This window comes from Sminthopsis crassicaudata, chromosome 6 (assembly GCF_048593235.1).
Source record: "Sminthopsis crassicaudata isolate SCR6 chromosome 6, ASM4859323v1, whole genome shotgun sequence".
Classification (NCBI taxonomy): Eukaryota; Metazoa; Chordata; class Mammalia; order Dasyuromorphia; family Dasyuridae; genus Sminthopsis; species Sminthopsis crassicaudata.
This window is the reverse complement of record NC_133622.1, coordinates 246,214,053-246,286,141: the sequence shown is the minus strand read 5'-3', so window position 1 is coordinate 246,286,141 and position 72,089 is coordinate 246,214,053. Positions and strand designations below refer to the sequence as shown.

Below are 72,089 nucleotides of genomic sequence, written 5' to 3'. Positions count from 1 at the left end.
TAATATTATCACTATCATTGTTATGTAATAGGCAACATGGCAATAGCTAGAGAAGTGACATCATAGGAAGAAAGACCTATTAAAAATTCATATAATATATCAAATATAGATTATAAGCAAATAATGACTTCCAATCTAAATGACAAAAGACAATCAAATATTCTGGGTCCATATATTGCCTTGGACTTTTGGGTTTTGGTGTGTATGTGTATCTTATAATCAAAATTTACATACTCTAAAAATAGAGGAAAAACTATATAATCCAAGTTGTTAAGGTAAGATAGGAAAAAAACTACTTAGCAGGATATCTGAGTGTGTTTGTGTGTGTATGTGTGTATGTAGAGATTAGCGTTAAGTAGAGGAATGAATATATCACAATTGATTAATTAAATTAATGAAGTCAGATAGAGAAATAGATCTGAGGTAGCAAGACTGTACTGGAAATAAAAGTCTTTATATCAAATGCAGAGCTTTGACAACCTAGAGAATGAAAATACATATGTGCATGGAATAAACAGTATCAAGATGCTTAAAGTCTCACCGAAAAATAAAGTTTTAGTAAATACACAGTGTCTAGCAATGCAAAGTATTCAATATAAGGCTTACCTAGCATCTATGATCTATCTATATATATTTATACATATTCATATTTTGCATTGATTTATGTTGGTTTCTTGCAAAAGGGATTCAATCTAGGGATTATAATGGAGTATGTGGGTGTATGTGCATAGGGCAGCTTCTATTAAGTAAATCAAATCAAGAAGGCTCGGCTGGTACAGTGAATATATATTTTCATTTTATGGATTAAATGTGGTTGTTGTATAATGGTCATATTATGGACTTTTAAAATGGTCTGATTGCTTCTAAAATGGTGAGTCAGAATTGATTGAAGTTCAGAGAAGGCTTTTCTATGTAATGAAGTACTTCTTTGTTCTCCTTCTAGAATTTGGTAACCTCTACTCATATTGTTATAGGATGAATTACAGGAGCCCAGAAGACATGAGCAATTGTACCATCATCCTGGAATTCTTCCTTATGGAGTTTTCCAGCATCCGAGAGCTGCAGGTGTTGCACGCCATTCTTTTCTTGCTGATATACATTGCAACCCTGATGGGGAATCTCCTCACTATCACTGCCATTGTCACTGAGCCACAACTTCACTCTCCAATGTATTTTTTTCTGAGCAACCTTTCCCTGTTGGATCTTGGCTGCATCTCAGTCACTCTTCCCAAATTCATTGTGAATTCTCTGACAGGTAATCAAGCCATTTCTCTCCTGGGTTGTTGTGCTCAAGTTTTTTTCTCTATCTTCTTTGGGGCAACAGAAATTGCTTTGCTTGTGGTGATGTCCTATGACCGTTTTGTGGCCATTTGCCACCCCTTGCACTATGGGGTCATCATGACACCATTCCGTTGTCTTTGGGCAGCAACTGGTTCATGGGTCACTGGGTTCATCTATTCAGCTGCACACACAGGGAACATGTTCCGTCTGCCTTTCTCAGGATCCAATGTGATCCATCAGTTTTTTTGTGACATTCCTCATGTTTTGAAGGTCTCATCTTCTGAGGTTCGTAATACTGAGTATGTACTCCTTGCCTCCGGTTGCACTTTACTTTTAATATGTTTCGGCTTTTTAGTTATATCCTATATTTATATCTTCTCCACTGTATTTAAAATGCCCTCTGAGGAAGGGCGATACAAAGCTTTGTCTACCTGTTCACCTCAACTGATTATCTTCCTGTTATTCCTTCTTGCTGGTATGGTCTCAGTCTTCAGTCCTTTGTCAGACACTTCTCCAGTCCAGAATCTTCTGATTTCAATGATTTATGCAATATTGCCTCCATTTATGAATCCTATTATTTATAGTCTGAGGAACATGAAAATCAAGGTTGCTCTGAGTAGGATAATCAAAACTTCCTTTTTTCCAAAAAAAGAAATGTCCATCTTTACAACAATTAAAAAGTAAGGGGATGTATGAAGGATATTGCATGTCCAAGATAAGAAAACATCACATTAAAATGAAATGAATAGTTTAATGTTTTTTTTCTACAAATTAAAGATAAAGCACCAAAATATTCAACTTGGATAATTGTTTTATTTCAACAAAGGAATCATTCATTTTGAAAATTAATTATATATATCTTAAGGGACCCCATAAGTCTTTGTCTAGTTAATAAATTATTTTGCCATTGACTGAAACAAAGGATTGAAATCAGTAAACAAAAGAAGATTGATTTTTCCCATGGGCAAAAAATTTCATTGCTTAATTCTGAATTATAATAGAAAGATTCTCTTCCAAGAAGAAAATTGACTTCTTGACTAGATGTTTTTATAGCAACTCTTCTATGTGCCAGAAATGGCAATCACCACCCTTAGCTATTTAAAATGTACTTCTATTTCAAAATTGAGTTTAATTGTCACCAACTTCACCCTTCCATGATCCTCCATTGAAAATATTCTTTATTAGTCCATTTACTAACACTTTATTTCTATTTCAGGTTTGTGCTTCTCAATAAAGGATTGTTCAAAGAATCCCTAAAGAATTTATTTCCCCTAGATTTGTTGCTACCATTAAAGTACCAGAGGGAGCAATTAACAGAAGCAATGATTTCTTCAAATCTTACACAAAATACAAAGTTGTTTTTTTAACTATTTTGATCTAGATAAAGGTGAGTCCTTCAGATAAGCTTGATGGGATTAGAAAGCACTTATCTATTATCCTTTGGTGGCCTTATAAAAAGTGAAATAAAATTCTCTTTAAAAATCACTGGATTGGAACACAAAGTTTTCAAATGTGAATGCTGAAAACCACCTTTGTGTTTGGAAAAATAAAATATTATTGAAAAAATTCCTTGTAGCCAGTAGACAACCTTGAGTAATGTCAATGAACTCTAGCATTTTTAAAAGGATCTAATAATGAAAGAAAAACCTCATTCTTCAGGGAGAATATGGTTTTAGATGCTGAGGAGAAAAAACTGTGGTAAGGTGGATTTCTCAATTTTCCATTGTTTCTAATTAACTGGTATTCTATGGTGGAACAACTTGCCAAGAGTGAAATATGTGACAAGAACCAGTTCAGTGAGTGCTGGCAGAGGAAAAATTCTGTCATTAGAATCCTGTGAGTGAGGAAGAAATCAGTCTTACCTATTGGGAGATGAATTAAGAATAGGATCAGGCTCAGGAAGCATTGAGGACAGAACTTCCCAGAAGATATTTTGCATCCAAGAGGAACAGCAGGAGTTTATCCTTAGAAAGTAAGAGTCAAAAGAATATGCTGTGCCTGAGATGTGTATCACCAAGACCAAATGTGTTACCCAGTGCTCAGTAAGCACTTTTGTTTTGAGCTAAGTATGTCTGCTATTTGACTAATCAAAGTAAGTCCACCAAAATGTGTTGTTGATGTATAATTTGAAAATTTTGGTCACATGGAACATCTTAATCCTTGGGCTGTCACTATTTAGGAGACATCTTCTGAGTCTGGGGAGTAACAAAGAGAAGTGCTATAATCATATATGCAAGATTGTTAAAGGGAGAAGACATTATCTTAATTATTTTTATAATCACATTCTTCATCTTTGTGTAACCTTTTCAGAAATTATTATTACTATTATTATTTATTTTAAATTTGGTTCTTACCATCTTACCAAGACTGGAAGTAATGATTAACACAGAAGTTTTGCTTGACCTGCTTCATATTTTAATTTGGGCCAGTTTGCTTCTTCAAGGAAGGCCAGTATCCCCACTCTCATCCTATTTGTACTGTACCAAATTTAGTTCAGATGGCCAATGGCTTAAAACTTACTGTAGCTCAGAACTCCAAAGCTCAAACTAGCTACCAGCTATCTTATTGTCAAGTCGAAAGTCTTTGCTCCAATATTCCCTTCCCACATGGTCTTTGCCCTCCAATTACAAAGAACACTTCATTTGTAGACGTAGTAATAGTATATAGTAATAGTAGTAGGAGTAGATATAGTAACAGTAGTAGGAGTAGTAGTTTTAGTAGAAGTAGTAGTTGTAGTAATAGTAGTAATAATAGTAGTTGTAATAGTAGTAATAATAATAGAAGTTATGGTAGTTGTAGTAGTAGTAGTATTAATAGTAGTAGTCTTAATCATAGTAATATATTCATAGTGCTGGTGGTGGTAGGACATCTAGGTGATGTAGTGAATAAAGTGCCAGATCAAGAGTCAGAAGGACTCATCATCCTGAGTTAAAATCTGGCCTTGAACAATGACTAACTTGTGACCCTGGGCAAGTCACTTAAGCCAATTTGTCTCAGTTTCCTCATCTGTAAAATAAGAAGGACATAACAAACTAATATCTTTACCAAGAAAACCCTCTAAGGGGTCATGACAAGTTGAATACAACTCAAAAAGCAAAAATAGTAATAGTAGTAGTAGTTATAATAGTAGTAATTGTAATAATAGTAGTTGTAGTTGTAGTAGCAGCAATAGTAATATTAGTAGTAGTTATAATAGTAATAGTAGTTGTACTAGTTGTAGTATTAATGGTAGTAGTGGCAGTAGTAGTGATTGTAGTAATTGTAGTAGTAGTAATTATTTGGTTGTAGTTGTAGTTATAGTAATAGTAGTAGTGGCAGTAGTAGTAGTAGTAGTAGTAGTAGTAGTAGTAGTAGTAGTAGTAGCCATAGTAGTCATTGTTACAGATCAATGGCTTGTGCATCCAAAAGTCGAAGGCCAGACTTGGAGAGAGCGCAGGAAGAATGAGAGGTTCTGCAGTCATTTTAGATTTTGGGGGCTTTCAAATTTTCAAATTTCTCTCTCTTTCTCTTGGTTGACTTGAGCGATCTCACTTCCAATGCTTTATCACTCTGTATTGTCTGGTATGTATAATTTGGGTTGCTGTGAATTTGGATTAATGCAATTCTTTGCTACTTCCAATGTGTTCATCATGGAATGTATGTCCAAAGTTCAGGGAGTCAAGACAGATATAAAACTTGAGGTCCTCTCCTCTTATTATTAAACAGTGATCAGGAATTCAGCTTGAACCTGAAAATTATAGCCCCTAGATTAGTAAGATTTAAGGGAACAGATAGAAATAATTTTATCCTGGTACCTTGTCTCTGTGAGGAAAGCAGCATGGTCAAATTTCTGGCATCACTCTTTTGCTTCACTTCCTGGAAGGACTTAAAGTCTCTCTTGGAGAAAGATAGGGAAGAAGAGATGTCTATTCCATCTGCTTTGAACCATATAATGTCACCCCCCATGCTACATATAGAGGGTGGTCCTTATTACAAACATACACACATTATGTATATATGTGTTTTATATGTGCATGTATGTATGTATGTATTTTCAAATTACCTTCCAGTATTCAGAAAGAGAAAACTTCAGAATTAATAATAGAAACTTTGTAGAGAACACAAGACCAAATTTGCCCATGCTCATGACCCACATCCTGAATTCCCAAAGAAGTAAGGAACAAAGAAGGGCAATTGGAGCAATATTTTTGCTTTTATTTCAATGAATGTATTTTCCCCCTGGAGGTAACGTTTCTCTCCACAGATCAGTCTCTGATCATCTTTCCCATTGTGGGAGACAGCAAGTGAGACATACTTCAGTTCATAACAAAGGTAAAAAGTGGGAAAATATTTTGCCTTTTGGATGTCATCTTCAGTGACCATAGGGCCAAGAGTGAAAAAGATTGTCTTTCTCTTAAGTTCAAGACAAACATGATGACCTCACTTAAGAAGAAAGCAGCTCTGGGGAACCTCTTGCAACAGCTCTGCACCTTGTGTGGTACAAAAATGGTGAGGAGTCATCATTTAATAAAAAGCTGGCGAGATCTCTAGAAGCAAAGCAAAGTTTATTGTACATTCTCATGAGGCCGTCCCACCCTGGAGCAGACAATCGAAGGGAGGAAGTGCTTTCTGGGGCAGGATTAACACTTTTTAATCCCTAACACAAATACCACCTCTCACCACTGACCCTCATCCTCATTGGCTGAGGATCTTACATTCTAAACATGAGATCTATCTGAGAAATTCAACTTGACCAATAAGTACATAGTTGCCCATATTTGACTGAAATAGGGAGGAAATGATGTGGGAGGATAACAGGAAAGGACTCAAGTATGCCCTTGGACCAATCCCCAAAGTCCTTCGGGCCTACTCAAACTCTGAAGTAGATGAAGCTTTACTCGATTTTCACAACTGTCTTGAAAGATCTCAACCTGATTCTGAAAAAATACCTCATAGAAAACAGATTTCCTAATCTATTTCCCTCCCTTGTGTCTTGGAACTTTATTATTCCTAAGGAATTCTAAGAGGACCATAAGGCTCTTTGACTCTGTACAGAACCAGGAAGACCTCTCAAAAGTTTTCCTGCTGTCACCAAGCCAAATATTTACAGAGATTCTGCTTTACCAGAAGCATTACATAAAGTCTTATATCATGTTTGCACAATGGATACTCTAATTTTTGCTCTTATGGAGCTTGGATGTCCTCCTTGTGTATGTTCCTACCACGTTCTCCCATCCTGAGTGACACATACCCATTTTTTCCTCTTCAGTTCAAAATAGTAGAACCATTCCATTGTTAAATACCTTCCCCATTTTTCCTCAATTTAAGCAAGACACCAAGAGATAACACAATCTGTTTATCAATTGTTATTGCTCTTACCACGTAATCAATCATACTTTTTTGGATGACATTATTGCATTTCTTCTTCATAAGTCTTTGTTCATCCCTTGTTCCCTTCCTGTCCACATTGAACCTATGTAAGTTTCCTTATTCTTGTTTTCAAAGACTTGATCTTAAAACTGTTAAATAAATTCAATGAAATGTCACTGCATATGGAAAACTGGTTAGCACCTTCATAATAAAAGCCCTGGATGAACAGAGAAGAGATTTCCATGACTATATCGTATTGCCTGTCACTGTTCCCAACAGTACTTAATAAATGCTCCCTAGTTTGATAGCTGTCCTTCTGGAGCTGAGTTGAAGGTAAACCTAATGACTAGTATAATATAATTACAGATCAAGAGAGTAGTTATTGAAATAAAGTTCAGCAAAATACATGGAAAACACATGTTTTCCATGCAAACACATGTTTTGAACACAGCATGGAATATTAAGTCACTTCTCTTTTTATATTCAATGCTCTTAATTAGATCTGTCCTTATAGATAAAATGAATCAGATGTAGTATCCACTCATAAAACTTGGAAGATGGACTCACATGTTAGCAAATAGTTGAAATGCAATTTAAAAATGAAAGTAAAAAGTTCAAAAAGAGATGACAAACTCATTTATTTAATATTTTAATGTTAATAAACTAGTTTTAATATTTACTATTTCATAATAGTTTAGATCTGATACTGCTAAATCTCCTTATTTTTACACTTTTCAATTATTACTTTTTAAATCCTTGATTTTTTTAATTTTCTAAATGAATTTTGTTATAATTTTTTTTTCCAATTCAGTAAATTTTTTGGTAAATCAATTAGGTTGTCATTGAAAATATAATTTAATTTGAGTAAAATTGAGTAAAATCATTTTTTATTATGTTGGCCCTGCCTACTCATGAATAATTAATATCTCTCCAATTATTTAAATCTCATTTTACTTATGTTAAAAGTATTTTATTTTTATATGTAATTTTGTTTATATAGTTCCTGGGCTTGTTTTGATATGTGTGGTCTAAGGTAATTTATACTATCTAAAATTATTCCAAATGTTTTTTTTTTTGATGATTTCTTTTTGCAGAGTTTTGTTTGTGATATCATTTTACATATTTATATTAAACATCCTATTCCCTTAGCATACTATTACACTAATGATGTGTTCAATGATTTTAGAAAAAAATCATGCTCAAAAAAATGAAGAGAAAATGAGCAGAACCAAGAGAATATTGTATAATAGTAGCAGCAATATTGTGTTTTGTTTGTTTGTTTGTTTGTTTGTTTTTGTTTTTGTTTTGTTTTTTTTGTTGAGGCAATTGGGGTTAAGTGGCTTGCCCAGGGTAACACAGCTAGGAAATGTTAGCAATATTGTTTTAAGAATGACTTTGAACAAATTAATTATTTTGTTTATTAAAAAGACAAATTTTTAAAAATGAGAATTGCCTATAAAGGACATATGAAGAAAAATACAAACTGCATCCAGAGAAAGAAGTGATAAGTAGATATATGTATAAAATAGTTTTGCATATACATATATATATACCTATATACAAATATATGAGTGCATATGTATATGTGTTTATATGTACATATATATATATATACATATGTATATGTTTATATATATATATATATATACACATATATATATATATATATGTATGTGTGAGTCTAATGGTAACCATCTTTAGGTTGGGGAGGAGGGAATAAAAAGAAATTTACATGATAGTTTTTTGTATATTTGAAAGGAATAGCAAATCGTGCATGGTAGATTTGCAGTTTCATATACAATCTTTTTTTATTATACTATGTTATTAGAATGATTGTTTTTATTCCATAAATTAAAAAAAAATTTTACAAAGAAAAAGATCTCCAAATGCCCTGGTCTTTTTTTGATACTTAAACTTTGTCTCCCTCAGGTCACCCTTCTGAAAAATGAGTATAGCAAAAGTATATTATTATTATTATATGTTATCTATATTAATCTTTCTGCTGTTTTAGTCCCCATTAAATAATCCAAATGTAGAATGATATATGAGACATCAAAAAATAACAAAAAGAGAAATGATATCAGAACCAAGAAGACTTACATTCAAGTTCCACTTCTAATATTTGCTAACTGTAGGAAAGTCCCTCATTCTTACAGTGTAAAGATAGATAATATTTATATGACTTTATGATTTTTAAAAATCCTTTACAAACATGATTTCAATTCATTTTCACAATAACTATGACACATCATACTATTATTTTTTACCATTTTATAGATGAAGAAACTGAGGCAAATAATAAAGCCATTAAAATATTGAATTATTGAAGTCTTCATCATCAAATAATTCATCACCTGAAGATGAATCTGACAGGAATAAACCTCTCAGACTTTAGCTAGGGCTATGCCAGAGACAGCAAGTTTAATCTATTGATAGTATTCTGCTCAAAATCCTTATTCTTGGGTAGATCTTAGGGGAGTTTGTGCTTCACCAGCTCCAAGAACTTTTCTATATATAATTATAAGGCATTTTGAAGATACAGTGGAAAGCTTTGAGAGTCAAAGTGACAATTAAGATGCAAGGGAGGATTCAGGCAAGAATATGCAGGGAGGCCTCCCTGGAATATACACTGACCCATTGACAAGGGGCAACTTCCTCCAATGATTTCAAATACACAAAATATTCATTTAAATGACAATACTAGACAGCATTTATATAGTATTTTAAGTTTTACAAAGCACTTTATATATGTTATCTCAGCTGATCCTCACAATAGCTCTGTGAAGTAGGCCTTGTTATTAATCCCATTTACTACAAAGAAAACTGAGGCTGAGGCAAATGCAATGATTTGTACCAACTCCCACAGCAAGGTGGAAGGAAGGATTTGAACTTCGTTCTTCCAGAGTCCAAGTCCAGTGACTGATCTACTGTGTCCCTACAAATCTCAGGTGGTTTAACTGACCTGCTTGGGAAGTTTAAATTAAATGAGAAAAAATAAAATGAAATCAATAAAATTAGAGTAGAATATGCATACTATTAATATGTCAATTCTATGTGAATGTGGCCAGGATTAACAGGACAGCAGAGATCCTTATGGGAGATTATGTTCCTTTTCTAAATATGTCTCTTTAATTAATTAATAATAATATGTTCCTTTTAATCACATTTGTGATCTAGGGGAAAAAAAAAAAAAAAAACAGTTAACCAAATAATTGCCTGGCCCGAAGAGCTGCCACATTATTATTTAATTTACAAAGCATTAACCATCTACTGTGTATCAGCCATTGTGATAAGGGTTTTACAACTATTGTCTCATTTGATCATTTTTTCAATTTAATCTTTATAACAATTCCCATTTTACAATTCAGTAAACTGAGGCAGACCAAGTCAGCTAGTAAATGTCCAAGACCAGATTTGAACTCAGCTCTTTAAGTCTGGTACTCTCCATTGAACCACTTAAATAATTAGGAGGATTTGAATTAGGTTTATTTGCAGAAATTGCCTGAGTTAAATTAGAGAGTTTAGGATGTTGGTCAGCACCATGGAAAGTGGAGCATGGAAAGTGTGTTCCTTGATGACAATCACTGAGTTGGCTGCCTGCCACAAATATAATTACAAAAGGTCTGACCAGTCTGGACAGCTACCTCAAGGAGTAGCTAGAGCCACCATCTAGGGAGTTTCTGAAGAGGTAACACCCCAGGCTGATGATGGGCAACAAATGAAGGTCCTTGGTGATCTTTTCTAGGGCAACTGCAAGGCCCAGAAGTGCTGGTAGGCTTTACACAGAGTACAGCAGTGGGAAGAAGATGAATAAAACTAATGTCTCTCAAATACATCTCTTCTCCACTCATATGGTCACCACCTTAATACAAAACCTGACCACCCATGGCTTGGACCACTGAAAAAACTTTCTGATGGGCTTGAGTCTATGCCTCAAAATTCTACATTCTAATCCATCTTTTCCTTAGTAATCCATTCAATAAACCTTTCTATTCCTCTGTTACCATCAGGATAAAATTTTCTTTGCTAAGTAACATTATTCACAACCTGGATCCTTCTTCCCTTTCTAATTTTATTCTTTTCTATTTCACTTTCTTTTACACTCAATGATTCAAATATACTGATCTACTCACTGTTCATCAAACACAACGCTTCATCTCCTGACATTAGGTCTTTGCAAAGGCTGTACCCCATGATTAGAAAGCACTGCCTCTTCTCTGCCTCTTAATCTAAGTCTAAATTTTTGGACCAAAGGATTTATTTTGAAATTAAAGAGGGATAAATATAAAAGATCACATTTTAGGTTTGAAATCTTCCCAAGTCATCTTCCCAAGAATAAGAAAAATTATGGTTAGATAGATAATATATCCAGGAAAAAATCAGGAGATTTTAATGGACCACAAATTGAATATGAACATAAATTAGCTAAAATGCCACTTTCTGCAAAAGACCCTTCTTAATAACTTCTGCTGCTAGTTTCTTCTCTTTGAGATTTCCTTCCATTTTCATGTGAGTTCCTTGAGAACAGGAGCCATCCTTTTGCTTTTATTTCTATTCCCAATGCTCACATAATTAAATCCTAATAAATATTTTATGATTGTTTGACCTTACCCTCACTAGTCCTCAATACTCTCCAGAATTCACCTTGATGTGATGCTGCCCTCAGGAAGGATGTAGCTACAACTCTGAGGCCCGTGGCCTTGGCAATGAGATAGTTCTCATGATGTATTCCTTCCCTTAGGCTACCTTACCTCAATTTACTATATATGGCCAAGATGCTGAGCCCATAAGGATGCCTATTGTTCAGTGATAACAGGGTTTCTGAGACAAATGAGCAGCAATAATGAAGTACTTAAAGTGGGCACAGACAAAATTGGCTGCCCATCACTTGACCTAGAGACATTTCAGGCCTAAAAACACATGTCTGGAAGGTTCTCCTCACTCCCAGCCCTACCCAGAGAATTATGGGCCCTGCACTTGTGCACAAAGTTAGAACCAAACCATTCTTCAACTGCACCTCTAATCTATAAAATTAGCATATTAGTGATATGAAATACCTGGCTTCTCTAATTATTCCCTAGAAAATATTGGCCTGCTTGTTCCTGGTTCTTTACTGACATCATTTAATTTAATTGACTTGGAGATGGGTCTGAGCCTGCAAGTTCTTTTGAGATAACTCATAACACCCATCTGGAACCCTAACATTTTGGGGTCCCCTTGAATCCCAACAATTTTTTTAAGGTTAAAAAGCTCCAGTTTTTTCAATAAGTTTTCATGTTTTATGCCTGACACCCAAGGCCCTTATTCATGGTCATTCTTACAATGAAAATTAAAGTTTTTCAATAGGACTAATATCTTTATTCTTGCAAGACATACGTTAGCCAAATCCAATGATGCATTAGTTTTTTTTTTCATTGCTATATCACACCATACAACTTGTCCATTAAAATCTCCTGATTTTTTTTTCTGGATATATATTTATTTAACCATAATGTTTCTTGTCCTTGGGAAAATAACTATAAAGCCTAAAATGTGATCTTTTATATTTATCCCTTTTAAATTAGAAAATAAATTCTTTTATCCAAAGATTTAGATGGGTAGAAGAAATACATTACTTTTCTAAGGCTCAAAACATAGAACTTAAAAGTTCATTCTCATTGTTACTATTAGTGGGGATGGGCAGGAAGCCAGCTTCCCTGTCCCTTAGGCTTAGCCAAACACAGGGACCTCAGACCTGTATTGCTAGGAATAGCTAGGAATGAAGTGCTGGGAAAGCCTGCCTTGCCCTGGGGCTCTGCACCTGGGTCTCTAGTAATAAGTAGAACATTTGCTTGCTTGGAAATATGCTTCCAAATATACTTATCTCCTGGGATTTGACTAATTTCACAAGTTGTGAGAAGACCATAATACCCATTGACCCCTCCTGAGAATGAGGCTGGGATTGCAGGGAGGAGGGAGCTCCCAGGATTGTACTCTTGTCAACAAGCAGGCTCCTCTGGTGATTATGGATTGCCAGAAATTGCATCAGACCGGGGCCTGTGCAAGGTAACAAGGTCAGAAAGTGTGATCATCTGTGACAGGGCCTGGCCCCTCAGGCTTCCAAACCAAGTGGCTTTTAAAACTTTCTATCCCCCATCTACTCTTCCTCAGTGCTTTGCCTATAATGAATAATAGTTACTGAGTAAATGAACAGTACTAATATTAATAATAAAAGTTAACATTTACATATTTATTTACATATATGCAACGCATTTCATTTTTAAGACAACCCTTGTGAAATAGATAGCATTATTACTCTGTTGTAAAGATGAAGAAAATGAGAATGAAAAACATTAAATGCCTTACCAGGGCCTCTTAGCTAGCAAATATTTCAGCCAGCCCACAACTTTATAATTCCAAATCCAGAGCTTTACCTATTATTCCCTTCAGTTGTCTAATTAAATATGAACTTAAATTGATATAATATTTTAACATGTCACTTCCTTCACAAAAACTCATGGTTTCAGAGCAGAACACACCAGCAGAGAGATTCATGGGATAAATTAAGTAAGTTAAGGAAGAGTTGAGCTATTCCACAACTGATATTCTTGAAAGTGTTCCCTCAAATTATCTTCCTACCCACAGTTTGGGTATGTGCACGAATATATTGACATATTTAAATTGATGTGGGAAATACAAGTGAGAGGTGGTTCCAGACCAAGGAGTACTTGAAAAAAGGACCACTCATCTTCAGTAATTGATTTGAATAAAGTTTGACCCCCAAGTAGAAGGATGACCCAGATATGATCCCTTCATACAATTATGAGTTGTGTAGATAATTTTACTCATGTAAATGATTTCTTATGTATATATAAATTTTCCACATATAAGTATACATATGTATAGATGCATATACATATGTATGTATATATGCAGCTTATTTATATATATATATAATATATGTGTAGCTTATATATATATATATATGTTTGCTTTCTGTCTCCCCCTTTAGATTGTGATCTCTTTGAGGGCAGGGACTATGGTGAGCCTTTAGTTTTATCCCTATCACTTAACACAGTTCCTGGCACACACTAGGGCTTAATAAATACTTTTTGCCTAAAATAAAAAAGTACAAGAAGATAATATATATACAGAGAGAAACATATTTATATATCCATATATCCATACACATATAAGTATGTATATAAATAGAGATATAGAGCTAAAGTTTCTCCTTACTAATCAGATGCTGAAACTCTAACCTGTAATTTTCCCTTGAAAAACCAAAAAATGTTCAATGATCTCGTGTGTAATGTGGAAATTGCATAAACGATATGGACTTCATCTTGTAATTCAATTCTGGAGTTAGCTCAGTTCCCCTTCTATTCAATTATGGATCTAATTAAATTTGTCTTGTGAGAAAACTTTTTTCAATTACAGAATCATGAGAAAACTTTATCGCATTGTTTGAACCTAGTCCTTTGTGGGAAGCTGGACCATCTCCCTCTGATGCTTAGAGACTCTTAATATAGACCTGGATTATGAAACCCTAGCAGACCTGAAGACTGAGGCTAGGAGTTTTCTCACAATTATACCTCTAAGTCTCGCAAGCAACCTCTAGGTCTTAACTGAAAACTGACCCCCTCCTGGTCAATCAGTAATTGATTCCATGTTCCTTTGATTGAATATAGTTTCATGGGAAGAGTGGGACACATCCTTTTCTGATTCTAAGGAACTCTCAGCCTTTCAGGAAGAAAAATGGGAAATCTGATATTTGGGGGAAACAGAATTGGCATTCTCTACTTGGTATACCCCTAGGTGCTTGAGTACCTGAATGAGAACTATTTACAAGTCATTGGAAAGTAGAGGGAATCCTGGATAATAAATCTAAAGGAAAAGATACAATCAGAAGCCACCCAGAAATAGTTCCTGAGTGGACTGTGTTGTAGTTCATCCTTCATTCTTAAATGACCTTCTATCAGACTTTTGTAATCTTGCCCCCCTCCCCCCCAAGTCAGATAGCATCTCTTTCTTCTCTAACTGGCCGTATTTTGAGCAGAAATTTCACATAAGGGTTTGGAACCTGGAATCGTGAGTTCAAATAGAAATTCTGTTGCTTAATTATGTGATCATGAGTGAAAAAGTCATTTTGAGTCAGAGCCAGCTTTCTATTATGTAAAATAAGATTAATAATAATTACACTTCTGACTCTTGGTATTGGGGAGAGAGAAATATTCTACAAATATGAAGTCAAAGGTTAGTTATTATCTTTATTCTTAATTTTGACCAAGTCAGAGGGGATGTGATGCCATGACATGCAAGTGAATACAATGTAAGGGAGGGGGATCTATGCAAAGTCACCAGCCTCATTTTCTTCTTTAGAACCCTCTGGATTCAGTGGCCAGGTATAGATCAGGATAACTATAGGTAACCCTGGATGTAATGGAAGACCAGTGGGAGAGCTTGGATTTTTTAAGCTAAGGTCTTTACCAGGTTTGTTTGAATGAATCAACTGCCCATTCAGTGATGAAGACTAGGTAAGAAAGGAATGATGTAAAGAATAGACTTTTTACCTAGTTATTCAGAAATGAATCATGTAAATAAGTAAAGGAATCAATCTGTGAGGGGAAGACACTCAGAATTTGTGGCCAAAATAGCAACAATTGTTATTTCCAGTCAGTAGGTATGATCTGAGATTTTTTATTGGTCAATCAAGAAGAGCCAAAGTGTTTTGGGAAGGAAAGGAAGAAAAGAGGTAAGTAGGGAGGGAGGTAAAAGAGAAATGGAGGGAAGGAAGAAAAGGAAGGAAAGGAAGGAAGAAAAGGAAGAAAAGGAAGGAAGGAAAGGAAGGAAGAAAAGGAAGAAAAGGAAGAAAATGAAGGAAGGAAAGGAAGGAAAGGAAGGAAAGGAAGGAAAGGAAGGAAGGAAGGAAGGAAGGAAGGAAGGAAGGAAGGAAGGAAGGAAGGAAGGAAGGAAGGAAGGAAGGAAGGAAGGAAGGAAGGAAGGAAGGAAGGAAGGAAGGAAGGAAAGGGAAGGGAAGGAAGGAAAGGAAAAGAAAGGAAGGAAAGGAAAGGAAGGAAAGGAAGGAAAGAAAAGAAAGGAAGGAAACTAAGTCTTCTATCCATGTGATCAAATATGTAAAAAGGGGAGAAAAAAATCAAATCATTCTAATAATATAAGGGACAGAGAAGAAATTAGAACTATGTAATTCCTAGAGAGTAGGAAACAAAACAGGGAACTGGACAGTATGAGTTCTGGGTTGAACTTTTTGTTCATTCTCTTCAAGCCTCTCGTTTTAAAGTTGAAGGAAATTAGCAAGAGAAATAATTTATTTGAATGCATAAAGATTACTTGTGGTTGAACTAGAGTTCAGAATATACTTACTATTCTGAGCATATTAACAAGTAGGCTGTAGCTAGCCACTAGGTCATGTAACAGATTTCATTGAATGAGTCTCCTAATAGACTCGTTGATTCAAAGTAAAGAAACATGGGAGCCAAGATGGCAGAGAGAAACCAGGGATTTGTCTGAGCTCTTGCCCATTTCTCACAGAAGCAACATTAAATCAAGCCTCTAAATGGATTCTAGAGTGAGAGAAGTGAAATAATTTTTTTAGATTAAGGTAACATAGAAGAACTTCAGGAAATATCGGTCTCACTTGGGAAAAAAGGGAATGCAACCAGGTGCTGGTTGATATTGCTTATCAATAACTAAGGTTCCTTAGTCCTGGTTCAACTGGATGGTGGCAGAGCAGGTAAGCTAAGAGGCCTCTAGCTCTAGTGCAGAAGGCCTCTCGTCAGCCCAGAAACCTTGCACAACAGGTATAAATAGCCTGGGCTACCCCAACACATTCAGCAAGTCAGAGACACTTGAAGCCCTGCTGTGGAAAGCCAGTGACTACATATATGGTTCTCAGCCTAAGTATGCAATAGTGTCATCTGTGCTCTAGGAGGAGAGTGCAGCATTCATAAATGAGAAAAACAAAAACAAAAACAAAACAAACAAGCAAACAAACAAACGCAAGGAAACTTGACTATAAAAAAGCTTCTGTGGTGACATGGAGGATCAAAATACAAACTTAGAAGAGGACAAGCCTTTCAAAATGATGACATGGGAAGTCCAAAAAGGAAATTTGAATTGGTCTCAAACCCAAAAAGTCCTCTTGGAAGAGCTCAAAAGAGATTTTAAAACTCAAATAAGAAAAATAGAAGAAAAATTGGGGAAAGAAATGAGAATTATGCAGGAGAATCATGAAAAAGGGTCAACTGTTTGGAAAAGGAAACTAAAAACTGTAGAAAATAAGTGGAGAAAAAAAAATAACTTCTTAAAAAGTAGAATTAGCCAAATAGAACAGGAAATACAAAACCTAATTGAAGAAAATAATTCCTTAAAAATTGCAACCGCACATAAATGAGGTATAATATATAGTTTAATATCTCTCTGGCACAATTCCAGAGTCTTCTCCTCTCTCATTTTTCTTCTTGAAACTATATGCTACTTTTCAACATTCAGGTGATTCAAAACAATTCCAGTGTCATCTGTTTCCAGAAAGAGAAGTATGGAAACTGAATATAGATCAAAACATAGTACTTTCACCTTTATTATTGTTTCTTTCTTTGTTTGTTTGTTCCTTTGGGTTTTCTCCCTTCGTATCTTATTTTTCTTGCATAGAATGACAAATGTGGAAATACATTTAGAAGAATTGCTATAAGAACTGCACATGTTTAACCTGTGTAGGAAAGCAAGAGACGAAAGGGAGGGAAGAGAGGGAGAGGAGAAAAATTTGGAACACAAGCTTTTGCAAAGGTGAATTGAAAACTATCATTGCATGTATTTGGAAAAATAAAGTACTATTAAAAAATTAAATTAAGTTTTAAAAAGAAGAAAAAAGATCGTTGTGAGGATCAAATGGGATGATATTAGTACTTAGCACAGTGCCTGGCCTATAGTAGGTGTTATAAAAAATTCTATTGATGATGATAATGATGATGATGATGATGATGATAATGATAATGGGGTTGATGATGTACAAGGTGAGTTTGATTTAGGAAGTGGATATTGCATATATCATGGAAATGATATAGTAAAATATATATATATACACATGTACATACATATTATATATACACATATATATACATATATATGTATATATACATATATATGTGTGTATATATATATATATTGCTATAGAGATAGAGAAAAAAAGAGCAATAATTTTCCAGTTTATTAGATAATGGAGACTAAGGCCAAGAGAGTCAAGTTTTTAAAGTAGAGACTCCAAAGATAGTGGTGACATTCCCAGAAATGGGAGCATTAGGAGGAGAGAAGGGTTGGGAGGAGAATATAATCTGATGACGTGGATAACATTGCCAAAAAAGGCTGTCCAGAATAGGTAAATCCTAGTGATCCTAAAAAATAACCTCAACTCCCTCTCCTGGAGAATCCTTTTTAATTCCAAGTGTCTCCATCTCTGACTCTATTTACATTACAGCATATTTATTTTATGGCCAACTACAATTATTATTTCATAATATCAAGCAAAATAATGTCAAGAATTGCCTTATTTGATAGGAGTTTATGCAAATTGAGAGTCAGCTTCAAAGTGATGATAGGTACAATAATGGTTATTGTAAAGTCGTCTCTCTATTATAATCCTTCTCTGGGAGGAGGTTTCTTTTCTCTGTGAATCCTTTTCTCTGTGTGCAGGTTTCTCGGGAGGCTTCTGGAGCCTCCAGCCAGCCTCTTCTTCTTCTTCCTGAATCCTGGCTCTGAATCTCCTCCAGCTTTTGTCCTTCCCCAATCTAGACTGCCATCCCAACTCAATGTCCCAGTCTAAACTGACTTTAGACTCAATGTTGCCTTCTTTTATCCTCACAGAAAATGGGTTTGTGAGAACTCAGCAGCTTGTGGGAAATACTTCAACCAATGAACTTGCTCCTTTTAAAAGTATAACCGCCTTTAAATATGTAAACTCCTTTTCAGAAGTCTAAAGGTGTAAACTCCTTTTAAAGGTTTGAACTAAAGGTGTGAATTCTGAGTTTGAGAATTGTTTACACAACCTGAGTTAGCACCTTGTAATCCTAACAGGTTATGGCTAAAATCACTAAGGAAGAAAAGGTAAAGGGAAAATGGTGGATGGATTTTGGAGAGGATTCTTCCTTTCATTTAGGAAAAAAAGATGCCAGTTAAAAGTACACATAAGGAGAATTTAGTAGATTTAGGAGGTTTGGGATAATAAAACCAGATGCAATTTTTTTTCTGTTTTGTGAATCATCTCTTTTTCTAATTTTTGGTACATTATTAGTGCTTCATTTTTGTTGTTGTTGATTGTGTAAGGAATTCAGTGCTTAGTATAGTTCTGCCATAAAGTAGGCAAGAATTATTATATAGTTACATGATATATTTTATATAAAATTATAATATTATATATTATATTTTATATATAATACATTATATGTTATATAATTATAATAATCATATAACAATTAATAGTTATTGATCAATAGATTGATTGAATTTTGTCCCTTCTGTTCCTGCCCTATAATATGGATCACCCATTTCTGGGATCATTTTTTCATTGTTATGTCAATAGATACCTGCTCCAGTGCCTCATGAATAACCTCTTGTGTGTATGTGTGTCTGTATGTGTGTTTAGTTGTTGTTGTTTTATACAAATTTGTTGAAAGATTTTTCAATGAAATGATAGTATGCCTTCTTGTTAGATGGGAGTAAAATTTGCTCCTCCTCCTTCTTCTAATATATTACCTGTGTGACTAAATTACCAAAATGAAATTAATCAAAGGATAGTAAGGTTCTAAAGGAAGTGCTCAGCATATAAGTTATGAGTCAGAACTCTGAACTTGAAACAAGGAAGCTTACAAGGTACTAAGTGGAATTGAGGAGAAATTTGTTATCTAGTTTAGCATGATGATTAATAGTGCTCTAAGTTTAGTATGAGATATAATGATTGGTTTATACTCAGGGTAGAGCATATAAGCTGGGACTCAGAAAGCCCTCAGTTAGAGAGCTAGAGAAGACAAGAGAACTAGAGGCAGGAGCTTAACCTCTCAGAAGGAAGGAGAGAGAAATTTATTTCACCTTCAATCAGGCTTCTGGTGGCTGACCTGGCCTCCTGCACTTCCCCCACTAAGACCAAGGCCAGAATGAAAGACTCTCCAGAAAGCTGCCCAGCATCAGACAATAAAGACTTTTGGAATTTAACACCTGGCTGTTCTTGTGTGATTACTGAACTGAAACAAAAGCTGCTCCCAGAGACCCCAAGAAAAGTGAACCAGAGAACGTTACACATACACAAGTATTTAATAAAATATTCCTTAACCCATGGCACAATGTCCCCAGAGATTATGGATTCACAGAGACCAAATCAATTTATTTGGGAAATTCAAAGGGTCTATATCTTTCCTGGGAATATGCTCACACACCAGAGTTTTTCCAAAGAGTAATATTCAAAACAATGCTTCAGATTGCTTCATGTCCACAACTCTCACTCAGACATTCAAGAGAAACTCCAGAGATAGGGTAGAGAGAAGCCTTTACCTCCACCATTACAGAAAATGCATATGATGCAAAAGACTCAGGTGAGCCAAAGAAATACAGAAGCAAATATTGTCCAAATAGCAAATCATATTAAGCTGGGCTCATCACTTCTCATTTTCTTCTCCCTCTTGCTCTCAAAGGCAAAGACAGTGGAATACAACTCAACATTATCCCATGTGTTTCTCAAACCTACACCAGTAGAATAATTCACAGTGCTACTACCATTGACAAAGTCCAGATTTCTTGATCACTCTTTTCACTAGCACAGGTTCAGTTCAGTAAAACTACTGAGTTTTAGTGATTAGTGCTCAGGCGGTTTCCTATTTTCTCTCTGTTTTAACCCTTCAAAGTACACTGTGAGGCACTGAAACATCTTCACCCAACCCTGATTGGGCTGAAGAGAGAGGCCAAGGAGAAGTGCTAAGCCATCACTGAGAGAATCTGGCTCAGTAGCTATTAAATAGAATAATAGTCTGTAGTTTTTATTAATTATATTTTGGTATATACTTTTTACTTATAGAAAAAAATTAAACTATTAATTTATCTTTAGACTAGTTGTTTTGTTATCTTGGGCATGCAATATCTCATTCATAATGCTTTTACTTTTTAATTGTTTTAGAGATGGGCATATTCTTGGGGAAAAAGGTCATTTTAATAATCCTGACCAGTGCATTCTTGATTTTCATGTTCCTCAGACTATAAATAATAGGATTCATAAATGGAGGCAATATTGTGTAAGTCATTGCAATCAGAAGATTCTGGACTGGGGAAGTGTCTGACAAAGGACTGAAGACTGTGACCATACCAGCAAGAAGGAATAACAGGAAGATAATCAGTTGAGGTAAACAGGTAGACAAAGCTTTGTATCGCCCTTCCTCAGAGGGCATTTTAAATACAGTGGAGAAGATATAAGTATAGGATATAAGTAAAAAGCCAAAGCAGAATAAAATTAAAGTGCAACTGGAGGCAAGGAGTACATACTCAGTATTACGAACCTCAGAAGATGAGACCTTCAAGACATGAGGGATGTCACAAAAAAACTGATGGATCACATTGGATCCTGAGAAAGGCAGACGGAACATGTTCCCTGTGTGTGCAGCTGAATAGATGAACCCAGTGACCCATGAACCAGTTGCTGCCCAAAGACAACGGAATGGTGTCATGATGACCCCATAGTGCAAGGGGTGGCAAATGGCCACAAAGCGGTCATAGGACATCACCACAAGCAAAGCAATTTCTGTTGCAGCAAAGAAGATAAGGAAGAAAACCTGAGCAGCACAGCCCAGGAGAGAAATGGATTGATTGCCTGTCAGGGAACTCACAATGAATTTGGGAAGAGTGACTGAGATGCAGCCAAGATCCAACAGGGAAAGATTGCTCAGAAAAAAATACATTGGAGAGTGAAGTTGTGGCTCAGTGACAATGGCAGTGACAGTGAGGAGATTCCCTATCATGGTTGCAATGTATATCAACAAGAAAAGAATGGCGTGCAACACCTGCAGCTCTCGGATGCTGGAAAACTCCATAAGGAAGAATTCCATGATGATGGTACAATTGCTCATGCCTTCCAGGGTCCTGAAATTCATCTTGTGACAACATGAATAAGAGATATCAAATTCTAGAAGGAGAGAATAAAAACATTTTATTACCCAGAAAAGTCATGAACTTCAATTTATTCTTACTCACCATCTTAGAGAAGCATTCAGAACATTTTAAAGAGCTAGTAATATGACCATCTTCCTGCATTCATATTCAATCCATCAACTAAAAATACATGCATCATCAATTGATTAACTCAACAGGAGCTTTACTCCTGACCCATCCTATGTGTGCTTGCGTGCACACAGATACACACACACACACACAGACACACACACACACACAAATACTCTGCACTTTAATTCTGAGATTGAGTCTTTTTTGTAAGATACTAGTACAACCTGATACAAAATATATCTGTATATATAGATACAGAGATCATAGATGATTAGATAGATAGATAGATGATAGACAATTTTTCAATTATTTTATATTGCCAGAAACATTGTCCTGACTAAAACTTAAATTTTCAGTGAGATTTCAGGCACCTTGACTCTATGGCATATACATATGTATGGCAATTCTCTAGGGTGTCAAAGCTCTAGTGTCTGAGCCTCTTAGGAAGGAGGAACCTACCTAAAATATCTACTTAATGGGCAGAAGCTCCTTAAGATATAACTGAAGGTAAACATCATATGTAATGGCGATAAACTAGAACCTTTCCCTATAAGATTAGGAGTGAAACAAGGTTGCCCACTATGACCATTACTTTTCAATATAGTACTAGAAACTCTGGCCTCGGCAATAAGAGCCAAGAAAGAGATTCAAGGAATTAGAGTAGGAAATGAGGAAATCAAATTATCACTTTTTGCAGATGACATGATGGTATACTTAGAGAACCCCAAAGACTCTGCTAAAAAGCTATTAGAAATAATTCAGAATTTTAGCAAAGTTGCAGGATACAAAATAAATCCACATAAATACTCAACATTTTTATACATTGCCAACACAATCCAACAGCAAGAGATACAAAGAGAAATTCCATTCAAAATAACGGTCGATAGTATAAAATATTTGGGAATATATCTACCAAAGGAGAGTCAGGAATTATATGAGCAAAATTACAAAACACTTGCCACAAAAATAAAGTCAGATTTAAATAATTGGAAAGACATCCAGTGCTCTTGGATAGGCCGAGCGAATATAATTAAGATGACAATACTCCCCAAACTAATCTATTTATTTAGTGCTATACCAATCAGACTTCCAAGAAACTATTTTAATAACCTAGAAAAAATAACAACAGAATTCATATGGAACAACAAAAGTTTGAGAATTTCAAGGGAAGTAATGAAAAAAAAAATTAAGTGAAGGTGGTCTAGCTATACCTGATCTAGAACTGTATTTTAAAGCAACAGTCACCAAAACCATTTGGTATTGGCTAAGAAATAGACTAGTTGATCAGTGGCATAGGTTAGGTTCATAGGGCAAGATAGTGAATAAAAATAGCAATCTAGTGTTTGACAAACCCAAAGATCCCAAATTTTGGGATAAGAATTCATTTTTTGACAAAAACTGCTGGGAAAACTGGAAATTAGTATGGCAGAAACTAGGCATGGACCCACATTTAACACCACATACTAAGATAAGATCAAAATGGGTCCAAGATTTAGGCATAAAGAATGAAATCATAAATAAATTGGAGGAACATGGGATGGTTTACCTCTCAGATTTGTTGAGGAGGAAGGAGTTTGTGTCCAAGGGAGAACTAGAGACCATTATTGATTACAAAATAGAAAATTTTGATTACACCAAATTAAAAAGTTTCTGCACAAACAAAACTAATGCAAACAAGATTAGAAGGGAAGTAACAAATTGGGAAAACATTTTTACAGTTAAAGGTTCTGATAAAGGCCTCCTCTCCAAAATATACGGAGAATTGACTTTAATTTATAAGAAATCAAGCCATTCTCCAACTGATAAATGGTCAAAGGATATGAACAGACAATTTTCAGATGATGAAATTAAAACTATTTCCCCTCATATGAAAGAGTGTTCCAAATCACTATTGATCAGAGAAATGCAAATTAAGACAACTCTGAGATATCATTACACACCTGTCAGATTGGCTAAGATGACAGGAACAAATAATGATGAATGTTGGAGGGGATGTGGGAAAACTGGGACACTGATACATTGTTGGTGGAGTTGTGAAAGAATCCAACCATTCTGGAGAGCAATCTGGAATTATGCCCAAAAAGTTATCAAAATGTGCATACCCTTTGACCCAGCCATACTACTACTGAGCTTATATCCCAAGGAAATACTAAAGAAGGGAAAGGAACCTGTATGTGCCAAAATGTTTGTGGCAGCCCTTTTTGTAGTGGCTAGAAACTGGAAAATGAATGGATGTCCATCAATTGGAGAATGGTTGGGTAAATTATGGTATATGAATGTTATGGAATATTATTGTTCTGTAAGAAATAACCAACAGGAGAAATACAGAGAGGCTTGGAGAGACTTACATCAACTGATGCTAAGTGAAACGAGCAGAACCAGAAGATCATTATACACTTCAACAATGATACTGTATGAAGATGTATTCTGATGGAAGTGGATATCTTCAACATAGAGAAGAGCTAATCCAATTCCAATTGATCAATGATGGTCAGAATCAGCTACATCCAGAAAAGGAACACTGGGAAACAAGTGTAAACTGTTATTTTTACCTTCTGAAACCAATTCTTCCTGTGCAACAAGAAATTCGGTTCTACACACATATATTGTATCTAGAATATATTGTAATATATTTAACATGTATAAGACTGCCTGCCATCTGGGGGAGGGGGTTGGGGGAGGAAGGGAAAAAATCTGAACAGAAGTAAGTGCAAGGGATAATGTTGTAAAAAAAATTACCCATGCATATGTACTGTCAAAATAAAGTTATAATTATATAATAAAATAAAAATTAAATTAAATTAAATTAAATTTTAAAAAAAGATATAACTGAAGAATTGCTGAAATCCTCAAGGAAGTCATTTGGATAGAACTTTTAAAGTGAATCACAGGGTTATAGATTCAGCTGCATGGGATTTTAGAAATCTTGGGCCCAACTCCCTTAATTAAATGGCAGCATAGTAAGATACAGAACTATTTTGATTTGGTAGAGATAATGTTTTATAAAGCCAATTTGTGATCTCAGATCTTCAGAAAGCAAATGCGCATTCTTTCTTTTTGACTACTCAAAGGTATAGCCCTCATTAGTTGTTTTAAGTCCTTTAATTTTTATCTTGAGAATAATTAGGCTAGGGAACAATGTCTCCAGGAAAAGCAAACAAAAATCTTTCTTAACATTAAGAAACTATATTCTCGTGTATTCTTGTCTTTATTTGTAATTGTAGTAAAAAAAATCATCACTGATTAAAAAGGGTTTTGATAGTATATTCCATTTTCCTCTTTGCCCCACTAGTAATCTCTAAAGATTTGCTGTGAAGATTTTTGTTTGCTGTTGAAGATTTACTGTATTGCTATCTGAAATCTACATTCATCACCCTGACTTTAATAATTTAAATAATCAATTTTAGTGTATTAATTCTTCTAAGTAACACTAATAACCACATCACTGCTAGAATACACTTTTTCCTATCTTACCTTAACAACTTGGATTATTTTATTTATTTTCCCCTATTTTGGAGCATGTGATTTTTGGTAACAGTTGGAATCAAAGATTCAAAAGTCCAAGGCATTAAAAAAGAGAGTATTTGATTATCTGTTTTTCTTATATTTGAAATCGTTATCCTGTTCCATAGAAAGATAGATAGAGGGCAGAGCCAAGATGGCAGAGAAGATACACGACACTGTGTAAGCTCCTTTCTTCCCTCACAACCAACTAGATATAATCAGCCTCAGAAATAGAGCTGGACTGATAGAATCCACAAGGACTGGAAGCACGACTTACCAGCTGAAGAGAATCTGGAGTTTCAACAGGAAAGGTCAGCTACCAGGGGAGGAAGAAGAGAGGCCAGTGCAGATGGTGGGGTAGTGGCACACTGCGCCCGATCACGCTGGGGAGGGCTCTGGGATCAGAGAAGCCACTGAGATAGAAGAATCTGGCACAGGCAGTTAGCTCTTCTCTGCTTATAAAACAGCAGTTCAGAAGAGAAATCTAAGCCACTTTAAAATTTAAAACCTTCTCGGATCACGGGGGTGACTCAGCAGATCTCGGCACTGGGGGTGTGGCCGACATAGGCTATGCTAGCTTTCACCTGTGAGTAGTTAAGAGATTGAAAGGTGGGCGGGGCGGTAACTTATAGTGCCTGGCTCCTCTGGAGGAGGTGGTACTCAGACCCGGAAGTCCCAGAGAAGCAGAACCTTTGAACTAGGGACCGCGGTTTTTGGCAGACACTTCCAGTTTGAGCACAGGGACTTTTCACATCACCTGCTGCTGACATCCACACCCTACCAGGACGCATAGGCTAGGCTTTGAGTTGCCTTTACTGTTCAGTCTCAAACCTCAGGGAAGCCGCTAGAACACAGTGCCCTCAAAGCACAGCAGTGCTGATCACCTCTGAGGCACTTCCAGGGAGGGGGTGGGGAACTCTCTCCCAGAGCTCTCTCTTAGCTCAGGCACAGGGGCCGCTGCATCCATCAGGTCTGGGAGGAAGTGGTAAAGAAATAAATAAATAATTTCCTACCCCAGGGACAGACCCCAAAAGATTTTTTAAGCATGAGCAAAAAGGCAAGAAAAACAATAGATTCCTTCTACACAGAGAAAGAGCGGGTATCCAACCGCAAGGAAGTTAACAGCAGAGAGTCAGCAGATAACAACCTAAAGGGGAATGATTCCTGCCCCCCATCACATAACTCTCTCCTTGAAGAGACTATTAAAAAGTTAAGACAGTTTGAAGAAAAATGGGGAAAGGAAAGAGAAGCTATGATAGAGAATAAAATTGGAGTTGGAAAAAATAAAGAATTCACAGGAGATGCAGGAAAACAAAATTAGTGAATTAGAAAAGGTAAAAAAATCACAGGAAAGTAGGATTTCTGAATTGGAGAAGATAAAAAAAGTCTCAAGAAAATAGGATTTCTGAATTGGAGAAGATAAAAAAGTCTCAAGAAAATAGGATTTCTGAATTGGAAAAAGAAAATAATTCTCAAAAAAAATTAGGGAAATGGAAAAAATTCAATAGAGCAAAATAACTCATTTAAAAATGAAATTGGGCATTTACAAAAAGAACTAAAAACTGTGAATGAAGAAAATAACTCCTTAAAATTCAGGATGGAACAAATAGAAATGAATGATTCATTGAGAACCCAAGAATCAGTCAAACAAAACAAAAAAAAAAAAAAATAAAAAGCTGGAGAATAATGTCAAATACTTACTGGGAAAATCTATAGACCTGGAAAATAGATCTAGGAGAGATAATCTGCTGATCCTTAGACTTCCCAAAAACTATGACCAAAAAAAGAGCCTAGATTCTATTTTACAGGAAATCATCAAAGAAAACTGTCCAGAGATAATAGAAACAGAAGGGAAAGTAGATGTGGAAAGAATTCATCGAACTCCTTCTGAAACAGACCCTAAAAAAAGAACACCATGGAATATTGTGGCTAAGCTGCAGAATTACCACACAAAGGAGAAAATCCTGCAAGCAGCTAGAAAAAAACAATTTAAATACCAAGGTCCCACAATAAGGGTCACACAAGATCTGGCTGCCTCCACATTAAAAGATAGAAGGGCCTGGAACCTGATATTCCGAAAAGGCAAAAGATCAAGGATTGCAACCAAGAATAAACTACCCAGCTAAGTTTAGCATCTTTTTCCATGGAAGAAGATGGTCATTCAATGAAATAGAGGAATTCCACATGTTTCTAAGAAAAAAACCAGACTTAAACAAAAAAATTGATCTACATCCACAAGACTGAAGAGAAACAGAAAAAGGTACACAGAACCCTTGAGAACTATATCTCTGTTGTGGGTATATAGAATAGTAAGCATGGATAATTTGATTTTACCGAGATAAAAGAAAAAAGGAGGGGGTGTAGTAAAGGGAAGGGGGTAGTATCAGAAAAAGGGGAGGGAGTGATAAAAAGAGGGAAACTACATCCCAGGAAGAGGCATAGAAAATACACCATATCTGAGGGAATTTAGAGAGGGGGAGAATCATTGTGTAAATCTTACTCTCATCAGAAGAGGCTCAAAGAGTAAATAATTGTCATATTTGTTTTTCAGAGAATTCTCTCTCACCTCATTAAAAGGGGGGAGAGGAAAAGAGAAAAGGAAAAGGAGAATAAGGGAAGGGAGGGAGGGGGGATACTAAAAAAAAGGGGAGGGCTGTGCATCACAAGGGGGGGTCTATAAATTAAGTGTTGGGGAAGGGCTTCAGGGGGGTCAAGGGAAAAGGCATAATCTGGGGATAATATGATGGCAGGAAATACAGAATTAGTAATTTTAACTGTAAATGTGAATGGGATGAACGCTCCCATCAAACGGAGACAGATAGCAGACTGGATCAAAAATCAGAACCCTACAATATGTTGTTTACAGGAAACACACTTAAAGCATGGAGATACATATAGAGTAAAGGTAAAAGGTTGGAGCAGAATCTATTATGCTTCAGGTAAAGCCAAAAAAGCAGGGGTAGCTATCCTTATCTCAGATCAAGCAAAAGCAGAAGTTGATCTAATTAAAAGAGATAAGGAAGGAAACTATATCCTGCTGAAAGGTAGCATAAATAATGAAGTCATATCGATACTAAACATATATGCACCAAGTGGTATAGCATCTAACTTTCTAAAGGAAAAGTTAAGAGAGTTGCAAGAAGAAATAGACAGTAAAACTATAATAGTGGGAGATCTCAACCTTGCACTCTCAGATGTAGACAAATCAAACCACAAAACAAACAAGAAAGAAATTTAAAAAGTAAATAGAACATTAGAAAAACTAGGTATGATAGACCTTTGGAGAAAACTGAATGGCAATAGAAAGGAATATACTTTCTTCTCAGCAGTTCATGGCTCCTATACAACAATTGACCATATATTAGGACATAAAGATCTCAAAATTAAATGTAGGAAGGCAGAAATAATAAATGCCTTCTTCTCAGATCACAATGCAATAAAAACTACATTCAGTAAATAGTTAGGGGTAAATAGACCAAAAAGTAATTGGAAACTGAATAATCTCATCTTAAAGAATGACTGGGTGAAACAGCAAATTATAGAAACAATTAATAATTTCACCCAAGATAATGACAATGATGAGACATCATACCAAAATCTATGGGATGCAGCTAAAGCAGTAATAAGGGGAAATTTGATATCTTTAGAGGCTTATTTGAAGAAAATAGAGAAAGAGAAGATTAACGAATTGGGCTTGCAACTTAAAAGGCTAGAAAAAGACCAAATTAAAAACCCCCAACCAAAAATTAAACTTGAAATACAAAAATTAAAAGGAGAAATCAATAATATTGAAAGTAAAAAAAACTATTGAATTAATAAATAAAACCAAGAGTTGGTTTTATGAAAAAGCCCATAAAATAGATAAACCTTTGGTAAATCTGATCAGAAAAAAAGAAAGAGGAAAATCAAATTGTTAGTCTTACAAATGCAAAGGGGGATCTTTCCACCAATGAAGAGGAAATTAGAGAAATAATAAGGAGTTACTTTGCCCAACTTTATGCCAATAAATTTGATAACTTAAGTGAAATGGATGACTTCCTCCAAAAATATAGGCTTCCGAGATTAACAGAGGAGGAAATAAATTGCTTAAATAGTCCCATCTAGAAATAGAACAAGCTATTAATCAACTCCCGAGGAAAAAATCCCCAGGACCAGATGGATTTACATGTGAATTCTACCAAACAATTAAAGAACAATTAGCACCAATGCTATATAAACTATTTGAAAAAATAGGGGATGAAGGAGTCCTACCAAACTCCTTTTATGACCCAGACATGGTACTGATACCTAAACCTGGTCGATTGAAAACTGAGAAAGAAAATTATAGACCAATTTCCTTAATGAATATTGATGCTAAAATCTTAAATAAGATATTAGCAAAAAGACTTCAGAAAATCATCCCCAGGATAATACACTATGATCAAGTAGGATTCATACCAGGAATGCAGGGCTGGTTTAATATTAGGAAAACTATTAGTATAATTGACCATATTAATAATCAAATTAATAAAAACCATATGATCATCTCAATAGATGCAGAAAAAGCATTTGACAAAACCCAACATCCATTCCTACTAAAAACTCTTGAGAGTATAGGAATAAATGGATTATTCCTTAGAATAATCAGAGCATATATTTAAGACCATCAGTAAGCATAATATGCAATAGAAATAAACTGCAACCTTTCCCAATAAGATCAGGAGTGAAACAAGGTTGCCCACTATCACCATTACTATTCAATATAGTACTAGAAATGCTAGCCTCGGCAATAAGAGCCAAGAAAGAGATTCAAGGAATTATAGTAGGAAATGAGGAAATCAAACTATCACTCTTTGCAGATGACATGATGGTATACTTAGAGAACCCCAAAGACTCTGCTAAAAAGCTATTAGAAATAATTCAGAATTTTAGCAAAGTGGCAGGATACAAAATAAATCCACATAAATCCTCAGCATTCTTATATATCACCAACAAAATGCAACAGCAAGAGATACAAAGAGAAATTCCATTCCAAACAAATGTTGAGAGTATAAAGTATTTGGGAATCCATCTACCAAAGAATAGTCAGGAATTACATGAGAAAAATTACAAAACACTTGCCACAAAAATAGTCAGATTTAAATAATTGGAAAGACATTCAGTGCTCTTGGATAGGCCGAGCGAACATAATAAAGATGACAATACTCCCCAAACTAATCTATTTATTTAGTGCTATACTAATCAGACTCCCAAGAAACTATTTTAATGACCTAGAAAAAATAACAACAAAATTCATATGGAAGAATAAAAGGTCGAGAATTGCAAGGGAACTAATGAAAAAAAAAGTCAGAGGAAGGTGGTCTAAGTGTACCTGATCTAAAGCTATATTATATAGCAGCAGTCACCAAAACGATTTGGTACTGGCTAAGAAATAGAAAGGTAGATCAGTGGAACAGATTAGATACAAAGGACAAAAAAGGGTACATCTATAGCAATCTAATCTTTGACAAACCCAAAGATACCAACATTAGGGACAAAAATTCATTATTCGGAAAAAACTGTTGGGAAAACTGGAAATTAGTATGGCAGAAATTAGATATGGATCCACACTTAACACCATATACCAAGATAAGATCAAAATGGGTCCATGATTTAGGCATAAAGAATGAGATCATAAATAGATTAGAGGAACAGAGAATAGTCTACCTCTCAGACCTGTGGAGGAGAAAGGAATTTATGACCAGAGGAGAACTAGAGATCATTATTGATCACAAAAAGATTTTGATTACATCAAACTAAAAAGTTTCTCTACAAACAATACTAATGCAAACAAGATTAGAAGGGAAGTAACAAATTGGGAAAATATTTTTAAAAGTAAAGGTTCTGACAAAGGTCTCATTTCCAAAATATATAGAGAACTGACCCTGATTTATAGGAAACCAAACCATTCTCCAATTGATAAATGGTCAAAGGATATGAACAGACAATTCTCAGATGATGAAATTAAAACTATTTCCACTCATATGAAAGAGTGTTCCAAATCACTACTGATCAGAGAAATGCAAATTAAGACAACTCTGAGATACCACTACACACCTGTCAGATTGGCTAAGATGACAGGAACAAATAATGATGAATGTTGGAGGGGATGTGGGAAAACTGGGACACTGATACATTGTTGGTGGAGTTGTGAAAGAATCCAACCATTCTGGAGAGCAATTTGGAACTATGCCCAAAAAGTTATCAAACTGTGCATACCCTTTGACCCAGCATTGCTGTTATTAGGATTATATCCCAAAGAAATACTAAAGAGCGGAAAGGGACCTGTATGTGCCAAAATGTTTGTGGCAGCTCTTTTTGTTGTAGCTAGAAACTGGAAGTTGAATGGATGTCCATCAATTGTAGAATGGTTGGGTAAATTGTGGTATATGAAGGTTATGGAATATTATTGCTCAGTAAGAAATGACCAGCAGGAGGAATACATAGAGGCTTGGAGAGACTTACATAAACTGTTGCTGAGTGAAATGAGCAGAACCAGAAGATCACTATACACTTCAACAACAATACTGTATGAGGATGTATTCTGATGGAAGTGGAAATCTTCAACATAAAGAAGATCCAACTCACTTCCAGTTGATCAATGATGGACAGAAATAACTACACCCAGAGAAGGAGCACTGGGAAGTGAATGTAAATTGTTAGCACTATTGTCTATCTACCCAGGTTACTTATACCTTCGGAAGCTAATAATTAATGTGCAACAAGAAAATGGTATTTACACACATATATTGTATCTAGGTTATATTGTAACACATGTAAAATGTATGGGATTGCCTGTCATCGGGGGGAGGGAGTGGAGGGAGGGAGGGGATAATTTGGAAAAATGAATAAAAATAAAGAAAGAAAGAAAGAAAGAAAGAAAGAAAGAAAGAAAGGAAGGAAGGAAGGAAGGAAGGAAGGAAGGAAGGAAGGAAGGAAGGAAGGAAGGAAGGAAGGAAGGAAGGAAGGAAGGAAGGAAGGAAGGAAGGAAGGAAGGAAGGAAGGAAGGAAGGAAGGAAGGAAGGAAGGAAGGAAGGAAGGAAGGAAGGAAGGAAGGAAGGAAGGAAGGAAGGAAGGAAGGAAGGAAGGAAGGAAGGAAGGAAGGAAGGAAGGAAGGAAGGAAGGAAGAAAGAAAGAAAGAAAGAAAGAAAGAAAGAAAGAAAGAAAGAAAGAAAGAAAGAAAAAAAGAAAGATACTTGATATGTAATATGGATTCTCTAATAATAATATTTAATGAGATCTTTGTTTTTATCAAAGAAGGAAGTTATACCAGGAAAGAATATCCCTCCTGCAACTTCAATGATATCAAGCTATAATAGTTTTAATTGCCTCAAGTTTTGGTAAGTAAAGAGATTTGGATAGAGACATAAAAATTATTTTCTTTCACAGTCTGAATTTGAATCCAACGCTTTATAGAAGAGTAATTTCTCTAGCTAATTTCATGCCTCCGATTAAATTTCAATGATACTAATAATGATAATAGAATAGTTATTGTGTATTTTCACAAGATATGTTCATAAGAAGTTAGATTTTTCAAAATACTTTATCTAAAGGAACTCATTTGTTGTATTCTTATCTTATACCACTTGAATAAAAATTTGTACAGTTTATCCTAACCTGCATTATAGGTAGTATCTGTTTATGTGGGATACATAATAGATAATATATATTATATATAGGATATATAATATAATAAATAAGAACTAATAATTAACTAGTATTCTTTTACAAAAATTTCTAAAAGCATATTCTCAGCTCAAACTCGGTGAGACCGTCCAACTATTATACTCATGTTATGGATTAGAAATTAAAGTGCAAAGCAGTTAAAAGATATTTACACAGTTATTATGCAATAGTTCTCAAACTTTTGTTCTCAATATCATTTTATACTATTAAAATTAATTGATAATTGTCCAAAGACATGTCTTTTTGTCTGTTATATTTATGGGTATTTAACATATTAAAAATAAAAATAAATTTTGAAGTTGTAGAGCCTCTGAAAGGCTTTCAATTACTCCAGGATTCTTTGGACCACACTTTGAGAACCATTAGAATAAGGATTTAAATTGTATGTTTTTTTTAAATTGTTTGTCATAGCATAATGACTATCTACTGAGTAATTCTATAGGTATAGTTAAGCCTAAGATTTCTAAGACCCACTTAATTAATTTAAAAAATTGACCTTTCAGAAATGAAATACCAAGCAGAACAATACCTGAGTGAAGAGTTGTGGCATTTCTCTTTGCCAAAGTTCATATTTATTGCTTTTTTTTTATCAAATGACAGGTCCTCTGCAGTATCCAAAAGTTAACTCCATCTTCACTGAATTGGTTTTGTTCCCATCTGGAACTTCAGAAGACAAAGGGATTTGAAACTGTCCTATGTAAGATTTACTGACATATCTGATCAACATATGAGTAAAGGAAACTGAAACTGTACTATGACAGGCTGTACCAGATTTGCTGAAATATTTGATAAACCTTATATGAGCAGAAAGATATTGTCCAATATCCTTTAGAGAAATACTTTCTGAAGTCCCCAGTGGAGCCAAAGTTATTCTTTCATCCTTCTTAACCACAGATTCTCTGGCCTTTCCCTTGAGTACAATTAGTTGAGGTAGAAGTCCTTTTATTAATGACATGGAGAAACTTCACCCTTTAATGTTATATGATCCATTAGGATTATTCTAGTCCATGAAAATCTTCCATTCAATCTGGTCCAAAATTGAAGTCTACTTAGGTTGATTTCTTTTTAAGTGTACTTCAAAGAAAACTTACTTTCATTAGAAAATATTGGGTATATGAACATAGTCAAATCTATAACCTATACATGCATTATTTATGTCTATGTAGACACCTGTATGTATAGATATATGTGTAATATACAGCATATATGTGTTTCTGTATATTTACACATATATACATATATAGGCATATGCATTACATGTATAAACTTTGAATGTGCTTTTTTATATTCCATCTAAAATTTAATAGAATATGTGCTACATTTGAACAGTTATGTTTCTAATTTAAAAGATCCTATTGAAATAGACTTTCAGTTCTTATCCCTTCTTTGTTCCTACCTTTTCCAGTCTAATCCTTCACTGAACAATGATATTGGTCTTCCAAAGCACAGATCTGACTATGTTGTTCCCTATTTAATAAGCTTGACAAAAGGATCCCTTTCAAATGGCCAAAAAAAAGTAAACACAAACACTTTGTTTGATTTTTTGTTTTTTGTTTTTTTGCTGAGGCAATTGGGACTAAGTGACTTGCCCAGAGTCACACAACTAGGAATCTCTGAGGCTAGATTTGAACTCAGGTCGACCTGATTTCAGGGCTAGTGCTCTATCCACTGTACCACCTAGCTATCCCTATACATATATTTTGAACCAAAATCCTACCTACTATCATTTCTTTATATGTTTGTGTGTATAGATGTATATTATATGCATACAAATAAATATTCACAATACAGATATGAATTAAATGATACTAATTATTTGCCCCCAAAAAAGTCCACATATTTTATCTATACAAAATAAATATATTATGTGTTTATAGAGTTCTTCCTACATTTTTATGCAAATATGCAAATATGTAATATACACAATAAATACAAAGGAGATAACAAATTAATGACATAGGTCAATCCTTTTACAACTCGTTGACTTTTACCACTTCTCCCTATGAATTAAGTCAAATCAAACCCTGAACAAAACAATTTGAAGGAAATTTTTATTCCTTAAAAAGAATCCCCAGATACTTAGAAGGCAGAGCCAAGATAGTGGGATAGTAAAAGCACTCAACTGAGCCCTCCCAACATTTCCATACAAACAATTTAAAAATAATGCCTTCAATCAAACTCTAGAGTGGCAGAGTCAACAGCAGGTCAGAGTGAGACAGTCTTCCAGGATAAAACAACTTTGTTGGAAAAAGACACCTGTGGTATTAAGGTGGAGGCTGACCCAGAGATCACATGGATAAAATACCAGTGGTAGGACTTGATGGTGGGAACTAAAAATTGGGGAAACTACCAGAAACAGAGATCGTAAGGGGATCTGACAGTGAAAAAAGACTACAGGGGGACTTTCTGTGCTAGCTCTCCATGCAGGGACAAAAAACACATTTTTTGGCAACTTTATTGCATATAAACCACTTCTGAGTTTATAGTTTCAAGAATAGGTAGATCACAGCACCTTGGAAGCCCCAAAAATCTTTCTACACTCAAGAATTTTGATCTGAAAAACATTTTGTATGTTTGTAAAAATTACTCCTTCTCTAAAATCCCTTACCTAGGTAAAAATCTGGTCCTTTGAAAATCAAACTTAGTCAAGTCTATAATTCCTGGAGATCTCTTAATCAGTCAATAGTAAAACATGTCCAGGTTCCTAGATTTCTCCATCCCAACCCTACACAAAGGAAATATTCCATAAAAGTTTTATGATTGGCCTTCTGAGAACACTTCCCATTTTTGCCTCATTGTGCCTTTCAGAAGCTACTTTGGGACACTGAAGATACTTCTTTATTTTCTTAATGGTTCGTCATTTAAAAAAAAAAAACTTATTTGGAGATCCATATTTCAGGAAAGAGAGATTTTGGATTAGAGATATGATAAATAATTATAAATATTTCCCTCAGATATGCTTATAAGTATCAAAAACCTAAAGGTTTTAATAATATGGTTTCTGATCATCTATCTTTTTTCTTGGTTAATTCCACTCCTGACACCAATCTATTCTAGAAAGAATTGTCTTTATTTTTAGGCAAGTGATCTCAAGAGCATTGTTTCTCCAGCCTATAATTTACTCATTCTTGCAAAGAAGGCCTTAATCATACATTTAGTCTCCCTGGAAAATGATACTTGTTTTTATATGATATGATACAGTGTGTTATAATATAAAGCAATACAATGGTAAGGGGGCCTCCACAGGTACTGATGGGGGTTGAGGTCTCTTTAAGAAACCCCCCAACAATGGCTGACCTTTGATTTACAAATCCTGGTCACTGGGCTTTCCCCATCCCCCACCAGATCTGAGCTAACTTGGGTTTTCCCAATCCCCACAGTTTAAACCCATTGAATTCTATTCATTGCTGACCCTGGCTGAAAGCCCACCAGGAGCCTGGAACTCCACCCATGTTCAAGATCACCAAGAGCTTATAAAAGGGGCTACTTTTGGAGTCTACATTTGCAGAAGTCCTAAGCATCCTTATGTTGGTCATGCCAAGGGTTTCTGCCCACCGGACCTAATCCAGTGCCCTTTTATCTCTACCCTCAACTTTACTAACTAAACTTTACTTCCAAATCCCTATAATAAACCTTTTTTAAAATCAATCTAGGTTTTTGGGCCTGTAAATTCATTTATATGGGACTCTGCACCATCATGCAACTATCTTTGCAGCAACCCAAAAAGGGGGCTCCCCTTCCCTAACTCTCATCATGTGATGGCCTGCCTGGGGACCCCAAAAATGGTTACCCTGAAAATCAATCTTAACCTTTTCAGGTCTCTCAGAACAAATTTGGGTTCTCAGCTGCTCCCACAATATTCTTCTGAGAAATCTGTGTTCCTACCAGAGAATCCAGAACTCTGGATAAGGTAAAAGACTTTTTTTCTTTCCCTGTCTTGCAGTGAACATCCAAGCCACTTCAGGCTTATTAGACTTATTAGATTTATTAGAGCTCTACCTCACTCAGTCACAATTCCTTACAAATTTCTGAGAATTGACAAAAGGTTTCTTTTTATCTCACTCTCTGTCTTTAGAGATAAGAGAGAAGCTGCAAGAAGTTAGAAAACTAAACCCTTTTACCTGTCCACAATCTAGACACATCTGACTCTAAAATCCTTCCTTAGCAGATGCTGGGTTTGGAGAAGGCTGCTTCCAGAGACAAAAGACCTTCTTGCTGGAACTCTGTCTTCCCAGAAATCAGCTGGAGTCAGGATCACTAAACATCTTTATTCTTGATCTTTTACTGTCAAGGTCACAGGTTAGGCCTAGCAACCTCACACACACCTTCCTCCCTCAAAGGCCCAGAGAGACTTGAGTCAGCTTTTGCATCTCAATTCCTCTTCCTCCTCCTCCCACACACGTCACTCCCCCTTCTTTGTCCCATCAAACAAATCAGCACAAAACAGCTGGGGAGGGTCAACCTTCAAACAAGTTAATAGGGAACTGTCCAATTGGCAATTAGCCTCACCTGCTTCATTATCCAAGTGCTTTGCTCAGTTCTAGCCCTTTACACCTTCTTTTCCATCTCAAGGCATTTCTAATCCTTTTTCTTTCACCAGAAAGCCGGCCCTCAGGCCAGAACACTGAGACAGGACCCCATCCTTCTCGGGGGTCCCAGGCCAGCAGTCTCCTTGATCTGTTCTGGGAGAGAATTCTGTGTTAGAGCCCCTCTCGCACTCAACTGTAGCCACAAGGAGAAAGGTCTCTGGATCAGGGTGAACTTGGATATGTGTCTCTACCTGACCACTTGAGCCCTCGTCATCACCACAGAGAAGCACTGGGTAAGATAAACATCTCTCCCTTCCCCCATCCTCTTTCTTTTGGAACCTCTCCCATATGGCTTGGCAACCTGCCATTTAAATGTTCCCATCCTGTCCCCTTCTTGGGATACAGTGGGGAGATTGGGGACTCAATCTTTTCAAGATTTCTAGAAAAGTTTCCTATTAACTTTTAAAAAGGTACTTTGCCGCAACTCTGTACGCCCCTCCCATAGCTCCGAAGCATATTTGTCCCATACATTTTAAAACAGGACTCAGTTTCCCTTATTTGGACAGAGGATTTAAAAACTGCCCATTTTTTCCTTAGCCTCTGGGTGTACTTGCCTGCTTGTGGACAGATAAAAGTCTCTATTTCCCTAGATAAAAGCTCCACCTTTCTCTGTCTCTCCTACCTAACCTTGCAGGTGGGAATTCCTGACTTCTCTCAGGAGAGAACTTAGTTCCTAGGGAACTTAGCTCTTATTTTTCTCGATTGGCATTCTATGCCCCCTGCCAACAATTAGGGGTTTCACTTCTGAAGCACAGCTTTGGTCACATTGTAGCTTTGGAGGGGAGACCTTTGTAATGTTGGCTGGGGAACAAAATTCTGAATCAAGGCAAATTAAAATTAATTGGTAAGAGAGTGAGGATAGTTTTTTTTGTCTTTTTTTTCTCTTTTTTTCCCCTCATTCCCTGACTGCAGGCAGGAGAGGAGTTAAAAGGGAGAGACTGAAACTATTTTTAAAACTCCTTAATTATTTTTAATTTGGTGCCTCTCTAGAATCTTTCTCTGTTTTGATGTGCTACCGTTCTCTTTTACTGCCTCAGTTTCCTTAAACTGATCTCTTTTTTGCCTCAACTTCTCTGGCATTTTAGTCCATGAAGCCTAGGGACTATAGAATATGAATAGATTCTTCTTCAAGCTGCCTCTTAGAGAATGGCTTAATTAACACCTAAATTCCCAACCCCCAACTTTCTTTTCAGGAGTCACATATCTCCAATTAGGGTCTGACTTTTCTAAATGCTCCAATTCTCCAACCCACTAAAGGATGGGTGGGCTAGGATCTTTTGTCTTTCACCTGATCCACTATTCTCTGCTAAGGACTTCATTAGCCTGGGGTGAATGCTAGTTGCCTTCCCCTCCCCCCTGCCTCTTGGAAATAGAGTAGGGAAGGGCCAAATTAAATTTCTCCACACTCACCTTCCCCAGAGAGGCTTGGCTTTGTAAAAGGTTCTGAGATAGACCCACCTTTAAATTAATTGATCTATTTTTAAAGACTTGTTTAAACAGGGGGATTTGCTAAAACTGTTTAACTATTGCTGTATAAAACTAACTTTTGCTGTTTCAGGAAATTTACTAGTCTGTTATGTATGATCTGATAATTTCTGTGAACAGGGGAGGAAGGAAACTGATTACAGCTAGTCAGAAAATTGGGAAAAACTGATGTATTATTTCATTAAGTTCAGACTGAATTGGAAACTATTTTACTCTTTGCTTAAAATTTACTAGACTATGATTTGCTGGGTTATTATTCTTTAGAAACAACCAAAAATCAGACACCTGTCCAAGAACTGGCAGCCTCTGATCTGTTTCTCCACCCCTGTTACCCCAGTTCCTTAATTATTATTTCAGCATTTTGATATCAGAACTCTAATGGTTTGGGGTGGCCTGTCTTGGTCTAATTGCATAATTTACTCAGAAATCTGTCTACTACTAACAGCTCTTGTTCCAGAGAGAAGAGGAAAGTGGAGTTCCTCCAAACCCCAATTTTTCCATCTCTTGGAGCCCCTCTTAGGGCAGCAAAACTCTCTTGAGCACTGCTACTCAACAGAGGCTGAGTTAAATGCACAAATGACTACAGACCTAAAGACTGTCCGTCTTTGGCTGAGATGCCCTCCAACTGCAGAGATTCGAACAGGGAGGCTTGTGTGTCTCTCTGAATGAGGAATGCTATTTGATGCTAATAATTCTGGGGTTATTGGGGAGAAACTGGTTCTTGCCATAAATCCTTCTATGTTTATAGCCTTAATCTGGTTTATTTATTTTTGTTCTAACCCAGTTTCCCTAATTATCCTGACTCAGCCCCACTTCAGTTCTCCTGCTTCTCTGTTCTGAAAAACCTCCCCAGCTTCCTTATCAGTGGACCTGATAAAAACTTGGGCTTAGAATAGCATAATGTCTCTCTCATCCCAAGCTATTGGAATGTCTTATCAAGATGCTGTCTCCACTGATTATTTCATCTCCCTAGAGACCTACTCCAAAAGTTTGATTGCTCTTGCCTCTATTTCAGTCTTCCTGATTTATTGTTCATGAGGTAACATAAACCCCCCACTCTCTATCAGTGAGGTGGACAACTCAATTTCCCGGGACTTGATTGACGCTCTCTGGAGCTCAACACTCAGCTGGATATTTATATTGAGCCATCAATTATAAATACCCCTGCAAAATAGACAAAAATTAAAAGTTTTTGTCGTATCTCTCTCTTAGGGACGCCTTTATTGAAGAAGAAAGAAATAACATGCGGATTATCAACTGAGGAAAACAGGTTGAAATGGCCTTGCAGCATCCTTCCACAGAGGGAATCTTGAGCACACTGGAGAAGATACAGGCATAGGATGTGATTAAAAAGGAAAAATAGAATAAGAACAGATATGAACTTGCTACAATTAACTCAAACTCAGTGTTAAACACATCAGAAGCTAAGACAGACTTTCAAGACATGAGGAACATCACAGAAAAATTGGTGGATCACATTGGATCCCGAGAAGGGCAGCCAGAACAAATTCCATGTGTGTATAGCTGAATAAAGAAGCCCACTGAGCCATGAGCCAGCTGCTGCCAAGAGGCAACGTTATGGAGTTGTAATGTGCTCTCCTGGCAGTTACAATTACTAGTCTGTCCTAGACCCACCAGAGTACCTTTGACCACTGTCCTCTGCAGTGTGAACTCTACCTGGCTCGCCTCCTCTGAGGCCTTCAAAGGTCTCTGGTCACAATCTCTTGAATCTATAGCTTAATAACCAGTAGCACACTCAAGAACAGCCACGTGTAATCTTAAAAGCCTTTATTATACCTACTCACATAATGCCCTGACTTGTTGGTTCCTGAGTGAACACCTGGTCAGAAGACCCACGTGTTCACTACCAAAACCCTTACCTCTTTTGGCTACCCATCTTGGCTTGGCCACCCAGGCTAGGGAGCCAGGGTGAAGAGCGCGAGGTTAAAGAGAGCGCGATTGCTGCCTGCAGTGGGCTTACATAGGGCCTGTGAGGTCACACACACAGCCAATCAGCAAGAGAGCCACCCATTACGAAGCTATCTCAATATGGCCAGGATCCCGCCCAAGGGCAGTCCTAATATCCACAGAAATTACTTCCGGGCCTCAATCTCCCGATGCGCTGTGGCACCCATTTAAAGGCCCCTTACATGGAGTCATTATCATACCATAGTGGAGGGGCTGACAGATGGCCACAAAGTGGTCATAGGATATGGCCACTAGCAAAGCAAACTCTGTGGCTGCAAAAAGGATAAAAAAGAACATCTGGGCAGCACATCCCAGGAGGGACAGGGATTGAATGCCACACAAGGAATTCACAATGAATTTAGGAAGCGTGACGGAGATGGTCCCAATATCCACAAGAGATAAGTCACTCAGGAAAAAATACATAGGACAGTGAAGATGGATCAGTGATAATTGCAGCACAGGTGAGAAGATTCCCCAGAAGGGCTGCCAGATAAATCAACAGAAACAGTGCAGAGTGTAAGGCCTGCAGCTCACTCATGCTGGATAATTCCATGAGGATGAATTCAGTGATGATTGAGAAGTTGCCCATTCCTGATGATGTGCTGTAATTTGACTAAAAACAAATGAAAGTTTAAGTGTCAGGGAAGTGTTCAAAAGAAGGAAGAATTAAAATGTCAACTCTCCCAAAATACTCCTCATATTTTATTTATTTCCTTTGCTAATCTCATCTTTGCAATAGTCTTTTTTTAGCACTTAGAAGGCATTTCAAGAGCTCTGATTCTGTTTACAAGTAAGCAACTAGATAAAATATCACTGTTCAGGTGTACTTCTAAAACTATCTACATTAGTGAATCTGCTTTCTAAAAATGTGTCCCCACATTTGAACATTCAAAGTGAAGTGCCATCTGAATAAGTTCCTTTTTTATTCTTATTCACTGAGAATCATTCCTATAAATAAGAATAAGGTTTTTCCTGTTGTTATTCTGAGGGCATCTTTCCCCTAATTAGACAAGACCTAACCTAAAACTAGTATAAGTTTTTCATCTGGTTCAATGTTCAAAAGATAGAACTGGGATTTGAAAAGATCCCCTTTTAGAGTCATTTTACCCCTTTCTAGGCAATTTTATTAGCCAAATAGAACAAAAAATACAAAAGCTAATTGAAGAAAATAATTCCTTAAAAATTGCAACCATACATGAATGAGGAGTAACATACAGTTTAATATATCTCTAGAATAATTCCAGAGTGTTCTCCTCTCTCATTTTTCTTCTTGAAACTATATGCCACTTTTCAACAATCAGGTGATTCAAGACAATTCCAGTGTCATCTGCTTCCAGAAAGAGAAGTATGGAAACTGAATATAAATCAAAACATAATACTTTCACCTTTATTATTGTTTCTTTCTTTGTTTGTTCCTTTGGGTTTTCTCCCTTCGTATATTATTTTTCTTGCATAGCATGACAAATGTGGAAATACATTTAGAAGAATTGCTTTAAGAACTGCACATGTTTAACCTATGTAGGAAAGCAAGAGACGAAAGGGAGGGAAGAGAGGGAGAGGAGAAAAATTTAGAACACAAGCTACTGCAAAGGTCAATATTGAAAACTATCATTGCATGTATTTGGAAAAATAAAGTACTATTAAAAATTAAATTAAATTTTAAAAAGAAGAAAAAAGATCGTGTGAGGATCAAATGGGATGATATTTGTACATAGCACAGTGCCTGGCCTATAGTCGGTGTTATAAAAAATTCTATTTATGATGATGATGATGATGGTAACAATGAAATGGGGTTGATGGAATTCAAGATGAGTTTGATTTTGGAAGTAGATATTGCATATATCATGGAAATGATACAGTAATATATATATATATATATATATATATATATATATATATATATATATATATATAGAGAGAGAGAGAGAGAGAGAGAGAGAGAGAGAGAGAGAGAGAGCGCAATAATTTTCCAGTTTATTAGATAATGGAGACTAAGGCCAAGAGAGTCAAGGTTCTAAAGTAGAGTGACTCCAAAGATAGTGGTGACATTCCCAGAAATGGGAGCATTAGACAGAGAGAAGGTTTGGGAGGAGAATATAATCTGATGATGTGGACAACATTGCCAAAGAAAGCTGTCCAGAATAGGTAAGTCCTAGTGATCTTAAAAAAATAACCTCAACTCTCTCTCCTGGAGAATCCTTTTTAATTCCAAGTGTCTCCATCTCTGACTCTATTTACATTACAGCATATTTATTTTGTGGCCAACTACAATTATTATTTCATAATATCAAGCAAAATAATGTCAAGAATTGCCTTATTTGATAGGAGTTTATGCAAAGTGAGAGTCAGCTTCAAATTGATGATAGGTACAATAATGGTTATGAATAAAATCACTAAGGAAGAAAGGTAAAGGGAAAATGGTGCTGAGGATGGATTTCAGCACATCTCTTACACCCTTCGCATTTTGGAGAGGATTCTTCCTTTCATTTAGGAAAAAAAGAGATGTCAGTTAATAGTACATATAAGGAGAATTTAGTAGATTTAGGAGGTTTGGGATAATAAAACCAGATGCAATTTTTTTTCTGTTTTATGAATCATCTCTTTCTCTACTTTTTGGTACAGTATCTGTGCTACAATTTTTTAAATTGTTGTTGATTGTGTAAGGAATTCAGTGCTTAGTAGTTCCTGTCATAAAGTAGGCAAGAATTGTTATATAATTACATAATGATATATATTATATAATTATATAAAATTATAATATATCTTATATTTTATGTATAATATGATGTTACATATTATATAATTATAATAATCATATCATATAACAATAGTTATTGATCAATAGATTGAATTTTGTCCCCTCTGTTCCTGCCCTATAATATGGATCACACATTTCTGGGATCATTTTTTCATTTTCATGTCAATAGATACTTGCTCCAGTGCCTCATGAATAACCTCTTGTGTGTGTGTGTGTGTGTGTGTGTGTGTGTGTGTGTGTGTGTGTCTGTATGTGTGTTTAGTTGTTGTTTTTTTAGAAATTTATAGAAAGATTTTTTAATGAAATGACAGTATGCCTTCTTGTTAGATGGGAGTAAAATTTGCTCCTCCTCTTCCCTCCTCTAATGTATTACCTGTGTGACTAAATTACCAAAATGAAATTAATCAAAGGATAGTAAGGTTCTAAAGGAAGTGCTCAGCATATATGTTATGAGTCAGAACTCTGAACTTGAAACAAGGATGCTTACAAGGTATTTAGTGGAATTGAGGAGAAATTGGTTATCTAGTTTAGCATGATGATTAATAGTGCTCTAAGTTTAGTATGAGATATAATGATTGGTTTATACTCAGGGTAGAGCATAAAAGTTGGGACTCAGAAGGCCCTCAGATAGAGAGCTAGAGAAGACAAGAGAACTAGAGGCAGGAGCTCAAGCTCTCAAAAGGAAGGAGAGAGAAATTCATTTCACCATCAATCAGGCTCCTGGTGGCTGACCTGGCCTCCTGCACTTCCCCCAGTAAGACCAAGGCCAGACTGAAAGACTCTCCAGAAAGCTGCCCAGCATCAGACAATAAAGACTTTTGGAATTTAACACCTGGCTGTTCTTGTGGTGATTACTGAACTGAAACAAAAGCTGCTCCCAGAGACCCCAAGAAAAGTGAACCAGAGAACGTTACACATACACAAGTATTTAATAAAATATTCCTTAACCCATGGCACAATGTCCCCAGAGATTATGGATTCACAGAGACCAAATCAATTTATTTGGAAAATTCAAAGGGTCGATATCTTTCCTGGGAATATGCTCACACACCAGAGTTTTTCCAAAGAGTAATATTCAAAACAATGCTTCAGATTGCTTCATGTCCACCACTCTCACTCAGACATTCAAGAGAAACTCCAAAGATAGGGTAGAGAGAAGCCTTTACCTCCACCATCACAGAAAATGCATATGATGCAAAAGACTCAGGTGAGCCAAAGAAATACAGAAGCAAATATTGTCCAAATAGCAAATCATATTAAGCTGGGCTCATCACTTCTCATTTTCTTCTCCCTCTTGCTCTCAAAGGCAAAGACAGTGGAATACAACTCAACATTATCCCATGTGTTTCTCAAACCTACACCAGTAGAATAATTCACAGTGCTACTACCATTGACAAAGTCCAGATTTCTTGATCACTCTTTTCACTAGCACAGGTTCAGTTCAGTAAAACGACTGAGTTTTAGTGATTAGTGCTCAGGCAGTTTCCTATTTTCTCTCTGTTTTAACCCTTCAAAGTACACTGTGAGGCACTGGAATATCTTCACCCAACCCTGATTGGGCTGAAGAGAGAGGCCAAGGAGAAGTCCTAAGCCATCACCGAGAGAATCTGGCTCAGTAGCTATTAAATAGAATAATAGTCTGAGGTTTTTATTAATTATATTTTGGTATATACTTTTTACTTATAGAAAAAAAATTAAACTATTAATTTCCCTTTAGACTAGTTGTTTTGTTATCTTGGGGCATGCAATATATAATTCATAATGCTCTTACTTTTTAATTGTTTTAGAGATGGGCATATTCTTGGGGGAAAAGGTCATTTTGATAATCCTGGCCAGTGCATTTTTGATTTTCATGTTCCTCAGACTATAAATAATAGGATTCATAAATGGAGGCAATATTGTGTAAGTCATTGCAATCAGAAGATTCTGGACTGGAGAAGTGTCTGACAAAGGACTGAAGACTGTGACCATACCAGAAAGAAGGAATAAGAGGAAAATAATCAGTTGAGGTGAACAGGTAGACAAAGCTTTGTATCGCCCTTCCTCAGAGGGCATTTTAAATACAGTGGAGAAGATGTAAGTATAGGATACAACTAAAAAGCCAAAGCAGAATAAAATTAAAGTGAAACTGGTGACAAGGAGGACATACTCAGTATTACGAACCTCAGAAGATGAGACCTTCAAGACATGAGGGATGTCACAAAAAAACTGATGGATCATATTGGATCCTGAGAAAGGCAGATGGAACATGTTCCCTGTGTGTGCAGATGAATAGATGAACCCACTGACCCATGAACCAATTGCTGCCCAAAGACAACGGTATGGTGTCATGATGACCCCATAATGCAAGGGGTGGCAAATGGCCACAAAGCGGTCATAGGACATCACCACAAGCAAAGCAATTTCTGTTGCCCCAAAGAAGATAGAGAAAAAAACTTGAGCACAGCAGCCCAGGAGAGAAATGGATTGATTGCCCGTCAGAGAATTCACAATGAATTTGGGAAGAGTGACTGAGATGCAGCCAAGATCCAACAGGGAAAGATTGCTCAGAAAAAAATACATTGGAGAGTGAAGTTGTGGGTCAGTGACAATGGCAGTGACAGTGAGGAGATTCCCCATCAGGGTTGCAATGTATATCAACAAGAAAAGAATGGCGTGCAACACCTGCAGCTCTCGGATGCTGGAAAACTCCATAAGGAAGAATTCCATGATGATGGTACTATTGCTCATGTCTTCTGGAGTCCTGAAATTCATCTTGTGACAACATGAATAAGGGATATCAAATTCTAGAAGGAGAGAATAAAAATACTTTATTACCCAGAAAAGTCATGAACTTCAATTTATTCTTACTCACCATCTTAGAAAACCATTCAGAACATTTTAATCAGCTGGTAATACGACCATCCTGCTGCATTCATATTCAATCCATCAACTAAAATACATGCATCATTGTGCAGAATGGACCTTCATCAATTGATTTACTCAATAGGACCTTTACTCCTGACCCATACTATGTGTGCTTGCATTCACAAAGATACACACACACGCGCATGCACACACACTCACACACACACACATTCTCTGCACTTTAATTCTGAGATTGATTCTTTTTTGTAAGATACTAGTATAACCTGATACAAAATATATCTGTATATATAGATACAGAGATCATAGATGATTAGATAGATAGATAGATGATAGACAATTTATCAATTACTTTATATTGCCAGAAACATTGTCCTGACTAAAACTTAAGTTTTCAGTGAGATTTCAGGTACCTTGACTCTATGGCATATACATATGCATGTCAATTCTCTAGGGTATCAGAGCTCTAGTGTCTGTTTCAGCCTCTTAGGAAGGAGGAACCTACCTAAAATATCTACTGAATGGGCAGAAGCTCCTTAAGATATAACTGAAGAATTGCTGAAATCCTCAAGGAAGTCATTTGGAGAGAACTTTTAAAGTGAATCACAGGGTTATAGACTCAGTTGCATGGGATTTTAGAAATCTTGGGCCCAACTCCCTTAATTAAATGGCAGCATAGAAAGATACAGAACTATTTTGGGTTGGTACAGATAATGTGTTGCAAAGCCAATTTGTAATCTCAGATCTTCAGAAAGGAAATGTAACATTCTTTCTTTTTGACTACTCAAAGGTTTAGCCCTCATTAGTTGTTTTAAGTCCTTTAATTTTTGTCTTGAGAATAATTAGGGTAGGGAACAATGTCTCCAGGAAAAGCAAACAAAAATCTTTCTTAACATTAAGGAACTATATTCTCGTGTATTCTTGTAGTTATTTGTTATTGTAGTAAAAAAAATCATCACTGATTAAAAATGGTTTTGAAAGTATATTCCATTTTCCCCTTTGCCCCACTAATAATCTTTAAAGATTTGCTGTGAAGATTTTTGTTTGCTGTGAAGATTTACTGTATTGCTATCTGAAATCTATATTCATCACCCTGACTTTATTAATTTAAATAATCAATTTTAGTGTATTAATTCTTCTAAGTAACACTAATAACCACATCACTGCTAGAATACACTTTTTCCTATCTTACTTTAACAACTTGGATTATTTTATTTATTTTCCCCTATTTTGGAGCATGTGATTTTTGGTAACAGTTTGAATCAAAGATTCAAAAGTCCAAGGTATTAAAAAAGAGAGTATTTGATTATCTGTTTTTCTTATATTTGAAATCATTATCTTGTTCTTTAGATAGATAGGTAGGTAGGTAGATAGGTAGACGGATGGATACATACTTGATATGTAATATGGATTCTCTAATAATAATATTTAATGATATCTTTGATTTTATCAAAGTAGGTAGTTATACCACAAAAGAAAATCTCTCCTACAACTTCAGTGATATCAACATATAATAGTTTTAATTGCCTCAAGTTTTGAAAAGTAAAGGGATTTGGAGAGATGCACAAAAAATAGTTTTTTTCAGTCTGAATTTGAATCCAACTCTTTCCAGCAGAGTTATTTCTCTAGCTAATTTCATACCTCCTATTAAATATCAATGATACTGATAATATTAATTATGATGATAATAGAGTGTATTTTCACAAAATATATTCATAAAAAGTTAGATTTTTCAAAACACTTTATCCAAAGGAACTCATTCATTGGATACTTATCTTATCCCACTTGAATAAAAATTTGTGCAGTTTATCCTAACCTGCATTATAGGCAGTGTCTGTTTATGTGGGATAGATAATAAATAATATATTTTATATTATATATGGAATATATGACATAATAAATAAGAACTAATAATTAACTAGTATTCTTTTGCAAAAGATTTCTAAGAGCATATTCTCAACTCAAACTTGCGAGATCCTGCAAGTATTATACTCATGTTATGGATGAGAAATTAAAGTGCAGAGCAGTTAAATTGATATCCTCAGTTACACAGTTACTATGCAATTGTTCTCAATATCACTTTATACTTTTAAAATTAATTGATAATTGTCCAAACACTTTTGTTTATGTCAGTTATGTTTATGGATATTTAATATATTAAAAATAAAAATGAAAGGCTTTCAATTATCCTAGGATTCTTTGGGCCACACTTTGAGAACTGCTAGAGAAGGGTTTAAGTTGCATGTTTTTTTAAGTTGCTTGTCATAGCATACTGACTCTCTAATGGGTAATTCCATAGGCATAGTCCAAGTCCAAGACTTCTAAGACCCACTTAATTAATTAAACAAATTGACCTTTCAGAAATGAAATATCAAGCAGAACAATACCTGAGTGAAGAGTTGTGGCATTTCTCTTTGCCAAAGTTCATATTGATTGCTTTTCTTTATCAAATGACAGGTACTCTGCAGTATCCAAAAGTTAACTCCATAGTCACTGAATTGGTTTTGTTCCCATTTGGAACTTCAGAAGACAAAGGGATCTGAAACTGTTCTATGTAAGATTTACTGAAATATTTGATTAACATAATATGAGTGAAAATAATACTGCCCCATGTCCTTAGGAGAAATGCTTCCTAGCAGAGGTTATAAACCCTTAGAGGGGTTATAATCTTATCCTTAGTAGACACAGATTCTCTCACCTTTCACTTAAGTATAATTAATTGAAGTAGAGATGCTTTTATTAATAACATGGAGAAAGGAGCTCTTCCTTTAATGTTATATGGTCCATTGGGACTTCTGTAGTCTAAGCATCTTCCATTCAATGTACAATAGTAACTAATAATAGCTAATATTTACCTGACACTATATTGCAAAATATTTTGCAAAGATCATATTGACATCTCAAACAAACTTTCTGAAATGTTGCACGTATTATACCTATATTATGGATGAGAAATTGAAGCTCAGAAAGATTAAATGCCTTGTCATCAGTTACATAGTTTCTATGTTTTAGAGGAATGATTTAAGCTGCAGTTTTCCTAAATTCAAGTCTACTGTACCATAATGACTGGAGATCGATCTATACTTCTTACACCCATTAACTAAACAAATTGGTCATTCAGAAATTTAATCTCAAATAAAATTATACCTGAGTGATGAGTTGTAGCATTTCTCCTTTCCAAACTCTGTACTGATTGCTTTTCTTTACCACATCACACGTATAAAGATTACTTCTATCCTCACTGTCTTGGTTCTGTTCCCATTTGGGGCTTCAGAGAGCAAAAGAAGCTAAAACTGTACTATGACAGGCTGTACCAGATTTGCTGAAATATTTGATAAACCTTATATGAACAAAAACATATTGTCCAATATCCTTTAGAGAAATATTTTCTGAAGTCCCCAGTGGAGCCAAAGTTATACTTTCATCCTTAGTAACCACAGATTCTCTGGTCTTTCCCTTGAGTATAATTAGTTAAGGTAGAAGTCCTTTTAGTAATAATATGGAGAAAGAAGTTCACCCTTTAATCTTATATGATCCATTAGAATTATTCTAGTCCATGAAGATCTTCCATTAAATCTTGTCCAAGATAGAAGTCTATTTAAGTTGATTTCTTTTTAAGTGTACTTCAAAGGAAATTGATTTTCATTGGAAAAATATTGAGTATATCAAGATAGTCAAATCTATATTTCTACGTATAATCTATATGTATGCATTTATACGGCTATATAGACACCTGTATGTATAGATATATGTAAAATATATATAGTATATATGTGTCTATATTTACATATACACACACATATATAAGCGTATGCATTGCATGTATATACTTTAAATGTGCTTCTTTATTTTCCTTCTAAAATTTAATAGAATGTGTGCTACATTCGAGCAATTATGTTTCCAATTTAAAGGATCCTATTGAAATAAACTTCCAGTTCTTATCCCTTCCTTGTTCCTACCTTTTCCAGTCTATCCTTCACTCAACTATGATATTGGTCTTCCTAAAGCACAGATATGACTATGTTGTTCCCTATTTAATAAGCTTGACAAAAGGATCCCTTTCATATGGCCAAAAAAATATATGGTTGTTGCCCTTCCCTGTTCCCAAATTCCTAATTTCATTCTGCTAGTATTTGCAAGTATTTGTATACACACACACACTTTGTTTGATTTTTTGCTTTTTATTTTTTTGCTGAGGCAATTGGGACTAAATGACTTGCCCAGAGACACAACTAGGAAGTGTTACGTCTCAGAGGCTAGATTTGAACTCAGGTCGACCTGATTTCGGGGCTGGTGCTCTCTCCACTGTACCACCTAGCTGTGCCTACACATATACTTTGAACCAAAATCCTACGTACTATCATTTGTTTATATGTTTGTGTGTATGGACATTTATACATACAAATATATATCCACACATACAGATATGAATTAAATGATATTAATTATTTACCTCCCAAAAATCCACATATTTTATCTATACACAATAAATATATTATGTGTTTACAGAGTTCTTTATACATTTTTATACATATGCAAATACATAATATACACAATAAATACAAAGGAGATAACAAATTAATGAAGTAGGGTCAATCCTTTTACAACTTGTTGTCTTTTACCACTTCTCCCTATGAATTAAGTCAAATCAATCTCGTGAACAAAACAATTTGAAGGAGATTTTTACTCCTTAAAAGGAATCCCAGATACTTACAAGGGCAGAGCCAAGATAGTGGGATAGTAAAAGCATTCAATTGAGCCCTCCCAACATTTCCCAACAAACAATTTAAAAATAATGCCTTTAATCAAACTGTAGAGTGGCAGAGTCAGCAACAGGTCAGAGTGAGACAGTCTTCCAGGATAAAACAACTTTGGAGATTGGAAAAAGACACCTGTGATATTGGGGTGAAGGCTGACCCAGAGATCACATAAATAAAATACTAGTAGTCGGACTTGATGGTGGGAACTAAAATTGGGAACTACCAGAACAGAGATGGTAAGGGGATCTGACAGTGAAAGAGACTACAGGGGACTTCTGTGCTAGCTCTCCATGCAGGACAAAACACTTTTTTGGCAACTTTATTGCATATAACCACTTCTGAGTCATAGTTCAAGAATAGGGAGATCACAGCACCTTGGAAGCCCCAAAATCTTCTACACTCAGTATTTGCTCTGAAAACATTTGTATGTTTGTAAAATTACTCCTTCTCTAAGTTCCTCACCTAGAAAAAATCTGATCTTTGAAATCAACTTAGTCAAGTCTATAATGCCTGGAGATCTCTTCATCAGTCAATATCAAACATGTCCAGATTCCTACATTGCTCCATCAGCCCTACACAAAGGAAGTATTCCATAAAAGTTTTATGATTGGCCTTCTGAGGACACTTCCCATCTTTGCCTCATTGTGCCTTTCAGAAGCTACTTTGGGACACTGAAGATACTTCTTTATTTTCTTAATGGTTCGTCATTTAAAAAAAAAACTCATTTGGAGATCCATATTTCAGGAAAGAGAGAATTTGGATTAGAGATATGATAAATAATAATAAATATTTCCCTCAGATATGCTTATAAGTATCACAAACCTAGATGCTTTAATAATGTGGTTTCTGATCATCTACTTTTTTCTTGGTTAATTCCACTCCTGACATTAAACTATTCTAGAAAGAATTGTCTTTATTTTTAGGCAAGTGATCTCAAGAGCATTGTTTCTCCAGCCTATAATTTACTCATTCTTACAAAGAAGGCCTTAATCATACATTTAGTCTCCCTGGAAAATGATACTTGTTTTTATATGATATGATACAGTGTGTTATAATATAAAGCAATACAATGGTAAGGGGGCCTCCACAGGTACTGATGGGGGTTGAGGTCCCTTTAAGAAACCCCCCCATGGCTGACCTTTGATTTAAAAATCCTGGTCATTGGGCTTTCCCCATCCCCCACCAGATCTGAGCTAACTTGGGTTTTCCCAATCCCCACAGTTTAAACCCATTGAATTCTATTCAATGCTGACCCTGGCTGAAAGCCCACCAGGAGCCTGGAACTCCACCCATGTTCAAGATCACCAAGAGCTTATAAAAGGGGCTACTTTTGGAGTCTACATTTGCAGAAGTCCTAAGCATCCTTATGTTGGTCATGCCAAGGGTTTCTGCCTACCGGACCTAATCCAGTGCCCTTCTATCTCTACCCTCAACTTTACTAACTAAACTTTACTTCCAAATCCCTATAATAAACCCTTTTTTATCAATCTAGGTTTTGGGGCCTGTAAATTCATTTATAGGGGACTCTGTGCCATCACACAACTATCTTTGCACCGACCTAAAAAGGGGGCTCCCCTTCCCTAACTCTCATCATGTGGTGGCCTGCCTGGGGACCCCGAAAATTGTTACCCTGAAAACTAATCTTAACCTTTTCAGGTCTCTCAGAACAAATCTGAGTTCTCAGCTGCTCCCACAATATTCTTCTGAGAAATCTGTGTTCCTACCAGAGAATCCAGAACTCTGGATAAGGTAAAAGACTTTTTTTCTTTCCCTGTCTTGCAGTGAACATCCAAGCCACTTCAGGCTTATTAGACTTATTAGATTTATTAGAGCTCTACCTCGCTCAGTCACAATTCCTTACAAATTTCTGAGAATTGACAAAAGGTTTCTTTTTATCTCACTCTCTGTCTTTAGAGATAAGAGAGAAGCTGCAAGAAGTTAGAAAACTAAACCCTTTTACCTGTCCACAATCTAGACACATCTGACTCTAAAATCCTTCCTTAGCAGATGCTGGGTTTGGAGAAGGCTGCTTCCAGAGACAAAAGACCTTCTTGCTGGAACTCTGTCTTCCCAGAAATCAGCTGGAGTCAGGATCACTAAACATCTTTATTCTTGATCTTTTACTGTCAAGGTCACAGGTTAGGCCTAGCAACCTCACACACACACCTTCCTCCCTCAAAGGCCCAGAGAGACTTGAGTCAGCTTTTGCATCTCAATTCCTCTTCCTCCTCCTCCCACACACGTCACTCCCCCTTCTTTGTCCCATCAAATAAATCAGCACAAAACAGCTGGGGAGGGTCAACCTTCAAACAAGTTAATAGGGAACTGTCCAATTGGCAATTAGCCTCACCTGCTTCATTATCCAAGTGCATTGCTCAGTTCTAGCCCTTTACACCTTCTTTTCCATCTCAAGGCATTTCTAATCCTTTTTCTTTCACCAGAAAGCCGGCCCTCAGGCCAGAACACTGAGACAGGACCCCATCCTTCTCGGGGGTCACAGGCCAGCAGTCTCCTTGATCTGTTCTGGGAGAGAATTCTGTGTTAGAGCCCCTCTCGCACTCAACTGTAGTGGTCAGGCTGTAGCCACGAGGAGAAAGGTCTCTGGATCAGGGTGAACTTGGATGTGTGTCTTTACCCAACCACTTGAGCCCTCGTCATCACCACAGGAGAAGCACTGGGTAAGATAACATCTCTCCCTTCCCCCATCCTCTTTCTTTTGGAACCTCTCCCATGTGGCTTGGCAACCTGCCATTTAAATGTTCCCATCCTGTCCCCTTCTTGGGATACAGTGGGGAGATTGGGGACTCAATCTTTTCAAGATTTCTAGAAAAGTTTCCTATTAACTTTTAAAAAGGTACTTTGCCGCAACTCTGTACGCCCCTCCCATAGCTCCGAAGCATATTTGTCCCATACATTTCAAAACAGGACTCAGTTTCCCTTATTTGGACAGAGGATTTAAAAACTGCCCATTTTTTCCTTAGCCTCTGGGTGTACTTGCCTGCTTGTGGACAGATAAAAGTCTAGATAGCTGCTCCACCTTTCTCTGTCTCTCCTACTTAATCTTGCAGGTGGGAATTCCTGACTTCTCTCAGGAGAGAACTTAGTTCCTAGGGAACTTAGCTCTTATTTTTCTTGATTGGCATTCTATGCCCCCTGCCAACAATTAGGGGTTTCACTTCTGAAGCACAGCTTTGGTCACATTGTAGCTTTGGAGGGGAGACCTTTGTAATGTTGGCTGGGGAACAAAATTCTGAATCAAGGCATATTAAAATTAATTGTTAACAGAGTTAGGATGGTTTCTTTTGTCTTTTTTTTCTCTTTTTTTCCCCTCATTCCCTGACTGCAGGCAGGAGAGGAGTTAAAAGGTAGAGACTGAAACTATTTTAAACACTCCTTAATTACTTTTAATTTGGTACCTCTGTAGAATCTTTCTCTGTTTTGATGTGCTACAGTTCTCTTTTACTGCCTCAGTTTCCTTAAACTGATCTCTTTTTTGCCTCAACTTCTCTGGCATTTCAGTCCATGAAGCCTAGGGACTATAGAATATGAATAGATTCTCCTTCAAGCTGCCTCTTAGAGAATGGCTTAATTACCACCTACATTCCCAACCCCCAATTTTCTTTTCAGGAGTCACATACCTCCAATTAGGGTCTGACTTTTCTAAATGCTCCAATTCTCCAACCCACTAAAGGATGGGTGGGCTAGGATCTTTTGTCTTTCACCTGACCCACTGTTCTCTGCTAAGGACTTCATTAGCCTGGGGTGAATGCTAGTTGCCTTCCCCTCCCCCCTGCCTCTTGGAAATAGAGTAGGGAAGGGCCAAGTTAAATTTCTCCACACCCACTTTCCCCAGAGAGGCTTGGCTTTGTAAAAGGTTCTGAGGTAGACCCTACTTTAAATTAATTGATCTATTTTTTAAGACTTGTTAAAACAGGGGGATTTGCTAAAACTGTTTAATTATTGCTGTATAAAACTGTAACTATTGCTGTTTCAGGAAATTTACTAGTCTGTTATGTATGATCTGATAATTTCTGTAAACAGAGGAGGAAGGAAACTGATTATAGCTGGTTAGGAAATTGGGAAAAACTGATGTATTATTTCATTAAGTTCAGATTGAATTGAAAACTATTTTACTCTTTGCTTAAAATTTACTAGACTATGATTTGCTGGGTTACTATTCTTTAGAAACAACCAAAAATCAGACACCTGTCCAAGGACTGGCAGCCTCTCTGATCTGTTTCTCCACCCCTGTTATCCCAGTTCCTTAATTATTATTTCAACATTTCTATATCAGAAAGCTAATGGTTTGGGGTGGCCTGTCTTGGTCTAATTGCATAATTTACTCAGAAATCTGTCTCCTACTAACAGTTCCTGTTCCAGAGAGAAGAGAAAAGTGGAGTTTCTCCAAACCCCAATTTTTCCATCTCTTGGAGCCCCTCTTAGGGCAGCAGGACTCCCTTTAGCACTGCTTCTCAATAGAGGCTGAGTTAAATGCACAAATGACCACAGACCTAAAGACTGTCCATCTCTGGCTGAGATGCCCCCCAACTGCAGAGATTCAAACAGGGAGGCTTGTGTGTCTCCCTGAATGAAGAATGCTGTTTGATGCTAATAATTCTGGGGTTATTAGGGAGAAACTGGTTCTTGCCATAAATCCTTCTTTGTTTATAGTCTTAATCTGGTTTATTTATTTTTGTTCTAACCCAGTTTCCCTAATTATCCTGACTCAGCCCCACTTCAGTTCTCCTGCTTCTCTGTTCTGAAAAACCTCCCTGCTGCCTTATCAGTACACCTGATAAAAACTTGGGCTTTGAATAGCATAATGTCTCTCTCATCCCAAGCTATCAGAATGTCTTATCAAGATGCTGTCTCCACTGATTATTTCATCTCCCTAGAGACCTACTCCAAAAGTTTGATTGCTCTTGCCTCTATTTCAGTCTTCCTGATTTATTGTTCATGAGGTAACATAAACCCCCACTCTCTATCAGTGAGGTGGACAACTCAGTTTCCCGGGACTTGATTGATGCTCTCTGGAGCTCAACACTCACCTGGATATTTTTATTGAGCCATTAATTATAAATACCCCTGCGAAATAGACAAAAATTAAGTTTTTGTCGTATCTCTCTCTTAGGGACGCCTTTATTGAAGAAGAAAGAAATAACATGAGGATTATCAACTGAGGAAAACAGGTTGAAATGGCCTTGTAGTGTCCTTTCACAGAAGGAATCTTGAGCACACTGGAGAAGATACGGGCATAGGATGTGATTAAAAAGGCAAAACAGAATAAGAACAGATATGAACTTGCTACAATTAACTCAAACTCAGTGTTAAACACATCAGAAGCTAAGACAGACTTTCAAGACATGAGAAACATCACAGAAAAATTGGTGGATCACATTGGATCCTGAGAAGGACAGCCGGAACAAATTCCGTGTGTGTATAGCTGAATAAAGAAGCCCACTGAGCCATGAGCCAGCTGCTGCCAAGAGGCAACGTTATGGATTCATTATCATACCATAGTGGAGGGGCTGACAGATGGCCACAAAGTGGTCATAGGATATGGCCACCAGCAAAGCAAACTCTTTGGCTGCAAAAAGGATAAAGAAGAACATCTGGGCAGCACATCCCAGGAGGGACAGGGATTGAATGCCACACAAAGAATTCACAATGAATTTAGGAAGTGTGACAGAGATGGTCCCAATATCCATAAGGGATAAGTTACTCAGGAAAAAAATATATAGGACAGTGAAGGTGGGTTAGTGATAATTGCAGCACAGGTGAGAAGATTCCCCAGGAGGGCTGCCAGATAAATCAGCAGGAACAGTGCAGAGTGTAAGGCCTGCAGCTCATTCATGCTGGATAACTCCATGAGGAGGAATTCAGTGATGATTAAGAAGTTGCCCATCCCTGCTGATGTGCTGTAATTTGACTAAAAACAAATGAAAGTTTAAGTGTCAGGGAAGAGAAAACTGTTCAAAAGAAGGAAGAATTAAAATGTCATCTCTCCCAAAATACTCCCCATATTTTATTTATTTCCTTGGCTAATCTCATCTTTGCAATAGTCTTTTTTTAGCACTTAGAAGGCATTCCAAGAGAGCTCTGATTCTGTTTACAAGTAAGCAACTAGATAAAATATCACTGTTCAGGTGTACTTCTAAAACTATCTATATTAGTGAATCTGCTTTCTAAAAATGTATGCCCACATTTGAACATTCAAAGTGAAGGGTCATCTGCATAAGCTTCTTTTTTATTCTTATTCACTGAGAATCATTCCTATAAATAAGAATAAGGTTTTTCCTGTTGTTATCCTGAGGGAATCTTTCCCCTAATTAGACAAGACCTAACCTAACACAAGCATAAGTTTTTCATCTGGTTCAATGTTCAGAAGATAGAACTGGGATTTCAAGAGATCCCCTTTTTAGAGTCATTTTACCCCTTTCTAGGCATTTCAGCCTTAGTGTTCACCGATCTCCTTCTTTTGCCTTCTCTGAGGATCAGGCCCAGTATCCCGAAAATTAGCACTTTGGAAAATATAATTTGTCCCCAACTAAGCCCAAGAGTTAATTCACTCCAGAAAACAATATAAATGGCACTATGATTTTGTTTCTGAAGTCAATGAAAATTATGTCTCTGAATGCATATCAGCAAAACACCTAGAGATTAAGGTACAGGTAGAGATAATAGAAATAGAGAAAGATAGAGGCAGAAGGAGATAAACATAAAGATAGAGATAATTATACTGATACAAATATCTATACACAGAGAGATAGATTATAGTGTATAAATGAATAGGTAGATATATAAATTTATGCTACAGAAAACAACAGAGATATTGCTACAGTTGATATACACATATACATATATGTTTATAGGTCTATAAACACATAAATGTGCTTTATACATATGTAAATGTGTTGTTTCTATTCGAACAATGTTTATATATGTATACATGTATACATGTAAAGAAAGACAGAAATATGATGGATGGATAGATGGAAAGATGCATGGAAGGAAGGAAGGAAGGAAGGAAGGAAGGAAGGAAGGAAGGAAGGAAGGAAGGAAGGAAGGAAGGAAGGAAGGAGAAAAATTAAGGAAGAGAGGGAGAAAAAAAAACACTAAGTCCTCCACCCATGTGACCAAATATATAAAAAGGGGAAAAATCAAATTATTCTAATGATATAAGGGACAGAGAAGAAATTAGAACTATGCAATTCCTAGAGAGTAGAAAACAAAACAGGGAACTAGACAGTGTGAGATCTGTGTTAGACTTTTGGTTCCTTCTCTTCAAGCCTTTTGTTTTAAAGTTGAAGGCAATTAGCAAGAGAAATAATTTATTTGATGGCATAAAGATCACTTGTGGTTGAATTGGAGTCCAGAATATACTTAGTATTCTGAGCATATTAACAAATAGGTTGGAGCTAGCCACTGGATCATGTAACAGACTTCATTGAATGAGTCTGCTCAATAAAGCAGTAAAGTAAAGAAATATGGGAGCCAAGATGGGACCAAGAACTTGACTGAGCTCTTGCCCATTTCCCACAGAAACAACATTAAATCAAGACTCTAAATGGATTCTAGAGTGAGAAAAGTGAAATATTTTTTTAGATTAAGGTAACATAGAAGGACTTCAGGAAATATTAGTCTCACTTGGGTAAAAAGGGAATGCAACCAGGTGCTGGGCAAGCCAGAGGGAGACTCTTAACCACAGCACATATCAATAGCTAAGGTTCCTCAATCCTGGCTCAGCTGGATAAGGTAAGCTAAGAGGCCTCTAGCTGTAGTACAAAAGGCCGCTTGTCAGCCCAGGAACCTTGCACAAGAGTTATAAAAAGACTGGGCTACCCCAACACATTCAGCAAGTCATAGACACTTGAATTCTTCCTGTGGAAAGCCAGTGACCACATATACCTGGTTCCCAGCATAAGAAGTTTGCAACAATGTCATCTGTGCTCTAGGAGAAGAGGGTAGCATTTAAAAATGAGAAAAACAAAACAAAACAAACAAAAAAAACAAAACAAAAAAAAAAAAAACACCAAAGAAACTTGACCATAAAAAAGCGTCTGTGGTGACATGGATGATCAAAATACAAACTCAGAAGAGGACAAGCCTTTCAAAATGATGACATGGGAATTTGAATTTGTCTCAAGCCCAAAAAGTCCTCTTGGAGGAGCTCAAAAAAGATTTTAAAAGTCAAATAAGAAAAGTAGAAGAAAAATTGGGGAAAGAAATGAGAATTATGCAGAAGAATTATGAAAAAGGGTCAACAGTTTGGAAATGGAAACTAAAAATTGACAGTAGAAAACAAGTGCATAAAAAATACTCCTCTGAACAAAATAACTTCTTAAAAAGTAGAATTAGCAAAATAGAACAGGAAATACAAAAGCTAATTGAAGAAAATAATTCCTTAAAAATTCCAACCATACATAAATGAGGTGTAACATGCAGTTTAATATTTCTCTGGCATAATTCCAGAGTGTTCTCCTCTCTCATTTTTCTTCTTGAAACTATATGCCACTTTTCAACAATCAGGTGATTCAAGACAATTCCATTGTCATCTGCTTCCAGAAAGAGAAGTATGGAAACTGAATATAAATCAAAACATAATACTTTCACCTTTATTATTGTTTCTTTCTTTGTTCCTTTGGGTTTTCTCCCTTCGTATCTTATTTTTCTTGCATAGCATGACAAATGTGGAAATACATATAGAATTGCTTTAAGAACTGCACATGTTTAACCTGTGTAGGAAAACAAGAAAGGAAAGGAAGGGAAGAGAGGAAGAGGAGAAAAATTTGGAACACAAGCTATTGCAAAGGTCAATATTGAAAACTATCATTGCATGTATTTGGAAAAATAAAGTACTATTAAAAATTTAAATTAAATTTTAAAAAGAAGAAAAAAGATCGTTGTGAGGATCAAATGGGATGATATTAGTACTTAGCATAGTGCCTGGCCTATAGTAGGTGTTATAAAAAATTCTATTTATGATGATGATGATAATGCTGGTAACAACGATAATGGGGTTGATGATATTCAAGGTGAGTTTGATTTTGGAAGTGGATATTTCATATATCATGGAAATGATATAGTTATATATATATATATATATATATATATATATATATATATATATATATATATATATCGCTATATATAGAGAGAGAGAGAGCAATAATTTTCCAGTTTATTAGATAATGGAGACTAAGGCCAAGAGAGTCAAGATTCTAAAGTAGAGTGACTCCAAATATAGTGGTGACATTCCCAAAAATGGGAGCATTAGGAGGAGAGAAGATTTGGGAGGAGAATATAATCTGATGATGTGGACAATATTGCCAAAGAAAACTGTCCAGAATAGGTAAGTCCTAGAGATCTTAAAAAAATAACCTCAACTCTCTCTCCTGGAGAATCCTTTTTAATTCCAAGTGTATCCATCTCTGACTCTATTTACATTACAGTATATTTATTTTGTGGCCAACTACAATTTTTATTTCATAATATCAACCAAAATAATGTCAAGAATTGCTTTATTTAATAGGAGTTTATGCAAATTGAGAGTCAGCTTCAAATTGATGTTACGTAAAATAACGATTATGAATAAAATCACTAAGGAAGAAAAGTAAAGGGAAAATGGTGCTGAGGATGGATTTCAGAACATCTCTTACACCCTTCGCATTTTGGAGAGGATTCTTCCTTTCATTTAGGAAAAAAAGAGATGTCAGTTAATAGTACATATAAGGAGAAATTAGCAGATTTAGGAGGTTTGGGATAATAAAACCAGATGCAATTATTTTTCTGTTTTGTGAATCATCTCTTTCTCTACTTCTTGGTACAGTACTTGTGCTACATTTTTTAAATTGTTGTTGATTGTGTAAGGAATTCAGTGCTTACTAGTTCCTGCCATAAAGTAGGCAAGAATTTTTATATAATTACATAATGATATATATTATATAATTATATAAAATTATAATATATTATATTTTATGTATAATATGATATTACATATTATATAATTATAATAATCTTATCATATAACAATAGTTATTGATCAATAGATTGATTGAATTTTGTCCCCTCTGTTCCTGCCCTATAATATGGATCACACATCTCTGGGATCATTTTTTCATTGTTATGTCAATAGATACTTGCTCCAGTGCCTCATGAATAACCTCTTGTGTGTATGTGTGTCTGTATGTGTGTTTAATGTTGGTTTTTTTAGAAATTTGTAGAAATGATTTTCAATGAAATGACAGTATGCCTTCTTGTTAGATGGGAGTAAAATTTGCTCTTCCTCCTTCTTCTAATGTATTACCTGTGTGACTAAATTACCAAAATGAAATTAATCAAAGGATAGTAAGATTCTAAAGAAAGTGCTCAGCATATAAGTTATGAGCCAGAACTCTGAACTTGAAACAAGGATGCTTACAAGGTACTAAGTGGAATTGAGGAGACAATGGTTATCTAGTTTAGCATGATGATTAATAGTACTCTAAGTTTAGTATGAGATATAATGATTGGCTTATACTCAGGGTAGAGCATATAAGCTGGGACTCAGAAGGCCCTCAGATACAGAGTAGAGAAGACAAGAGAACTAGAAGCAGGAGCTTAAGCTCTCAGAAGGAAGGAGAGAGAAATTTATTTCACCTTCAATCAGGCTCCTGGTGGCTGACCTGGCCTCCTGCACTTCCCCAATAAGACCAAGGCCAGAATGAAAGACTCTCCAGAAAGCTGCCCAGCATCAGACAATAAAGACTTTTGGAATTTAACACCTGGCTATTCTTGTGGTGATTACTGAACTGAAAAAAAAAGCTGCTCCCAGAGACCCCAAGAAAAGTGAACCAGAGAACGTTACACATATACAAGTATTTAATAAAATATTCCTTAACAACCATGGCACAATGTCCCCAGAGATTATGGATTCACAGAGACCAAATCAATTTATTTGGGAAATTCAAAGGGTCAATATCTTTCCTGGGAATATGCTCACACACCAGAGTTTTTCCAAAGAGTAATATTCAAAACAATGCTTCAGATTGCTTCATGTCCACATCTCTCACTCAGACATTCAAGAGAAACTCCAAAGATAGGGTAGAGAGAAGCCTTTACCTCCACCATCACAGAAAATGCATATGATGCAAAAGACTCAGATGAGCCAAAGAAATACAGAAGCAAATATTGTCCAAATAGCAAATCATATTAAGCTGGGCTCATCACTTCTCATTTTCTTCTCCCTCTTGCTCTCAAAGGCAAAGACAGTGGAATACAACTCAACATTTTCCCATGTGTTTCTCAAACCTACACCAGCAGAATAATTCACAGTGTTACTACCTTTGACAAACTCCAGATTTCTTGATCACTCTTTTCACTAGCACAGGTTCAGTTCAGTAAAACGACTGAGTTTTAGTGATTAGTGCTCAGGCAGTTTCCTATTTTCTCTCTATTTTAACCCTACAATGTACAAAGTGAGGCACTGGAATATCTTCACCCAACCCTGATTGGGCTGAAGAGAGAGGCCAAGGAGAAGTCCTAAGCCATCACCGAGAGAATCTGGCTCAGTAGCTATTAAATAGAATAATAGTCTGTGGTTCTTATTAATTATATTTTGGTATATACTTTTTACTTATAGAAAAAAAATTAAACTATTAATTTCCCTTTAGACTAGTTGTGTTATCTTAGGCATGCAATATCTCATTCATAATTCTCTTACTTTTTAATTGTTTTAGAGATGGGCATATTCTTGGGAAAAAAGGTGATTTTGATAATCCTGACCAGTGCATTCTTGATTTTCATGTTTCTCAGACTATAAATAATAGGATTCATAAATGGAGGCAATATTATGTAAGTCATTGCAATCAGAAGATTCTGGACTGGGGAAGTGTCTGACAAAGGACTAAAGACTGTGACCATACCAGAAAGAAGGAATAAGAGGAAGATAATCAGTTGAGGTGAACAGGTAGACAAAGCTTTGTATCGCCCTTCCTCAGAGGGCATTTTAAATACAGTGGAGAAGATGTAAGTATAGGATATAACTAAAAAGCCAAAGCAGAATAAAATTAAAGTGAAACTGGTGATAATGAGTATATACTCAGTATTACGAACCTCAGAAGATGAGACCTTCAAGACATGAGGAATGTCACAAAAAAACTGATGGATCACATTGGATCCTGAGAAAGGCAGACGGAACATGTTCCCTGTGTGTGCAGCTGAATAGATGAACCCACTGACCCATGAACCAGTTGCTGCCCAAAGACAACGGTATGGTGTCATGATGACCCCATAGTGCAAGGGGTGGCAAATAGCCACAAAACGGTCATAGGACATCACCACAAGCAAAGCAATTTCTGTTGCCCCAAAGAAGAAAGTGAAGAAAACTTGAGCACAGCAGCCCAGGAGAGAAATGGTTTGATTGCCTGTCAGAGAATTCACAATGAATTTGGGAAGAGTGACTGAGATGCAGCCAAGATCCAACAGGGAAAGGTTGCTCAGAAAAAAATACATTGGAGAGTGAAGTTGTGGGTCAGTGACAATGGCAGTGACAGTGAGGAGATTCCCCATCAGGGTTGCAATGTATATCAGCAAGAAAAGAATGGCGTGCAACACCTGCAGCTCTCGGATGCTGGAAAACTCCATAAGGAAGAATTCCATGATGATGGTACAATTGCTCATGTCTTCTGGAGTCCTGAAATTCATCTTGTGACAACATGAATAAGGGATATCAAATTCTAGAAGGAGAGAATAAAAGTATTTTATTACCCAGAAAAGTCCGGAACTTCAATTTATTCTTACTCATCGTCTTAGAAAACCATTCAGAACATTTTAAACAGCTGGTAATACGACCATCCTGCTGCATTCATATTCAATCCATCAACTAAAAATACATGCACCATTGTGCAGACTGGACCTTCATCAATTGATTTACTCAGTAGGACCTTTACTCCTGACCCATCCTATGTGTGCTTGCTTGCATACATACACACACACACACACACACACACACACACACACACACACACACACACATTCTCTGCACTTTAATTCTGAGATTGAGTCTTTTTTGTAAGATACTAGTATAACCTGATACAAAATATATCTGCATATATAGATACAGAGATCATAGATAATAGACAATTTATCAATTACTTTATATTGCCAGAAACATTGTCCTGACTAAAACTTAAGTTTTCAGTGAGATTTCAGGCACCTTGACTCTATGGCATATACATATGCATGTCAATTCTCTAGGGTGTCAGAGCTCTAGTGTCTGTTTCTAGCCTCTTAGGAAGGAGGAACCTATCTAAAATATCTACTGAATGGGCAGAAGCTCCTTAAGATATAATTGAAGAATTGCTGAAATCCTCAAGGAAGTCATTTGGAGAGAACTTTTAAAGTGAATCACAAGGTTATAGACTCAGCTGCATGGGATTTTAGAAATCTTGGGCCCAACTCCCTTAATTAAATGGCAGCATAGAAAGATACAGAACTATTTTGGGTTGGTACAGATAATGTGTTGCAAAGCCAATTTGTAATCTCAGATCTTCAGAAAGGAAATGTAACATTCTTTCTTTTCGACTACTCAAAGGTATAGCCCTCATTAGTTGTTTTAAGTCCTTTAATTTTTATCTTGAGAATAATTAGGGTAGGGAACAATGTCTCCAGGAAAAGCAAACAAAAATCTTTCTTAACATTAAGGAACTATATTCTCATGTATTCTTGTAGTTATTTGTTATTGTAGTAAAAAAAATCATCACTGATTAAAAATGGTTTTGATAGTATATTGCATTTTCTTCTTTGCCCCACTAGTAATCTCTAAAGATTTGCTGTGAAGATTTTTGTTTGCTGTTGAAGATTTACTGTATTGCTATCTGAAATCTACATTCATCACTCTGACTTTATTAATTTAAATAATCAATTTTAGTGTATTAATTCTTCTAAGTAACACTAATAACCACATCACTGCTAGAATATACTTTTTCCTATCTTACCTTAACAACTTGGATTATTTTATTTATTTTCCCCTATTTTGGAGCATGTGATTTTTGGTAACAGTTTGAATCAAAGATTCAAAAGTCCAAAGCATTAAAAAAGAGAGTATTTGATTATCTGTTTTGCTTATATTTGAAATCATTATCTTGTTCTTTAGATAGATAGGTAGGTAGGTAGATAGATAGATAGATAGATGATAGAGAGATACTTGATATGTAATATGGATTCTCTAATAATAATATTTAATGAGATCTTTGACTTTATCAAAGCAGGAAGTTATACCAGGAAAGAAAATCCCTCCTGCAACTTCAGTGATATCAGCCTATAATAGTTTTAATTGCCTCAAGTTTTGGAAAGTAAAGGGATTTGGAGAGATAGACAAAAAATATTTTCTTTCACATTCTGAATTTGAATCCAAGTCTTTCCAGAAGAGTAATTTCTCTAGCTGATTTCATACCTCCTATTAAATATCAATGATACTAATAATATTAATTATAATTATAATAAAACAGTTATTATGTATTTTCACAAAATATGTTCATAAAAGTTAGGTTTTTCAAAAGGACTTTATCCAAAGGAACTCAATTGTTGTATACTTATCTTATACCACTTGAATAAAAATTTGTACAGTTTATCCTAACCTGCATTACAGGTAGTGTCTGTTTATGTGGGATAGATAATAGATAATATATATTATATGTAGAATATATAATATAATAAATAAGAACTAATAATTAACTAGTATTCTGTTGCAAAATATTTCTAAAAGCATATTCTCAGCTCAAACTCTACAAGATTTTGCAAGTATTATACTCATGTTGTGGATGAGAAATTAAAGTGCAAAGCAGTTAAATGATATCCTCAGTTACACAGTTATTATACAATAGTTCTCAAACTTTTGTTCTCAATATCACTTTATACTATTAAAATTAATTGGTAATTGTCCAAAGACTTTTCTTTTTGTCTGTTATATTTATGGATATTTAACATATTAAAAATAAAAATGAATTTTGAAGGCTTTCAATTATTTCAGGATTCTTTGAGAACCATTAGAGGAAGGATTAAAGTTGCATTTTTTTTAAATTGTTTGTCATAGCATAATGACTCTCTACTGGGTAATTCCATTGGCATAGTCAAGTCCAAGACTTCTAAGACCCACTTAATTAATTAAACAAATTGACCTTTCAGAAATGAAATATCAAAAAGAACAATACCTGAGTGAAGAGTTGTGTCACTTCTCTTTGCCAAAGCTCATATTGATTGCTTTTCTTTATCAAATGACAGGTACTCTGCAGTATCCAAAAATTAACTCCATCTTCACTGAATTGATTTTGTTCCCATTTGGAACTTCAGAAGACAAAGGGATCTGAAACTATTCTATGTAAGATTTACTGAAATATTTGATCAACATAATATGAGTGAAAATATACTGTCCCATGTCCTTTGAAGAAATACTTCCTAGCAGAGGTTATAAACCCCTAGAGGGGTTATAATCTTATCCTTAATAGCCACAGATTCTCTCACCTTTCACTTAAGTATAATTAATTGAAGTAGAGGTCCTTTATTAATAACATGGAGAAAGGAGTTCTTCTTTTAATGTTATATGGTCCTTTAGGACTTCCATAGTCTGAGCATCTTCCATTCAATGTACAATAGTAACTAATAATAGCTAATATTTACCTGACACTACATTGCAAAATATTTTACCAAGATCATATTGACATCTCAAACAAACTTTCTGAAATGTTGCAGGTATTATACCTATATTATGGATGAGAAATCGAAGCTCAGAAAGATTAAATGCCTTGTCATCAGTTACATAGTTTCTATGTTTTATAGGAATGATTTAAGTTGCAGTTTTCCTAAATTCAAGTCTACTGTACCATAATGACTGGAGATCAAACTGTACTTCTTACACCCATTAACTAAACAAATTGGTCATTCAGAAATTTAATCTCGAATAAAATTATACCTGAGTGAAGAGTTGTAGCATTTTTCCTTTCCAGACTTTGTATTGATTGCTTTTCTTTATCACATCACATGTATAAAGATTACTTCTATCCTCACTGTCTTGGTTCTGTTCCCATTCGAGGCTTCAGAGAGCAAAGGAAACTGAAACTGTACTATGACAGGCTGTACCAGATTTGCTGAAATATTTGATAAACCTTATATGAGCAGAAAGATATTGTCCAATATCCTTTAGAGAAATACTTTCTGAAGTCCCCAGTGGAGCCAAAGTTATTCTTTCATCCTTCTTAACCACAGATTCTCTGGCCTTTCCCTTGAGTACAATTAGTTGAGGTAGAAGTCCTTTTATTAATGACATGGAGAAACTTCACCCTTTAATGTTATATGATCCATTAGGATTATTCTAGTGCATGAAAATCTTCCATTCAATCAGGTCCAAAATTGAAGTCTATTTAAGTTGATTTCTTTTGAAGTGTACTTCAAAGAAAACTTATTTTCATTAGAAAAATATTGAGTATGTCAACATAGTCAACTCTATCTTTCTACCTATATATGTATTATTTATATGATTACATAGATACCTGTATATATAGATATATGTGTAATGTATAGCATATATGTTTCTCTGTATGTTTACACATGCATACATATTTATAAGCATATGCATTGCATGTATATACTTTGAATGTGCTTTTTTATATTCCGTCTAAAATTTAATAGAATGTGTGCTACATTCGAGCAGTTATCATGTTTCCAATTTAAAAGATCCTATTGAAATAAACTTCCAGTTCTTATTCCTTCCTTGTTCCCACCCTTTCCATCTATCCTTCACTCAGCTATGATATTGGTCTTCCCAAAGCTCAAATCTGACTATGTTGTTCCCTATTTAATAAGCTTGGCAAAAGGATCCCATAAAAAGTATGGTAGTTGTCCTTCCCTGCTCCCAAATTCCTAATTTCATTCTGCTAGTATTTGCATATATTTGTATACACATACACACACACACACACACACACACACACACACACACACACACACACACACACACATATACTTTGTTTGATTTTTTGTTTTTTTGCTGAGGCAATTGGGACTAAGTGACTTGCCCAGAGTCACACAACTAGGAAGTGTTAAGTCTCTGAGGCTAGATTTGAATTCAGGTCGACCTGATTTCAGGGCTGGTGTTCTATCCACTGTGCCACCTAGCTGTCCCTACACATATACTTTGATCTAAAATCCTACCTACTATCATTTCTTTATGTTTGTGTGTATGGATGTATATGCATACAAATATATATTCACAAAACAGATATGAATTAAATGATATTAATTATTTGCCCCTAAAAAAGTCCACACATTTTTATCTATACAAAATAAATATATTATGTGTTTATAGAGTTCTTTCTACATTTTTATACATATGCAAATACATAATATACACAATAAATACATAAATACAAAGGAGATGACAAATTAATGGCATAGGGTCAATCCTTTTACAACTTGTTGACTTTTACCACCTCTCCCTATGAATTAAATCAAATCAAACCCGTGAACAAAACAATTTGAAGGAGATTTTTTTCCTTAAAAGGAATCCCAGATACTTACAAGGGCAGAGCCAAGATAGTGGGATAGTAAAAGCACTCAACTGAGTCCTCCCAACATTTCCCAACAAACAATTTAAAAATAATGCCTTCAATCAAACTCTAGAGTGGCAGAATCAACAACAGGTCAGAGTGAGACAGTCTTCTAGGCTAAAACAACTTTGGAGTTCAGAAAAAGATACCTGTAGTATTGGGATGGAGGCTGACCCAAAGATCACACTGATAAAATATCAATGGTAGGACTTGATGGTGTGAACTAAATTTGAGAACTGCCAGAACAGAGATGGTAAGGGGATCTGACAGTGAAATAGACTACAGGGGACTTCTGTGCTAGCTCTCCATGCAGTATAAAACACTTCTTTGGAACCTCCATTGCATATAACCACTTCTGAATCATAGTTCAAGAATAGGGAGGAGCAGTTTCTATCAATAGGGAATGGGATCCCTGAGGGACATTATCATTTCAAGTCCCAAGGGAGCAGTGACCTTTCCTGGGTAAAGACAAAGGTGTAGCCCAGAAGAGCAGGGGTTGCATCTCTTTAGAGATCACAGGACCTTGGATGCCCCAAAATCTTCTATACTCAAAATTTGCTCTAAAAACATTTGTATGTTTGTAAAATTACTCCTTCTCTAAGTCCTTCATCTACGTGAAATTTGGTCTTTGAAATCATCTTAGTCAAGTCTATGATGCCTGGAGATCTTTTCATCAGTCAATGTCAAACATGTCCAGGTTCCTACATTGCACTATGCCAACTACACAAAGGAAGTATTCCATAAAAGTTTTATGATTGGCCTTCTGAGAACACTTCCATCTTTGTCTCATTGTGCCTTTCAGAAGCTACTTTGGGACATTGAAGATACTTCTTTATTTTCTTAATGGTTCGTCATTTAAAAAAAAAAAAAACTTGTTTGGAGATCCATATCTCAGGAAAGAGAAAATTTGGATTAGCGATATGATAAATAATAACAAATAGCCACTTCAGTCTTAGGTCATTATTAGAGCTCTACCTCTCTTGGGCACAATTCCTTACGAATTGCTGCGAATTGACAAAAGGTTTCTTTTTATCTCACTCTCTGTCTTTAGAGATAATAGAGAAGCTACACGAAGTTAGATAACTAAATCCTTTTACCTGTCCACAATCTAGACACATCTGACTCTAAAATCCTTCCTTAGCAGATGCTGGGTTTGGAGAAGGCTGCTTCCAGAGACAAAAGAACTTCTTTTCCATCTCAAGGCATTTCTAATCCTTTTTCTTTCACCAGAAAGCCGGCCCTCAGTCCAGAACACTGAGACAGGAGAAGAAGTGTCTCTTTTTCACCCTTCCCACCACCACGTGGCTGTTCTGAGGACCCCATCCCTTTTGGGGGTCCCAGGCCAGTCTCCTTGATCTCTTCTGGGGGAGAATTTTGTGTTTGGGACTCTCTCACACTTAACTGTAGTGGTCAGGCTGTAGCCATGAGAAGAAAGGTCTCTGTATCGGGGTGAACTTGGATATGTGTCTCTACCTGACCACTTGAGCCCTCGTCATTGCCATGGGAGAAGCACTGGGTAAGATAACATCTCTCCCTTTCCCCATCCTCTCTCTTTTTGAACCTCTCCCATGTGGTTTGGCAACCTGCCATTTAAATGTTCCCATTTTGTCCCCTTCTTGTGGTACAGTGGGGAGATTGGGGACTCAATCTTTTCAAGATCTCTAGAAAAGTTTCCTATTAACTTTTAAAAAGATACTTTGCTGCAACTCTGTACACCCCTCCCATAGCTTTTACCTGGCTCTTAAAGGAGCCGCAACTTCCAGCCCTCTCAAAGCATATTTGTCCCATACATATTAAAATGGGACTCAGTTTCCCTGATTTGGACAGAGGATTTTAAAACTGCCCATTTTTTCCTTAGCCTCTGGGTGTACTTGCCTGCTTGTGGACAGATAAAAGTCTAGATATCTGCTCCACCTTTCTCTGTCTCTCCTACCTAACATTGCAGGTGGGAATTCCTGACTTCTCTCTCAGTGCAGGAGCTCCTAGTAAACTTAGCTCCTATTTTTCTCAATTGTCATTCTATACCTCCTGCCAACAATAAGGGATTTCACTTCTGAAGTGCAGCTTTGGCCATGTTGTAGCTTCGGAGGGGAAACCTTTGTAATGTTGGCTAGGGAACAAAGTGCCGAATCAAGGCAAATTAAAATTAATTGTTAAGAGAGTGAGGATAGTTTTTTTTGTCTTTTTTTTCTCTTTTTTTTTTCCTCATTCCCTGACTACAGGCAGGAGATGAGTTAAAAGGGAGAGACTGAAACTATTTTAAAACGCCTTAACTACTTTTAATTTGGTGCCTTTCTAGAATCTTTCTCTGTTCTGATGTGCTACAGGTCTCTTTTATTGCCTCGGTTTCCTTAAATTGATCTTTTTATTGCCTCAACTTCTCTGGCATTTCAGTCCATGAAGCCTAGGGACTATAGAATATGAATAGATTCTCCTTCAAGCTGCCTCTTAGAGAATGGCTTAATTAACACCTAAATTCCCAACCCCCAACTTTCTTTTCAGGAGTCAAGTATCTTCAATTAAGATCTGACTTTTCTAAGTGCTCCAGTGCTCCAACCCAACCCACTAAAGGATGGGTGGGCTAGGATCTTTTGTCTTTCACCTGACCCACTGTTCTCTGCTAAGGACTTCATTAGCCTGGGGTGAATGCTAGCTGCCTTCCCCTCCCCCATGCCTCTTGGAAATAGAGTAGAGAAGGATCCCGTGGAATTTCTCCACACTCACCTTCTGCAGAGAGGCTTGGCTTTGTAAAAGGTTCTGAGGTAGTCCCACCTTAAATTAATCTATTTTTTAAGACTCAGCAAAACTGGGGGATTTTCTAAAACTGTTTAACTATTGCTGTATAAAACTGTTTGACTATTGCTTTGTATGAGAGAAACTATTTAACTATTGCTGTTTCAGGAAATTTACTAGTCTGTTATGTATGATCTGACAATTTCTGTAAACAGGGAAGGAAAGAAACTGATTACAGCTAGTCAGAAAATTGGGA

At 36.0% G+C, this 72,089-nt stretch overlaps 4 protein-coding genes and 2 pseudogenes across 4 annotated transcripts; 1 reads left to right on the top strand and 5 right to left on the bottom strand.

The window, feature by feature from the left end:
• Nucleotides 1–999: 999 nt before the first annotated feature.
• Nucleotides 1,000–1,965, top strand: LOC141547578 (olfactory receptor 14I1-like). Its single transcript, XM_074275964.1, has one exon. The coding sequence runs from the start codon at nucleotides 1,000–1,002 to the stop codon at nucleotides 1,963–1,965; it is 966 nt and encodes a 321-aa protein (XP_074132065.1).
• An 18,803-nt stretch (nucleotides 1,966–20,768) lies between these two features.
• Nucleotides 20,769–21,731, bottom strand: LOC141547577 (olfactory receptor 14I1-like). Its single transcript, XM_074275962.1, has one exon. The coding sequence runs from the start codon at nucleotides 21,729–21,731 to the stop codon at nucleotides 20,769–20,771; it is 963 nt and encodes a 320-aa protein (XP_074132063.1).
• An 18,618-nt stretch (nucleotides 21,732–40,349) lies between these two features.
• LOC141547576 (olfactory receptor 14I1-like) lies at nucleotides 40,350–41,724 on the bottom strand (annotated as a pseudogene).
• Nucleotides 41,725–45,660: 3,936 nt separating this feature from the next.
• On the bottom strand, nucleotides 45,661–46,623 carry LOC141547575 (olfactory receptor 14I1-like). The gene has a single exon (XM_074275961.1). The coding sequence runs from the start codon at nucleotides 46,621–46,623 to the stop codon at nucleotides 45,661–45,663; it is 963 nt and encodes a 320-aa protein (XP_074132062.1).
• Nucleotides 46,624–53,926: 7,303 nt separating this feature from the next.
• Nucleotides 53,927–57,423, bottom strand: LOC141547574 (olfactory receptor 14I1-like; annotated as a pseudogene).
• A 5,792-nt stretch (nucleotides 57,424–63,215) lies between these two features.
• On the bottom strand, nucleotides 63,216–64,178 carry LOC141547573 (olfactory receptor 14I1-like). The gene has a single exon (XM_074275960.1). It carries the CDS (start codon nucleotides 64,176–64,178, stop codon nucleotides 63,216–63,218), a length of 963 nt encoding a protein of 320 aa, XP_074132061.1.
• Nucleotides 64,179–72,089: the final 7,911 nt, after the last annotated feature.

Bases quoted from the DNA above. Each gene is read 5' to 3' on its own strand.
- LOC141547573 (XM_074275960.1), bottom strand. From the start codon at position 64,178: ATGAGCAATTGTACCATCATCATGGAATTCTTCCTTATGGAGTTTTCC.
- LOC141547578 (XM_074275964.1), top strand. From the start codon at position 1,000: ATGAGCAATTGTACCATCATCCTGGAATTCTTCCTTATGGAGTTTTCC.
- LOC141547577 (XM_074275962.1), bottom strand. From the start codon at position 21,731: ATGAGCAATTGTACCATCATCATGGAATTCTTCCTTATGGAGTTTTCC.
- LOC141547575 (XM_074275961.1), bottom strand. From the start codon at position 46,623: ATGAGCAATAGTACCATCATCATGGAATTCTTCCTTATGGAGTTTTCC.